The 71,772-nt window shown below is 47.2% G+C and overlaps 1 protein-coding gene across 3 annotated transcripts; it reads right to left on the bottom strand.

The window, feature by feature from the left end:
- Positions 1 to 26,055: 26,055 nt before the first annotated feature.
- Positions 26,056 to 64,352, bottom strand: LOC114020399 (BTB/POZ domain-containing protein KCTD16). 3 transcript variants are annotated; one of them, XM_027826333.3, is made up of 5 exons: positions 64,200 to 64,352; positions 63,872 to 63,928; positions 47,842 to 47,967; positions 31,137 to 31,238; positions 26,056 to 27,206 (listed from the first exon to the last, which is right to left on the bottom strand). In XM_027826333.3, the coding sequence occupies exons 1-5, from the start codon at positions 64,213 to 64,215 to the stop codon at positions 26,689 to 26,691; spliced, it is 819 nt and encodes a 272-aa protein (XP_027682134.3). In that variant the 5' UTR covers positions 64,216 to 64,352; the 3' UTR covers positions 26,056 to 26,688. The 3 variants fall into 3 exon arrangements, with proteins under 3 accessions (XP_027682134.3, XP_043378011.1, XP_043378010.1); XM_043522076.1 differs by lacking the exon at positions 31,137 to 31,238; XM_043522075.1 differs by lacking the exons at positions 47,842 to 47,967; positions 63,872 to 63,928; positions 64,200 to 64,352 and adding an exon at positions 33,200 to 37,320 and having other exon boundaries at positions 31,133 to 31,238.
- Positions 64,353 to 71,772: the final 7,420 nt, after the last annotated feature.

Genomic DNA, 71,772 nt, shown 5'->3' with positions numbered 1-71,772 from the left:
GGTGGTTGCAATTGTCTGTTTTATGCACATTAGCTGTGGCCCTCAGGCTCCTGGCAAACTGGGAAGTTGGCATTTTAGCCCTCCTGTGGGCAACATTTGGGATGATGCACTGATGTTGTGCTTGAAAGCCACAGTGAGCACCTGCATGTTAAATTTCCCTGCCGCTGTATGTCATGCAGGGTATAGGTATATACAGATTATATATAAAGAGAAATTGGACTAAAACCTGCTGGGGAAGCAGATAAAAATACCGTGCTGCTGAGGCGGGCCCCCGAGAGATCAAAGCTGTTTATTCATAACAAGTAAGTATGGAAAGAGCATTAAACAAACAGAAGCGAAGCTTAATTTTTCTGCAGTGTTAAGATGAGCTCTGCCCGTAAGTAACGGCGGGTTAGTTACAGGCCGTAATACATTTTCCTTACGTAGACAAATTCCCTCTGGGTGTTAATATAATGGGAGCTAAATTGTTTAGTTCTTGCCAAGCAGGAGACGGGAGATGTAGATGAACATACCTCTTGATGCTCCCTCTTATGAGGTGCATCCATCATTCTAGAAGCCGTATTTACCTCTGTCCTCACACTCCCGTGCACCTGCTGGGGCCTCTCTGTTTATTACCATGAGCTACTGACACCGGAAAGGCTGCCTGCAGAAACAAAAGACAGGAAACTTTGTACCTAGGAAAGGAATGAATGCTCCATTCTGTGCTCACCCCTTTTCCTCTGCTGGCTTTTAATGTGCCCCCCTGTTTGGGGCCCGATCCTTCCAGGTGCTTCCACCCCCAACTCCCACTGACTCGACCTTTTCTAAGAGCTCCTCCACTGCACAGCCCTACAGTGCTTTATGGCCATGGCCCAAAACACTAGGGCCCAGGTTCTGGCCTCTGCAGCATGCCAGGGACATTAGCTCTGTGTCCAGGGGTCTGCAAAGCTAATTTGCTGGCTACTGGGGAACAGCGCTGGTTTGCAGAAGGTTACCGAGTGGCACAGAGCGGTGGATGCAGAAGTGGGGCAGGGTGCTGCCCAAACCCAGCAGGCAAAAGGAGTGGAAGGCCAAGGTGGGGCTGGACCGGGCACTCCTTCTCCCCAAGGAGGGGAATGTTAGGGCTGAAGGATTTCCTACCCCCGGTGGATCTCGCCAGCACCGAGGAACGTGGGTTTGCCTCTTGTAGCTGGGTGTTTTCTCAGAGAGGCATTCAGCACCTTGCAGGATTAGGGTGTGGGGTCACTGTCACATTCGATGGCTCTGCAGGGCTGAATGCCAGGGCAGGATCGCAGTGATGGAGGAGTTACCATCAGAGATGAAGCTACAGAGACCACACAAGCATACAATACACGTAGGGGGACTCAAGCACCGGGATGGGGAGCATGGCATAGGGACCAGCTCCAGCTCCAAAATTGGACTGATTTCCATGGAACTGGATCAGATATCATGACCGGAGTGGCGGAAAGAAGCCTATGGCTGGGTTTCCCAAGGAGGACAAGCTAAACCTGGCATCCGATGTGCTGATGGAACCATCATGCCTCCTTCTTAAGCCTTTTTGAGGCCTCTTGGTTAACTCCATGGCTTGGCTGCCTGGCTGGCTGACTTGGTGGCCACTGCTAATGTGGCACTGAGTCCCCAGTTTTGGGGAGCTAACTCAGCCTGTGCATGCAAAGCAAGGTGGCATCTTCTGAACGTAAGTGAATCCCGTGGTCGTGATACAATTGCCAACTTCCCAATACCCAGATGGAGCCGAATGGCACATCGAGCACCTGATGTTTTATATTCCTTGTGCAGATCAGCCAGGGCCAAATGTCTAGTTTTTCGCATAAAGCCAGTTGAAACAGATTTATCATCAGCTGACAGGAAGAAAAGAGGTTATCATTTGCAGTCCACACATTTTCTCCCTTGACTTTTTTCTCCTGACAGAAATAGGTACTGCGTTGTGGTGGGAATTCTCATCTATACCAGACTCGTTCATTCGTGGGGGATCATGGCTAATCCACCCAAATGTTCAATTCCGTTTTATAGCAAGCAACAAACCCTTTTACGAGGCAAGGGAGTTAGCTCCCAGCAGCCACTCGGGCAAATGAGCATGGGGTCACCGCTAGCTCACACACTGTCTGGGAGGTCACTGGCTGCTTTTGGGGCAGACCCAGAGCCTGCTGAAGCTAGTGCATGAACTGCCGTCGATTTCAATAGGCTTTGGATCAGGCCTTTGGATTGAGAGAGGGGACGCTGGCCAGGACTGGGGAGTTATTTCTTATTTTTGTTTGAGATGTGGGCTCTGTGGGCTCCACCTGGTCGGCTGCGTCTACACTGCAGCTGCTAGCTCAAGTGGAGTTGGTGTGTTCCCAAGCCAAAAAGCATGGACCCAGCTACATTGCAGACATACCTGTGGATGCTTAGACATGCAGACTAGAGCTTGGATCAATGATTCTGTTAGAGCAGAGGTGGGCAAACTACAGCCCACGGGCCACATCTGGCCCGCGGGACCCTCCTGCCCAGCCCCTGAGCTCCTGGCCCGGGAGGCTAGCCCCTGCTCTGCTGTTCCCCCTCCCCCGCAGCCTCGGCTCACTCCGCCGCCAGCGCAGTGCTCTGGGCGGCGGGGCTGCGAGCTCTTGCCGGGCAGCACAGCTGCAGAGCCCGGCCTGACCCAGTGCTCTGTGTTGCATGGTGGTGTGGCTGGCTCCAGCCCGGCGGCAGGGCTGCCTGTCCTGGTGCTCTGGGCGGCATGGCTGTAGCGCCACCAGCCACCGGTGCTCCAGGCAGTGCGGTAAGGGAACGGGGGGGGTTGGATAGAGGGCAGGGGAGTTTGGGGTGGTGGTCAGGGGGTCCGAATGTGGATAGGGGTTGGGGCTGTCAGAGGCCAGGGAACAAGGGGGTTGAATGGGGGCAGGAGTCCCAGGGGTGCAGTCAGGAAGGGGGGGGTGGATGAGGTGGCAGGGGGCAGTCAGGGGCAGGGGTTCCGTTGGCGGTCAGGGAGAAGAGGTGGTTGGATGGGCAGGGGTCCCAGGGGGGGCAATAGGGGGCAAGAAGCAGGGGGGGTCAGATAGGGGGTGGGGGCCGGGGGCTGTAGTTTGCCCACCTCTGCACTAGACCATGCTGCTGCCTTCCCCTTGCTACAGCTGTTGAAACAAAGCTTTGTGTCAGACCAAACTACAATGTTTGCCCTGTAGCACGATGTTCACTGGCGTGATGTAACATCATGACCCTGCCTGTTTGTGGGAAGGACCCCGTGTCAGGATCCAGGTCCACGAATGCAGTACTGCAGTACAGAGACTGGGATGATCCTAGAAGTGTTGAGACGGGTGGTGACTGTAATTACATCCCAGAATAGCAATAGGTTTGCGTGAAGTCCCGGACATCCAGCATAGGGCTTAGGTCAAAACTAGAACCAGCCCAACACTACCAAAAGGGATTCACAAATACATTTGGCAATAGACTCGGTGAGTTTGGACCACTGTTACCTCCGGGATCAATTGATTCATTGGTACAACACTGCCAGTTTTTATTTGGGATAATCATGAATTTTAGCCCAGCTGATTATTTGTCATACTGATAGCACCTCCTGTGTTATTGCTGACCAGCATTAGGCTAATGCCTAGAAGCCCCAAAGCGAGATTCAGGGCCCCACTGCGCTTGACACTTACAAACACTCTGAGACCTTCCATGGCACAAACAGAAGAAAAGCAATTTGCCAAGAAGATCAGTAGCAGAGCAGGGACTAGAACGCAGGTCTCCAGAGTCCCAGCTCATGCTGCCCCCCAGTTACTTGTTGCCCTTTGCTATTCTGTTTTCAAGTTTCACTCATCAATATGCTATGGAAATGGAAGGGACCTCCTGGTTCATCAAGCCCAGCTGTCATAGACTGACATATAGGCACTCAGACACAGTGGTGGTCATGCCTAGGGGCCAGAGTAGAAGTCAGAGCCAGGAGTCAAGCCAAGGGTCAGAGCTGAAGTCAATAGCCGGTGGTTTGGCATAGAAGCAGGGATCTGGAACAAGGCAGGGCTCAGAAGTCAGGTGAGAAGACAGGGTCCAATATAGTAGGCACCCAGAGACTCAGACAACTTCCTGAGCCTCTTTCTGGCTTAAATAGTGAGTCTGAACCAATCAAAGAGGCTGGATGTCTCCTCCATTGGAAGCTCGGTGATTGATGCCTATAGTGAGCTAGGTTCCACCAGCCCACACTCCCTACCCCTACCAGCAAGCTGCCAGGTGGTAGCTGCAGTCTGAGGACTGCTTGGGGACCCACATAGCTGGGCTTGGGACCAGTGATCCCCCACATGATCACCCTGCTGGTTCAGGCAACCCCATCGTGTATGTAACCCGCACACCTACTGGGTGTGGTGTTCTGTCCCATCCAGAGAGATTAATGAGCTTGCTCTACAGCCTTAGCTAACAGCCAGTGGGCTTTCAAAAATGTAACCATTTTGCCAGGTGGAGCCAGCAGCAACAAGGGCCGGGTTCAGTATCTAAGGGTTCCTTTTCAACAATACAACACAAAACCGGCTTGAGCCCCCACTCAGTGACCTGGGACAATTACACACCACCCCCTGGGTGCCTCTAAGAGGCAATACATCCCCTCTCGCAAGCACAGAGTCTGAGTGTAGCAAAAACTTTTAATAGAAGGAGGGAAGTAAGTCAGCATTAATTTGGGAAAACACCGCAAACAGGGTTCATAAATATAAACCATGAGCAAAAGACCCACCCCCAAGTAAGTTGGGCAGCGTCCTTTTCCCCTCACGTTCTTAAACCCAGGAACCCCAAAGTCCCTTTAACGTGCCCGTCCCCTCTCTGCACCCCACTCACAGTTTCTCTCCTTGGCCAGTGCAGCCCCAGAGTTCAGAGATTCATCTGCAGAGATCACCTCCCACCCTGGGCTGGGGGAAGGAGGCACCTTACACGCTCCACTGCTCGGGCACTCGCTCGTCGCTCCAACGGCCAATTGCTGCACCTCTGAGGGGGTCTGCTCTGGCCCTCTCCACCAACCTCCCTGCTGGCTGCTTGCCGCGCCTCTCTGCCAGCCGCCCCACTGGCCACTCGCCAAGATGTCATCAGGACCATCAGTTTTGTGTTTTGTGTTGTATTTTTGAAAAGGAACTCCTAGATACTGAACCAGGCCCTTGTTGTTGCTGGCTCCACCTGGCAGAAGGGTTACATGTAATCCCTTTCATACATTTATCAAGCTCCATTGTAAAGTCAGTTCCATTTCTTGCCCCCACTGCTCCCATTGGAAACTGTTCCACAACTTCCCTCCTCTGATGGCTTAGAAACCTTCTAATGTCCCAGCCTAAATTAACTCATGGCTGGTTTATCCCCATTTGTTCTGTCCCTTGGCTTCAATAGCTCATCTCCCTTGCTGGTGATTACCCCCAAGCTGTATTTCTACTCCCCTCTTAGTCATTGTTTGGCTAGGCTAAACAAGCCAGCCAAGGAGCAGTAACAGTACCATGTAGCTTAGGTGACCAAGCACACAGGCAAAGTAAATAGATCCTAAACTATTTGTTCACAGAAACTTCCTGAAAATATTTACAGATAATGAATACAGGGTCCCCTAAATGTATCTGGCCCTGTCCCACCGAGGTTCTGGTACTCCCCTGATATTTGAAAAAGATATGGTTAAGGGACACCAATCTGTTTAGGCCACCCTGACAAACTTGACAAACCTGACAAACTTATGAAGAGCCTGGGATTTAGGAAACAGACTCACAATTGCCCCACCATCCAGTTCAGTTAAAACTGACCTTTAAAATGGATGGGAATGGGGTACCTGAGTCCCCTAGACAGCTTTCTCAGCCCAGCACACATGCTTTCACACTATGATGACACTCCTCTCCCCTACTCTTTGTAAATTGTATTTGAGTGCCTTCATTTTCAGTTTTGATTTTGTTTAAAATTTCCCAGGAGTTCATCAGTATGTTTAGTACAACAATTAAAAAAAAGGGGTAAAAATCGGTGCAAACAACATTAATGTTCCGGGTAAATCTCGGGGTCAATATTGGGGGATGGAAGGACAGATAAAAAGGAGCAAATAGAGAAAAATAAGAGTATTGAAAGTAAAGGCAGTTTGTTTCACGAACAGCACCTGAACAGGCCATACGCATATGCACATGTATGTGTGTGTCTCTTCCACTACTTTGCCTTTCTACCTTCCCAGACAGCCTTGCATTTACACTTAGCATGATTAACAAAAGCATAGCTACCTAATGTAATGGATTGGATTTTCTTGATATCATCAGTATTTTCATGTACTTGAGTGGTCCAAAATTTGGGTAAAAAAAAAATCACTAAAAACCCAATAGCTTTTGCAAAACCCAGGAAAGTTTTGGTAAACATCAGTTAAAAACTGAAAACGAAGGGCCTTAAGTTTATTCTAGCTGTTCAGGTAGGTTTGCACAAGCAGCAGAATCCTGGTTATATCAGACCAGGAGATACCTTTGCCAGTCAGTGCTTCTTCTCAAACTGCCCATTTTCTACCCCTCGCTGGGAGAAATCTGTTTCTTCTCTTAACCTGAGGATCTTCCTAGCTTTCAGACTCAATAAGTTCATATGAAGTTCCCCCCTTCCCAGTTTTACTTCTGGAGCTTAAAATACAGCTAGATCCATTTTAATTGCATGGGGCGAACAATGCATTTCTCTGAAATAAATCTGGCTGCAGTGTTCCTTTAACAGATCATTATATCAATTAAATCAGTGTCTGCCATTCAGCCAAGCAGGGAGTGCGGCTTTCCCTTTTCTTTGCATGCTGCACAATGAGCTATTTTGATCAGATGCTCCATTTTTGCAATGATATGAACTGTTCCTCAACATTTCATGCACCTCCCTGAAATATGTCTGCCTAGAAGTGAGTGACCTGTGTCACGCATTGCAGGTGGATAATGTGTAATTAGTGAGTTTGATGTGGTAGTTGGGAGGGGCGATAAAGCAGAGTGGCTTGCTGATTTAGTCTATGACTCAACAAAGCACTTAAAGCACATACTTAGTTTGCTTAAATCTGTCCATATTCAGCAGAACACTTAAGCGCATTCTTAGCTTTAAATAAATGGCCTTTGCGATACTGGTGCCATAGTGGATCTACTGTCTCTACTCCCCCTTCTAAAAACCCTACTGCAGTATTCTACAGGAATACACCATACCATAGTGGCTGACAGTAGTGAGATGGCAACATTTGAGGCTATTTCTGTTGAAAGCCCTCATGTTTCTGGTAATGACTGTCACCTCTACTAGGAACGAGCTCAATCTATGTTCCCAACCCATGAGGGGCTTTGTGGACAGTTGGCCAGACCAGAAAAAATAACTATTCAATCTTTAATACACTGGAAGAGATTAAGCAAAGAGCATGAGTGTAACCCACACACCTCCTGGGTGTGGTGTTCTGTCCCCCCTAGTGGCACTGAGACCCCTTTGAGATTAATGAGTCTGCTACAGCCTTAGCTAGGAACCATGTGGCTTTTAGCTCATAGAATATCAGGGTTGGAAGGGACCTCAGGAGGTCATCTAGTCCAACCCCCTGCTCAAAGCAGGACCAATCCCCAATTTTTGCCCCATATCCCTAAATGGCCCCGCTCAAGGATTGAACTCACAACCCAGGGTTTAGCAGGCCAATGCTCAAACCACTGAGCTATCCCTCCCCCGCATGCAGTAGAGGTCCCAGGTTCAATTCTGCCTGCCAATGACCTGGGTCTGTTGGTGTTACATGAGCACCTATTTAAATAGGATGATGAGTGGAGTGAGGGGAGGTACTGATCAGGACTGAAGGGCATTGTCAGGACTCTGTGGGGAGAGCCAGGGAGTGGCATGGGAGGGGACTGCAAGTCAAGACTGAGGGGCACTGGCAAAGAGGTCAGGGGGGAGCCCAGAACGAGAACAAGAGAGGGGCTGCAGATCATAGACTCATGGGGGGAACTCAGGTCTGGAAGAGCAGGGAAGGTTGAGGGTGCAGGTCAGGACTGCGCTGTGGCCATGAAGAGCATGAGGTGCTGTGGCAGGTCACACCTGGAGGATGTTAGCAGAACTGCATGGGGGAAGCTCATTCGAGCACCAGACCCAGCTGCAATCTGTGCTCTCTCTGGCTGAGATTTACAAAGCTGGCCGGCTGATTTAAACATACAGCTCCCACTGAAACTGGGGGAGTTTAGTTCCTAAATCCCTTAGGCACCCTTGGAAAACCTCAGCCTTGGACACTCCCTTTTCCAGAGCAATCAGGTTCATTCAGACATTTTTTAAACGGGAACAAGCTGGAGGAGAAGGCAGCATGGTCCAGGCCTCATTGCCCCTGTGCAGGTATCACCTAGACTAGCCTCTGCTTGCTGCATTTCCCTCTTTTGCAAGCCCTTTGCTGCTGCAAGCTGGATTCAACTCCCTGGAAAACTCTCTGAGAAGGTTAAAATGCTAAGAGCAAGAAATAGCTCCCCACACCAACCAGCTCTTGATTAAGATGGGCAGATCTCCTTGCCTGCAACATCTTTCACTGAAACAGCTTATGGATGCCTGGGGAAAGAGGCGGAGAGGGAGTTCATAAGCAATACCGCAGCTGAGATATCCTTCCTAGATAGAGCAGGAGGGGGAGGAAGGCTGATGGACGGGGAGAACACAGGCAGCTGGGGAAGACTAGGAGCAGCTCACCATACTCTTTAAAAAGAGAGATATTTCTACAGGAGGCTCTGGCTGGAAGGCTAATTATTTCAGCCTCTTCCTTTTGCATTAACATAGGTCTTAAGCTATCCGTCCCCGTCCCCGTCCCCCCCCCCGCCTGCCTTTTGCATCCACTTCTAGTTGTGCTGCTAGTTCAAAATAAAAATATAACCCATTTAAAATCCCCCCTTACAACCATTAAATGCTACTTTGAGAAAGGCTATTATCCACACTTGGCTGGTAGATTGTTCAGAGGAGTGAGAAGGTTTAACTCCTTCATGGCTGGGCGGAGAAGAGGGCACCGAGCAGCAGAGAGCCTGCTCTCCCAGGCGACCGGGGTGTGCGGGTTACATTGGGTCTATGCAGCACCTGGCACGATGGGGTCCTAGTCCGGGACCTCGGGGGTGGGGGTTCTCATGTCCTACCGCAATACAAATAAATAACATATTCATCATTATTATTAATGACTTGTATGACCTTAGCACCAAGGGGCCATAGTGCTAGGCACTGTACACACACCGAAAAGAGGTGTCCGGTCTAATTTGGGTTTCTAGCTTTGGGGAGGGCATGTGATGGGGGCATGTAATGGAGAGAGGCAGGGCCATGTTTCTCAGAGAGGCTCAGCACCACAATCTGGGCCCAGTTGCAGTAGCCCAGCCTAGTGGGCACCATTGCAAGAAGCCCCCAAGCAGCCCTAGCTGCCTCCGGCTGCAGACAGCCGAGCATCACTGTAAATCTCACGCACACACAGAGAGCTGGAACGAGAGCCCTGCTCCCTCAGCGGCCGATGCACAGGCAATGAAGAGCTCCTTTCGGGGAGCCCAGTGCATCCCCGGACAGTAGGTGGTGCCATCACTCACAGAGTTAGACTGTAACAGTTTAGGCATAGCCCCCGCCCAGCCCCGCCCCCACTGGGATGGAGAGCGGCTGCATCGCCACAGGGAGAGGTACTTTGGGGATGCAGCATGGGCACACAGTCAGCATGCCAGCTGCTCCACTCTCCTGTGATGTGCATCGTACTGTTCCCAGCTGGCCAATCAGTTGCACTGGCTGGTGATTATGGAGGGGGCTGTCATCCACCCCCTGTTCTGGGTTGGTGCATCCCCAGAAGGACAGGCAGAGAGCAGACCCTGTGCTTCCCAGAGCAGAGGGACTGGGAATCAGCCTGGCTCTTTGGTAGGCTGCCCAAGGTGTGTGCGGGGGGAGGCTGCTTGCAGCCTCTCTGGCATTGTGCGCCTGCAGAAGGGCCAGGCGGAGTAGGTTCCAGTGGTCAGGTCTGATAGCTGGGGTTGCCACCGGGCTGGTTTCTGGCCAGCTTGGGAAGATTTCTACTGCCTGGCGGGTTGCCAGTCAAGAGACCTGACCTGCCGGTTTTTTGGCTGCGTGTACGCTCAGCAGTCTTTACTACTGGCTGCTCGCATCACAGCTCGGAGTGCGCACGGCCCAGCCAGCCTCCGGGTCCCACTCTGCATGCATGCAGCGTGCCTGGCCCCCATCCGACCGCTGCCGAAACTGCGGCAACTCCTCTGTTCGGGCTGGCTAGGAAACAGGATGGCCCAGGCACCTGAAGGCAGGGGTGAAAGTGGGCTGCTATGGGCCGGCAGGGCGTACCGGTAAGAAGCCAATGCCGGCCCGTACGCAGCTGACATTAAAGCGCTGCCGCAGCTTTAATGCCCCAACCGGGGAGGGCAAAAGGGGCAGCTGCCCTGGAGCTGGTGATTTAAAAGGGCTCAGGGCTCCCGGCCGGAGCCCCGGGCCCTTTTAAATGGTCACTGGAGCCCCGGGTGGCGTGGGCCAGGCAGCGCGGATGGGCTGGCTGGGGGAAGCTGATCCCCAACCCCGCCCCTTTCGCCCAAGGCCCTGACCCTTGGGGGCCAGAGCTGGCCCCCATAACGGTAAGAGATTAATATTACTTTCACCCCCGCCTGAAGACCAGGCTCACCGGCAGAGAAGGTAAGGCTAAGGGTAGGGTGCAGGAGGCAGAGGGTCCTGGGATGGGACCAGGGGGCTCCCTTGACAGCTGAGGCTCCTAGGAGAGGGTGGATGTAGGGGCTCAGGCTGGAGGGGAGGGGTCAGGCTGCTGGTGACGGTTTTCTGTGCCTCAGAGGTGACAACTCTACCTCTAGTCATCTTGAGCCTTCTTCCCACCAACTGGGGCAAGGGAGTAGCTGCCCGGCTCTTTGGAGCCCTCCACAGGTCCATAGGTGTAAGTGCACACGCTGTATAGGGCGCAGCACCTCCTAGCTATCCTGACTGCATCCAGGAAGGAGGGGGAAGAAAGGGCAACCACAGAAAGAAAAGACCAGAATCGCCCATGATCAGATACCCTGTGGGGCCAACGTGGCAGATATGGAAAGCATCTGTGGTGCCGGCCCGCTCATTCTCAAGAGCTGTCAGAAGAGGCGATTTCTTTATACGCATAGGGCCAAATTCATACAGGGGGCAACTCCATCAAAGAGGAGAACTCTGGAGACTGAAACAATGGGAAGTAAGAAACCTAGAGCATAAGGGAGATAAGAGAGCTTGGCTGCCAATTAGCTGTGCCCGTCGTTTCCCAGGCCACGTGCATCATCACCCAATTTTGAATCGCTTCTCCAAGGATGAGAATTTCGCCTAATCGGCAGATGATTGCTGCGCATTGTTATTAGGAACGCGTATACTGGGTGTTCAATTATTGGGTCTGAAGTAGCTCATGGCATTTGTTACATGTCATACAATGGTCTCGATAATTAATTGGTATTTAATTAATTAAGGGATAATGGCATTCAATTAAGGCATGTCAGTGTAGCAGGGTAATTAATGGTTTCCTGCTGCTACACAAGTGCCCACTCAAAAGGGAGGCGTTCATGGAAAACAAACACTGAGGAGAGACAGATGTTTATTTCCACAGCAGGACACTGTTCTGGGCCAGTGATCTCTATTCCTCTTGCCCCACGCAACTGACGTACTCGTGGTATCTGCTGGACATTGGTGCCGGAGCGGGACCGTTGCTAGTTATACCGTTATTGCCCTGTGGCATTCAGATCGACTCAGGGAACAGCTAGCATCTGACTGGTGGAAGCATTGTTTGTTCAGCTCAGCGGTTATAACATTCATCCAGTCCAGGGAATGTCCAGGGCTGCTTAATTTATCTCACACCATCCTTTTAAGGATCCTGATGAGCCTCATTTGCCCAGACTCTAGGCAGAAAGCAGAGGGGAGATTGTGATCATTTCAGTAACACCCAACTCTCACACAGCTCTTTTCATCAGTAGGTCTCAAAGTGCTTTTCACCATCCCAGTTTTACAGCTAGGGAAACTGAGGCACGATCATATTCCTCTAATGCTTGGTCTTCACAGATATAGCCCAAACCTTCATTTCTTCTACACTCCTTTACATTTACTGTTTTCCATACATTATCTTTCTGCCAGGCCAAAGTGTTAGGATTTCTGAAGACTTGCCCAAAATCACACAACAGGCCACTGGCAGAGTCAGGGACAGAGGCCAGGTCTCCAGAGTCCAGTGCTTTAACCACTAGGCAACATTTTTAGGGACATGGAAAACTCATTCAAAAGATACAGGCATACTTTTAAAAAGTCCTGTTGTCACCACTGCCAGATTCTTTCTCAGCAGTGACACGTATGCGGCTCTCAGCTGTGGGGATTTTTTTCCCCAGGAACTTAGTGTCTGAATGAGTTTATCATGAAACATTGTCATTAACATCCACTCTGAGCAAAAAACCCCAACACTGACAGTCTGCACTCCCTGTTCATCACTCTGAACCCTTGATCTGCTGGGCTGCTTGCTCCTGGAAAATGCAGAACAAGTTCTACTCAGTGTATCTATGCAACCTTGAACATACATAACAAAATCCCCAGATTTGGGTTGACAAAATGAAAACCTGGGACATTTCACGTGGCCCAAGAGGAATTCCTGGGATACTGAGACAGGAAAAGAGGGATTGCTCCAATAAACCCACAATCAAACGATCACTTTACAGAGAGGAGAACAAACCCTGACAGTGTTTCCCCAAATCACAGCTTCTAAAGAACGAGTAATTTGGCCAATCATGTCTAGCTGTCTGATAGCTGTATAATGGATGTGGAATGAGCATACATATTTCAGATTTTAGTGTCTGTCTGTTCCTAGAATTTAGTGAAAAGACAAGATCAGCAATGCGGATATTCGTAGCTGAACCCAGCAACCTCCTCCATCAACACTGGTTTGGTTTTGGTAGCTTTCTTGGTACAGACATGGATGGAAGACCAATGAATTATGGAGCATGTTTTCCAAGGAATGCTGTTACATGGCTGGCGATCACCTACTCTCCAAAAAGCTTTGGTGGTGCATCACCAGTGATGGACACAAACGAAAAAATCAGCCAGACCTCCTCTCCCCCCTTAGGGACTTAGCTAGAGATCCACCTGAGGGAGGGCGCTAAGTCCCTTTGGCATTTGCCATGATGATGATGATGATGATGATGAATGAAAAACCAGGAACAATATTTCCTTTCTTGATAGGAATTAAGCTTGTAAGATCTGTGTGGAATGAACCATCTTTTTGTTCTTTGTGTACACTACCTAGCAGAGTGGGGGCCTGGTCCATACCTAGGCACTCTCATAATACTACTACTAATTAACTTGCCTGCTAATAGCGGTAAGAGCCTTTTGATTCTCTCAGAGTCAGAGACAATTTGCAACTTACCACCCAGCCTCTGGCCTCATCATTCCTTCATTTAGGAACTGGACTATTGCTAGGAGGAATGGAAGTTAAATGCCCTTATAAAACCAATGGGCAGCAAGAAGAGACATTGGAGTGGAGGTAGGTGTTGTCTCTAGGGAATGGGAGATGATGCCATCACTTGAGTAGGACGCAATGGAGGGGAATGAGAAGCTCGGCTGAGCTCTGGAAGGGTGCTGAGGTTTTCCACACCTTGTGTTCTCCAGCAGGGTCGCAACGGCAAGACAGTCAAGCAATGCGTAGGGTCACCAACCCCAAATGCTCAAAAATCATGAATAAGCCACTCCTCCCCATCACAAGATTAGCCGAAAAATTGCGATTTTTTTTTAAAATAATACTTTAGGGGTTCTTTTGTCTGCCAATTTTTCAACCTTTAGGTCACACTAGGCTTATATTTTTTAGCTTTTTTGTGCAACTATGAAGACTAGAAGCTTTTTTTAAACAATGGAACCTGAGATTCTCAATAAATAACATGACTCCAGCAGTTGGGGCTTGGAGAAAAGTGCCAAATATCATGACACTCAGGATAAGAGTGGTGAGAAGCCATATATTACAAGATCAAATAGTCATTGATTGATGTACCATGTGGTAGGGGCATCATTTCTAATAGCATGCATAGCCCTTACAAATGGACCTGTCTATGGGTGTCACAAATCAGTAGGGGAGATGGAGTATGAGTTAGGATCACAATGCCAGAGACAAAGAGGTGCCTGTCATCAGCTGTGGTCATCCCTAGTACCCTTTTCTGCTCACTAGAGAGGAACAGAGTGCCACTCCAAGCAGGCATGGGTTATGCCAGCATTCTCTGCTCAGTTTCCTTCTCCGTAGTTGGTCTCCTCAGCTCTCCGCCTGCCTTCGGTGCTGGAGATGTGGCTTGGCCCTCCGACCAGGTCTCAAACAAACTTAGCAAAAGCCCAGATAACAAGTCCCAACAGACAAAAAGCCCTTTGGGGGCTTCTCCTCAACCTGCCCTCTTGGCCTCTATTCCTTGCGTCTTTTCTTGCTCTCGTACAGCGCACTGGGCCCCCAGGCTGGTTCCCCTGGAGTATCTGGCCTCTGGCAGACCCTGGCCATCCCCAGCCCTCAGGACACATCCCTGTTTCAACATCCAGCACCCAAACCCCAGAGGGAATCTGAATCCTGCCTGGCACATTCTGGGCGTGTCATTCCACTTCCTGGCCTGGGTAATTAATGGGGAGCAATTTCCATGGGGAAGTTTTCTCCTGGCAGCACCTATGCTCCATCCTAGGAAATCTAAAGCCAGACCTGCCTGGACTCCTGAATGCGGCCGGATCCGTACCTGGGAAGGGGACACCATAGGAGAAAGGCTGGCAGCCCAAGAGTTTTCTCCAAACATCCTCTGTTCCAACCCACAGAAAAACTCAATACCACTCTCCCTGCCTCCAGGAAGCCTGAATCCCCCTTGGATGACACGAGTGCTCTGTCCTCTTCTCCCTGTCTCCAGCTCAGGACAAGCGGAAGGGAGCTGGTGAACACAGCTGGTTTGCCCCCAGTGGGCAAATCAGTGATCATCCCCAGTGGTCCAGGGGATGCTGGGTGGAGGATGTGACCCCCTGCTCCCAGGTAGGTTGTCAGATCTCTTATCCAAAGCTGCATCCAAAAAAACTCCCAAGAACAGACATGCTTCAAAGTCTCCTGCCTACCCCTGCATCAAAGCAGTGCATGCATCGACGTCCCTTTAAGGGCAGCTCTCCCGGGAGGCCTAGCACCAGATTGTAAAGATGCAGAAGGGGTCCCCTCCCCCCCAACATAAATAAATCATATTTCCCTGCAGACACCATGGCCTATATTTGAATATGCTTTTAATTGCCAATCCACTGTTTAAATGCTACCAGATGGAACAGGAGGGATGCTCACCATCCCGCTGAGCACCCTGGGGGCAGCATGGCTTTACCACTCCTTTTACAGCCAGGGAATTTGACTTATTTAAAGGGATGAGTCAGACACTGCAAACACAGAAGCCTTGTAATTAGAGATGGGCCTGCCCCAAAGCTCTGGATCGGAGCACCGCTGAACGCTGCCAGAGGTCAGATCCAGGGCCCAAGCTCCTGGACTTCCAGGTCCTCAAAGGTATTTAGGCGTTTAATTCCCATGGGCTCTGGGGCCCAGTGAATTATGAATAAAGCAATGAGATGCTAGTTCAAAGCCCATGGGAGTCTTTCCGTTGACTTCTGTGGGCTTTGGATCAGGCCTCAAATCTTGCAGGGAAATGGGTGGCTCTGGGAATTCATGACAGGATACAAAGCCTTTTGTGTCTAGCTCACAGTGCCCAGCCTGCCTTTGTAGAGACCCGCCTCCTTGGCCCCACCCCAGAAATACCGTCCAAGGAGGTGGTGTCAACATTGCAAAGAGGAGCTTCCTGGCCACAGCCCTTGCAGGTCGTCAGAGAGGAGCGGTTTGGAGCAGCTGTGTTTCCCTTCACTGTGGCAAGGGCTTGGATTCTTTCCCTGGGCTCATTGTGTTCCTCTCAGAGGGGCTCAGCAGCCCAGCTACGAATTGTTTGGCCCAGAGGGACTCTTTAAACACATGGCTGGGTGAAGATGATGCTCAACGAATGCAAGGGGTGGGTAGGGCTGGCTAGAGCCAGCAGTGGGGTAAGCAGGTGCTGACTGATCAAGGCACCAGCACACCATTCTGCTGATGTGCCTCAGCCCCGGCCCACAGCACCCCTGCTAGGCTTGTCTTAGGCTCCCTATACAACCAGCTTGATCAATGCACCTTAATCCTGACCTGCCCCCCGCCCCTCCCTCTACTCCAGTCCTAGGCTTCCCCCACAAACACACAGCTCTGCCAACAAACCTGAATGCTGATCCCCAGCCCTGCTGCTATTCCAGTCCCAGGCTGGCGGGCCACACCCGCAGAGCTCTGGCAATGTACCTTGATGCTTCCTGACCTGCAGCCCCTCTGCTGTTCCAGTGCTGGGCTCCTCTACCCACGCAGCGCTGATGGTGTGCCCCCGTCCTAGCAGGCACCAGCAAAACACCACAGCTGCTGTAAATCCTTTACTTCTGCTTCAGCAGCTGCTGGGATTTGGGGTGTTAACGGTTTGGGAGCAGCCAGAGGAACAGGAAGAGAGCTGGGTTGCAGACTGGAGACCATCAGCACACTTGGTAAGGAGCATGGCATGACAGAGAGATCTAGATGGCCCCTGCTTATTAATAAGCCCCCCCACATGCTAGTCCTTGTCGCTGCTCCCCATAGCACACGCAAGCCCAGCAAACAGCTCTTGATTTGGTCTTTTGGGCCATTGAGAGGAGGAAGAGGAGGAGGAGGAAAGAAAAGGCTGCCAGCCTCAATCAGCCAGGGGGTTTCTCAGGTGTGATTTCCAGACTGGCCCCTGGGAGTGAGGTTGCGCAGCTCTGCAAGAGGGGTTTTTGGGGCAGGTTTTCTGACAAGCGCCCACCCAGACTGACATGGGCTCAGCACAGTCACAAGCGGGCCAGGGCTCCGTGTCTCCCGTGAACGAAGCCTGCGGAGCACTTTGGAAAGCTCTGTTCTGGAAGGGATGGATCTTGCCCCAGTGATGCAATGGGAGTCTTGCCATGGACTAAAATAGGAGCCTAAAAGCAGGAGAAGGAGTTGCATTCTCAGCGGAATCTCCTACACCTGCCTGGGGCTCTCACGTGTCAACCCCTCTTCCTTCCACTCCCTCCTAAAAACTCACGTCTTCGACAGAGTTTATTTGCCCTCAAGATTGTCCCGATTCGGCCAAGCACTTCCACATCGAGGGTCTTCAATGCGGTGAAAGCAAATCACCTGCTTAAGGCCCCAATCCTCAAAGGCATGTAGCCTCCTAATTCATGTCAATTTCCATGGGAATGAACTTAACACCTCCGGCTTCAAACCTCTGAGCCACTGCTGCCTGCGCTAAACACCCACCTCTGTGAGCCAACCTGCAGCAGGCTTATGAGTCTGTGTATGCCGCCCAGCCACTGCTAGAGGGGAAGAGCCCATCGGGCTGAGTAGATGTACGCACATGCTCTCTCTCTGGGTACGTCACTCTGTAGCTCGCTCGTCTCACTCTCGATTTTGCTTGCGTCCACTCATGTGCTCTTGTAACGCCGACAGACCCCGAATTTAGTGAATGAGCTAAAAACCAACTGGCTGTTAGCTAAGGCTGTAGAGCAAACTCATTAATCTCTCGCTTTCTAAGTGGTCTCGGTGCCACTAGATGGGACAGAACACCACACCCAGGAGGTGTGTGGGTTACTGTTACCAGATTTGCCCGTTACTTTGGGGTCTGCTTATTTATTAGGGTTACTCTTCCGGGGGGGATTCTGTAATTCTATCAATGTACTGCTTGTGTCACTTGTGTTCTCCTACAGAGCTCTACTTCTCCCTTCTGCAAGTCCCCTCCCAATGGAGCTATCCTGCAGGACATAGTTCCCCAGGGGTGGGTTCCTCCAGCCCCAGAATCAAACACACACACACACATTAACAGAGCGCGTCTGAGAGGACTGGGTTAATCAGCACTCCCAAGCTGACCCCTTATATGTCCCTGGGCTTAGCAGGCTGGGTCAAACAGCACTTCCAAGCTGTCACCCTACTATGTCCCAGGTTCAGCACGTCCCTCTCCCCACTTTCACGTTACAGTTGTTCTAGTGGGTTCAAATTGCAGTGTAGACACACCCACAGTGGGTTTAAAGGAGGCTTTCTAGATGCCAGGCTTTGTGCTGTCCCTCTACAACAGAATGAATTTACTCTCAGCCCAGATCTTCAGAAACCAGGTGGCCAAGGACAGGGTAAAGGACAGGGTACGCACTCTAAATGCTGTGGCTAAGTGACCAGTGGCTTGTTTAGCTTTCATAGCAATTTGCTGCATATTTTTTCCAGAAAGTGTGAATCCATTTTTGCTCAAAATTGATGTGCCCGGTTGAAAAATGTAAATCAATTGAGAAAAAATGCAAATTGGCCTTTCGTAGCTTGGTGTCTGGTGCCTCCTCTGAAGGAATTGCTTGCTAGCTCTAATTGTTTTGCCCAAGAGTTTAATGATGCCATTAATAATTAATTGTTTCTTACTCTTTCTTATATATTACACTGCATTTTAGCTATTTTCAGCCTCTCCTCTATCACCCTCCCTCTTTCCCAACCCCCCACTTCAGCTTTTACCTTGCTGGAATTTGTAAGAAATGCAAAATGCAGAAAGCTGTTAACTGCCCTGCCTTGCTAGACTTTTGGTCTCATTTTGTTGTCTTGAAAAATGTCAGATCCCTTCCAAATGCAGATCGGTGAGTGGCAGTTTTCACAGGGAAGAGGCAATAATGATGAATTTAATAATGCATCAGCTTCCTCAGTTCTTTCCCAATGGTCTTATGCAACAGGACAAAAGATGCAAGGAAACTCCTGGATATAAGAAAAGGGAGGAAGCGTTACACTACAAAGTTATGGGCTAAGCATTGATTCTGTTAACCGTTTATATGCCAATAAGCTTTTAAATATATAAAATATTTCCACAATGTCATTCATGTTTTCCACAATGTCATTGCTCAGCAAGGCCCTGATCCTGCAGAGCGCTTTAGCATGTGCTTGAGTAGTCCCATACTTTCTCTTGTGTGTAATTCCATTGATTTCAATAGGGCTACTCATGTGATCGATGTTACCCACATACTTAAGGGCTTTGCAAGATCTGGGGCTAAAAGCAAGTTGTGTTTAACTATGTTCTGAATTATTGCTCAGCTGTCATGCTCCACTACAGTAGGATAAGGCAGATGGATCTTATCTTGCTGTTATGTGTGGGGACACAGTCACTGATGGGGGGACAAGGTCCCTAATAGTCTGCCCGACACACCTCTGCCCTGCTTGGCCTCCTGTTGGAAAGTTGCAATGAAAGAAGCTGCTTTTGACGTTTCAAAGGCGGCCTTGTAAAATCTCCCTTGCTGCAAATGCTACAGTCTGGTGCATTGGTAACTTGGGATCTCCTGCAGGGGGAAAGCAGCTCTGTTCTGTGGGGGTGGGAGTAATGCTTTTGGGGGGGACAGGTTGCAAAGTGGTCATGGGAGCCCTCTATTGCTTCTGGAGCATTTCAGGTTGGAGTTAAGCTCTCGGCATGGGAGGATAACAGTTTATTTAGTTGGTGCTGGTCCCGTTTTGAGCAGGGGATTGAACTAGATGACCTCCTGAGGTCACTTCCAACCCTGTTATTCTGTGATTCTATGAGTTAGTGCATTGTAACAGGATGCCATGCTCCCAGCTCCAGAGCCTCCACACCCAAAGAATATCATCTACGCTAACTGAAACACTTATTGAAAAACAGATCTCGACAAATTAGAGAACTGGTCTGAAATCAATACAATGAAATTCAATAGAGACAATCGCAAAGTAATACATTTAAGAAGGAAAAACCAAATTCACCACTACAAAATAATTGGCTAAGTGGTAGTCTGCTGAAAAGGATCTTGGGGTTATAGTGGATCACAGACTGAACGTGAGTCAACAGTGTAATGCAGCTGCAAAAAAGGTGAATAACAGTCTGGGGTGTATTAACAGGAATGTCGTGTGTAAGACACGGGAGGTAAATGTCCCGCTGTACTCGGCACTAGTGAGGCCTCAGCTGGAGTACTGCAGCCAGGTCTGGACGCCACACTTTAGGAAAGATGTGGACAAAGTGAAGAGAGTCCAGAGGAGAGCGACAAAAATAATCAAAGGTTTAGAAAACCTGACCTATGAGGAAAGGTTGAAAAAACTGGGCGTGTTTTAGTCTCAAGAAAAGAGACTCGGGGGGTGGGGGGGGAGGGGTGGATAATAGTTTTCAAACATGTTAAGGACTGTTGAGGATGGTGATCAATTGTTCTCCATGTCCACTGAAGGTAGGACAAGAAAAAATGGGCTTAATCTGCAGAAAAGGAGATTTACATATTAAGAAAAACTTTCTAGCCCTAAGGGCAGTCAAGCTCTGGAACAGGCTTCCAAGGGAGGTTGTGGAAACCCCATCACTGGAGCTTTTTAAGAACAAGTTGGACAAACACCTGTCAGGGATGGTCTAGGTTTACTTGGTCCTGCCTCAGCGCAGGGGGCTGGACTTGACGACCTGTTGAGGTCCCTTCCAGCCCTACCCTGCCCTCATTCTGTGATTTTACCTAAATGAACAGAAATCATTCAGGATTAAGACCTGAGCATCACTGGGGAAAGTTTCGCAAGTAGTTGTGCTCAGCCTGACATGTGGAGCCACCCTTATTCAGCATGCAAGAAAAAGGGGGGTTCAACAGCACTGAAAGGCAACACATTGAGACAAGGGAATTTTTTTTACACATGCATAAGTGGCCTGGGGAACTCCCTGCCACTTGATATCATTGAGTCAAAGTGCTAAGTAGGACTTTTAAAAGGCTTAGGCTGGTACATGGATTATGAGAACATCCCTTTACAATAAATGGGACAGAAGGAAATTATAAGGTATTTAAACCTGCCTGTTTCAGGACATCACCCAGCTGGGGTAAGGAAGCCACTTCACCCCATAGGAAGGTTATTCCATAATTATCCAATAAGGGGGTTTCTTGCAGCTTCCTCTGTAGCAGCTGGTGCTGTCCATTTATGGAGGCAGGGGGCTGGACTAGATGCACTTGGTCTGACCCCCTCTGGCAATTCCTATGCTCTTGTGCCTGGGTCTGCCTCCTCCCTGCAGCTAAACAGCATGCACTGGGATTCAGGGTGGCTGATTTCCCCTGCACTGAGGCTTTTGCTGTCTTCCAGCTCCACTACAATGAGCCCATAGCCACAGGCTCATCCCGCATTCCTCTGACCCGCCTGGATTCTTGTAAACACTCTCCTCCCACCCTAGGGGGCTGCTTATAAAAGGAAGAAGAATGCAACTAAACACAACACCCCCTGCCCCCCTCCCCCCCCAGTTTCCTGACAAGCCAAGAAATTCCTCACTCCCAACAGTGCCTCAGAAAAGCCAAGAATTGGGTTGTTGTTTTTTTTAAATTTAAAAAGGGAACCACTATTTCTCTGTGTATTTCAGCCAGGCCAGGGAGCAGCTCTGGGGTGGACATGCTTGATCTTTTAGACTGAAGAGAGCAGCCTGGGTAAATTGTTTGGAATGAGGCTGGAACTGCCGCAAAATTTGGGGCAATTGCTTTCTGGCTTGCTGCAATCTCCCCACCCCCTTCTTCCCCCCAAGGAGTTGCAAACATAACTGTTAAGGGGTGGGGGGAGCAAAACTGTGCTTTCCATGTGGGAAGCATGCAAGGCACAGCATAACTGCAAGGGGGCAAAGATGAGATGTGTGTTACTTCAGAGACCTCTCCCATGGGGAGAAATGGGTATTTATTTTCTACCTCCCCCACACCCCACTTTATTTGTCAGATAACCCCCCCTCCCAAAAAAGTATTAGACATGACACAGACCCTGCAAATACAACACCCTCCCTTATATATGCTATGACCCTCACTTGATTAAAAGGGATTTTAAATATGTAAACAATAAAATTCATGGCAAGGTATAAGGTCATCAGTATTGTCAGCCCCAAGAATTTGTAAATCCTGAATCAGGCCATGAAAAATCCTGAGATTGGCTTCAAAACCATGATTTAAAAAAAAAATATATTAAACGTTGTTTTTTTCCATTTACCTTCTGGTTTCCAAGCCTTTAGGCTGCACCTGAACCAGGTTTCTAAGCTCTTCTCCATAACCATCAGGCCTAGAAACGTACTTTGATAAAGTAAATGAAAACAGTCTCAACTAATCACATGACTCCAGGAGCTGGGGCTTGAACAATAACTATTGCAAGAGCTGGCAGCACTGGGTTGTAGCTGTTCATCGAACAACCTTGCTGAGTTACAAGGCAAGAGGCAAAACTGCATGGAGTTCCAGTGCAGCTGCTCCCATTACCACAATCCCCCCTCCGATCCACTTTCTTTCTTTCAGTCTCTCATCAGCATTTTCCTTAGATTGCACCTGGGTCCCCATGCAATGCTTTGTGATAGTACCATTGTACTGAAGGGTATGACACAACAGGGGGACAATGTCGACCTGTTGGTATAGCAGACAGGAGATGCTACACAGGCTTTCTCTTGATCCTATAAGAATTTAGATGTGCATCATGGAAATTAGATGATAAAGCTCTCCTAGGCGGAATGCTGAAACTTTTACATTAAAATGAGAAATGCTCTCAAGTCCACTGCCAAGAGGCTGGAATGTGTTTGATAGTTTATACCTGGTGTTATTCTTGGCTCTTCTCAGATTATAACCAGAGACTGTCTAACACCCCAGTTCCCAACCCCAATCCACCCCTGTCTGAAATCCTGTGGAGAACACCATGTTTCCTCAGACACATCATATTCTTGGAGGAAAAAGGGGTCTCACTTTCATGATCTACTGAGGGTATATTTCTGACTATAAAATTTCTTCAGCTGAAGTAGCATCTGTGACGCTGTGTACCCAGGTGCCAGCTCACGATAGGGCTGCAGGCTAATTCACACACATGCTAATAGAAATCAAACAGGGTATAACACAAGAGATAGTGTAGTGTCTGGCCAGTTCAATTCTGTGTCAGTTTAGTTGAAAGGAAATGTTAAGGGTATTATCTTCACTCATCCATAACCTGTTGATTGCTGTCACATTACATTATGTATACCCCTGTAACTAGTTAACCCTGGTTCAAAAGTGTGTGCTAGTGTTACAATGCGAATCTATGTGATGTGTAAACTTCAAGAAAACTAATGAAGGATTGTTGTTTGTTATTACATTACCTTTTACATTGTGTCTACCCCTGTAATTAACTTACCCATCAAATGCAATTAGAGCCTTGGAAACGTAAAGGAAGAAGAGTGCTAACTTCAAAGCAAGGGCCATTGTGTTTGACAATGGAAATTCACTGGCCCACGTGAGTGAAGACTGTCAGATTGTGAGCACAAACTATAAATACTGATCCAAAGGACTGTTTGGATTTGAATATCGGGACAAGAAGATGGAGATCCCCAGAGTTATTCTGGGTAACCCTGAAAGACTTTGGGGAAACTAGCAAATTACTACATCTCTGCTACCATTTTGGATTTACAAACTTTGACTCACCTGTTATTGTATTTTACCTGCATTAACCTCTCAATAACCCTCATTTCTTTTCTAAAAAATCTTTAGTTCGTTTACTAAGAATTGGCTGCCAGCATTGATTGGGTGTGAGATCCAGAGTACCAAATTGATCTGGAGTAAGTGACTGATCCTTTGGGATGGGGAGGAACCTGATGTGGTGTAATTTTTGGTTTATATAACCTTTTATCATCAAATGCAGTTTGTCTGGGTGACAAGATAGGCTGGAAAGTCAAAGGAGACTGTCTGTGACTCCATGGTAAGACTGGTATAGTGATCCAGTTCATGAGTGTTGCTGGCTTGGTGAAATCTAATTATAGAACATACCACCAGTTTGGGGGGCCTGTTTTCTGATAGTCTGACCAGAGATTGGCACTCACAGCTGTAAGCCACTCCAGACAGTGTGACAGCATCCCCAAGTCCCATTGTCCAGATGGGACCTCTACATAGCAACACAGGGAAAACACAGTTTTCAGAAGGGAGACAGATAAATAGGGGTGTCCCCAGGAGTCTGTACTGGACCAGTGCTGTTCAACATGTTCATAAATGATCTGGAAAAAGGGGTAAACAGGGAGGTGACAAAGTTTGCAGATGATACAAAACTACTCAAGATAGTTAAGTTCCAGGCAGACTGTGAAGAGCTACAAAGGGATCTCACAAAACTGGGTGACTGGGCAACAAAATGGCAGATGAAATTCAATGCTGATAAATGCAAAGTAATGCACATTGGAAAACATAATCCCAAGTATACATATAATATGATGGGGTCTAAATTAGCTGTTACCACTCAAGAAAGAGATCCTGGAGTCATTGTGGATAGTTCTGTGAAATCATCCACGCAATGTGCAGCGGCAGTCAAAAAAGCGAACAGAATGTTGGGAATTGTTAGGAGAGGAATAGAGAATCTTACAGAAAATATCATATTGCCTCTATATAAATCCATGGTACACCCACATCTTGAATACTACGTGCAGATCTGGCCACCCTATCTAATAAAAAGGTATATTGGAATTGGAAACGGTTCAGAAAAGGGCAACAAAAATGATTAGGGCATGGAACAGCTTCCATATGAGGAGAGATTTATTAATAAGACTGGGACTTTTCAGCTTGGAAAAGAGACGACTAAGGGGGGGATATGATCAAGGTCTATAAAATCATGACTGATGTGAACAAAATAAATAAGGAAGTGTTATTTACTCCTTCTCATAACACAAGAACTAGGGGACACCAAATGAAATTAATAGGCAGCAGGTTTAAAACAAACCAGAGGAAATATTTCTTCACACAATGCACAGTGAACCCGTGGAACTCTTTGTCAGAGGATGTTGTGAAGGCCAAGACTATAACAGGGTTCAAAAAGGAACTAGATAAATTCATGGAGGATAGATCCACCAATGGCTACTAGCCAGGAGGGGCAGGGATGGTGTCCCTAACCTCTGTTTGCCAGAAGCTGGGAATGGGCGACAGGGATGGATCACTTGATGATTACCTGTTCTGTTCATTCCCTCTGGGGCGCCTGGCATTGGCAACTGTCGGAAGACAAGATAGTGGGGTAGATGGACCTTTGGTCTGACCCAGTATGGTGTTCTTATGATGAAATGGAACTCAATCAGTGCAGGATATAGTCTGCCCCCCTTCTCACCACTCGAGGGTGTATCTGGTACTTCAGTGGCACTGCACTTGATCATTGCTGAAAGGCCATGTGGTTATACTGGATACCTGCATGTTTGTGGCATGCTGGGAAGTCACAGTGATGTAAGCCACAGCTTCAACCACACAGGAAGTGATGATTTTCCTGGGCAATGTCACAGTGTGAAATGCTCCAGTGCAACCCAATGAAAATGCCCTGTAATATGATGAGTTCTTTGTGCGCTGTTGATTTATATCAGATACACATACCATTTGGTGGCCAATTTTAGTTTTCCATTCACTCTGGTCTTATTTATAGATCTGGGCTGAGGTTCTCAAAGCCAAATCTAGAGCTGGTCAGAACTTTGAGTTTTTTAGGCATTGAAAATTTAAACTTATCAAAAAATTCAAAACCAAAATACTTAGGTCCAAATCTGAAATATTTCAGTTGGGATTGCTGCCATGGTGTCTCATGGGAGTTGTAGTCCAGGTGCTCCTCTTCTCCTCTATAGGCTGGGACCTTTGTTGAACTACACTTCCAATGATGCACGATGGTCTTCCCTCCTGGTGAAAGGAAGCGGTATATTGTGGGATTTCTATGAACATGGTGCATCATGGGAAAAGTAGTCTAGTAAGGGAGCCCAGTCCATAGTAGAGAACAAGAACATGAGGCAAGCCCAACTACAACTCCCATGAAGCACCCAGGTGGAATTTCCAAATCAAAGAATTTCAGATTTTAGCCAAAAAAAGCAAAAACTTTTCAGTTTTCAAGCATTTAGTTCTTTGACCGAAAACATAAATAAACTCCACGGAAAGCAGAGGCTTTTTGCAAAAACATTTGTGTAGTCAATAATGCAATTTTCTGTTAAAAATCATTTTAGATGGAAAATTTTTGAACAGTTCCAGCTGAATCTAGGGGATTTAGATGCACAGTTGCCATTCACGTCAACAAGAACTATGTGTCTAAATCCCTTGTGCAGCTTTGAATAGCTCAGCCCAATCATTTTGAAAAGAACAAAAAAAAGAGCTGGGAAGGGACTGGAATTAGGTTAATCATCGGCTACATTTATTAACTCCGGGAGCTCCGATCACAGTCATGCTGTCATAAAGGCAGGAATGTCCATACTGCTTGGGCGTAGGTTTGTCCCTACAGACACAACGCAAACCAGTCTCAGTTTCCTCCTTCCCATCCTGACTCCTTCAAATATTTTCACTTCTAGGATTTGTACAGCTCCTTTCATGCACATTTCACCCTTGACTGCCCTGGGAACAAGCAGGCTGTAGGTTTATAATCTCTGCCTGTGGAGCACCAATTCCTGGAATGACCCATTGACCAAGAAACCACTGCTCTTTGTTTTGAATACATGGACCAAATCCTGTTGTCAACGACCCCTGAGTGACCTGGGTAAAGTCAGTGAAGTCAGACAGCAGGTAAATCAGTTAGTCCCAGTGTCACCAAATAACTGGTTTAAAGTAAGAGGCTCTCTTAAGTCCCTCTTCAAAGAGGGCTCAATCCTTCAAGCTGCTGAGCTGCTCCTGGTCATCAGTAGGGGCCGAGGACACCCAGTACCTGGCAGGCTGGCCCATCATGGACAGGATGCAGGGGAAGGTGCCTCTTGTGGCTTTGGAAGCCAGTCAGTCCTGGGTGGTGGGAGGCTTTAGTCCCAGCCCTTCCCCTCAGACATGGTATTTTTTCAGTAGTTCGCTTTGCCACTGCCGCTTCTTGTTGGGGAAGGAGACGGGGATCTTGATCTTCCTGAAGTCTTCGATGCACTTCCCCAGCTCCGACTCCAGTGCCCTCCTCTCCTCGCTGACGGAAGGTGCCTCGGGGCATCTCTCCACCCCGTTCTCCTGGATGTTCGAGTGGTCACTATTCCTCCTCTGGCCCATCTGCTTCACCTCCTCCAGGAATTTGAGGGAGTTGGAGAAATCCAGGGTGTTAGGCTGAGGCGGACATTCCTCCAGCAACTCTGGCCAGGGCAAGGAGGCTGTGGAGCTGAGGTCACCAGCCTCCAACTGGGGACCTTTGTCAGGGAGACTGTCTCCAGGGGCCAGAGCCAGGTCAGGTTCACAATGGCTGTCCAAGCTGGAGGTTGAAAAGTTATAGCTGCTGTCCACGCCGGCCGAGTCCTTGTGTGTCTCCAGGGTTGGGTTTGGCTCTTCTGTCACCTCTGGGGCACTGTCTGCTGCTGGCACTGGAGGGGAAAAATCAGAGACCAACGTTAGGGATAGGTGGCTCCCATAAAGGCACATTCAACATTATGGGCCAAATTTGGTGCCCCCTGACATGCCACACAACCACACTGAGCTCAGTGGAGGCTCCAGAAGCCAGTGCAGAGTTTAGCTGTTTTGCTGCCATTTCTTCAGCTACTGCTCTGAGGGGAAGGAAGTGCGAGGAAAGTGCTGATGTATTGCTAGCTGTTTTCAATGCACGGCATTTTATCCTTTATTTAACCATTTCCTTTGGCTTCTCAGTTCACCCCACCTCCACCATTTCTCCCAACTGCGCACAGGAAGAGACCAATCCACATGCCCCTCATGCTCCGTGGATCACAGCTAGGGAACCACTGCTGTAGGCCAAACACAACAAAGTAGGGGCTCTAGCATGAAATCCAGACCCAACTGACAAAACTCGCATTTACCCCAGTGGGGACAGGGTTTCACCCATAATCCTTGCTGGGAGAGGAGATTCAGTCAGTAATAGAGCCCCATACAAGTGCTTGGCTGTTTTTCATTTTCTACAGCCCCTGGTCAAACCCCACAAGATGGGACATATTCAGCATGGTGTGTAGAGCTGGGCTCAGCTCTTGCTTTGAAACAGGAATTTGGTTACCCGTTGGGCCGTGTTCATGAATCATTCAGCAAGCCTGGGGCTAAATGCTGGGCAAACCTGGAGGCTGATCTATGCGTTTGAGTGGAAATTTTATAAAGCTCACTGGTTTCAAAGGATTTGGGACACTGAACACTGCTGTTGTTAGGAGCTGAGTGAAAATTGTTATGGGTTGAGTTAAAACGCCCTTGAGATTGATAGGTGAGTACTCACCCTTCAATTAACATAACTGTAAGCATAAACCCCCACTTAAGACAAAAGGTGTGGGTGAACTCACCCAGGAGATTTTGGCTGAGTATTGTTTTGGGTAGGGATGTGTGGGGGAAGAGAGATCACACAGAAACTGAGATCAGGCCAGAACAGAGAGAGGGACTGAGGCGAGTTAATAAAGCCAAGCAGGAACCTGTAAGCACAGTGTGACGCTGGAAGAAACTAGAGCGAGAGCTTTGGGTTTAGTGTTGACTAACGAGTCTTGGGGGCTGTAAGCCAAGAAACTGCTCCTTTGTTCTTGGTTCCTTCTGCATTCAGAGACACAGGACTTTGTACACTCTTTGTAAATAAACAAGATGGCATCAAAGAAAATACCAGATGCCCTTAACTTCTATTTCCAACTGGAATGTCCCCAGGGCCCCAAACTTAGACTAGCTGCTTGGGTCGAAAAGAGGTAACAATATTCAGCATAATGCGTAGAGCTCGGCTCAGCTCTTGCTTTGAAACAGGCTTTTTGCTACACATTGGGCTGTGTTCGTGAATCATTCAGCAAGCCTAGGGCTAAACTTTGGCCAAGCATGGGGGCTGATCTGTGGGTTGGGGTAGAAATTGTGAAAAGCTCGCTGGTTTCAGAGGATTTCAGGCTGAGCTTTGGGGTGATTCAATCATGAAACCAAGATGAATGGAAATTGGAAAGTGAAGAATAAGTTGCACAGCTTCCTACATCTCTAGCTTCTGAGTTGGTCTGAAACAGTCACAGTGCATCTCTGTATGTTAGCATTAGTGGGAAACAAGCAGTGACTCTGTATTGGAAACAGCCACTATGTTTCAATTTCTAGCCACAAGAACAAATCATGCAATAAGGAACTTTAATGGAAACGGATACTAAACCATTTAGCAAGTTCAGCCCTGTCCCCTTGCCCTGAGTTAGTGAAAAGCAGCATATGCAGCCACAGCAGAACCCAAGGGAGTGGGTCTTTTACTGATCCCTGTGCCCAGCAATGCACAGAGATTACAGGGCTAATTCCCTAAATGCATCTAATGGCTGCAGACTGCAGGTTATCATGACAGCGCCCTCCCTGAGGTTCTCTTGTGGGTAGAAAAAACTCAGTGGGTAACTCATTTTGCATAAGGAAACATTTTCCCAGCATGCAGGTATCTAGTCCAACTGCATGCTGGGGCGTGAATGAAATATCACCAATACGAGAAGCTGCTACTATGTGATCATCTCAAATGATAAAACAGTGAGGGGATTATTGAGACCAGTGAGCTGAGCATTGTATGCAGGGCGACGTCTCTCTCTAGCCACATATTGTTATAATAGCAATATAGGGCTGGAAGGGACCTCAAGAGATCACCTAGCCCATCCCTCACTCTACGGTGGGATTAAGTATTACCTAGACCATCCCCGACAGGTGTTTGTCTACCCTGTTCTTAAAAACCTCCAGTGATGAGGATTCCACAAGCTCCTTGTGTCACCTGTTTCAATGCTTAGAGTTAGAAACTTTTTCCTAATATCTAACCTAACTCTCCCCCTTGCTTCAAACTAAATCAATCACTTCCTGTCCTACCATCAGTAGGCACAGAAAACAAATGATCACTGTCATCTTTATAACAGCCCTTAACGTATTTGAAGACTGTGATCAGGTCCCCCTTCAGTCTTCTCTTTTCTTCTCTAGACTAAAGATGTCCAGGTCTTTCAATCTTTCCTCAGAGGACACATTTTCTAACCATTTGTTATTTTTATTGTTTTCCTCTGGACTCTCTCCAATTTGTCCACATCTTTCTTAAAGTGTGGTGCCCAACGCTGGACACAGTGCTCCAGCTGAGGCCTCACCAGTGCCAAGTAGAGTGGGATAATTACCTCCCAGGTCCTACATATGACACTCCTGTTAATACATGCTAGAATTACATTGCCCTTTTTTGCAACAGCATCAAGTTGTGGACTCATATTCAATTTGTGATCCGCTATAACCCCCACATCCTTTTCTTCCGTACTACCACCTACCCAGCTATTCCCCATTTTGTAGTTGTGCATTTGAGTTTCCTTCCTAAGTGTAGTACTTCACACTTGTCTTTACTGAATTTCATCTTCTTGATTTCAGACCAATTCTCCAGTTTGTCTAGGTTGTTGTCAATTCTAATCCTGTCCTCCAAAGCGCTTGCAACCCTCCAAGCTTGGTATCATCCCAAAATTTTATAAGTGTACTTTCCACCCCATTATCTAAGTCATTAATGAAATTATTGACTAGTACTTGACCGAGGAGTGACCCCTGTGGGACCCCACTAGATATGTCCTCCTATCAAACCATTGATAACTACTCTTTGAGTATGTTTTTTTTTTCAACAGGTTATACACCCACATATAGTAATTTCATCTAGACCAGTGTTTTTCAACCTGGGGTCTGCAGACTATGTCTAAGATTTCCAAAGGGGTCCGCATCTCCATTCAAAAATTTTGAGGGGTCCACAAATGAAAAAAGATTGAAAACCACTGATATAAGATCACAATTCCCTAGTCTGATTCTGAGTTATAGCTGAAGTGCAAACAACTACAGCTGGTTTATAACTTTCAAACAAAACCTTTATTTTTTATTTTATTTTTATTTTTTTGGTGGAAATTTGACCATTTCTCAAAATGAGAATTTTTTGCAAAAACTTTTTTTTCTTTCTCAAATCCCTTATTTCAAATATTTTCAGGAGAAGCTTTTGGGGGGGGGGGGCGCGGAAGAAGCCTGTTAAATATTTTTGTTTGTTTTTCCATTTCTGCTGTCATTTTGCATTGCCAATTTTAGATCAGTTGAGTCACATGGAGGGAATTTGTGTTCCCCGAAGTGGAATTTTTTGAATAACACGGACAGATCTCAAAGCAATTTACAAAGGTCAGTATCATTATCCCCATTTTACAGATGGGGAAACTGAGGCTTGGAGCAAGGCTGTGACTTGCTCACGGTGACCCAGCAGGGCAGTGGCTAAGCCAGGACTAGAACCCCTGAGTCCCACTTCCATGCTCTATCCACTAGGCAACACTGCCTGTGTGTTGTGGGGTGGGTGAGCTGCAAATAAAGGCACATCAGATACCAGCCTTCAGGCTTGCGAACCCCATCCTGTCTGGAACCGCCAGCTCCTGTGCCGAGCTCCTCCTCACATCCATGCCTGTCTGCGGGTATGTCACTGACTCCAGAGCCTGGGGAGAACAATCCATAACAAATAGAACATCAGCAATCAGGACAGGGGATTGTGCACTTAAAAGATGGGAGGGTCATTAAAGGGCAGGGTATCCCTGAGCAAAGCAAGGTATAATGCAGGCCAGCTCTGGGCCCACACACAGCTCTGCCAACGCACCTCAATCCTGAGTCAGAGGCATCAGTATGGACAAACTGTGAACTCTCTGCAATACTGACCATTGCTCCTGTAGCTCTCTCTGTCTCCGGCTTTGCTTTGTCCTTTTGGATTGGACTGGATGCAGAATAACCCTACTTCTAGAAAGCCCAGAGGGAAATTAGGGGGTTTAGGAGCAGGTCTCCGGAGGGGTGCATTCGGAATGAGACGAGCATACGCTGATCCTGGTGAATGCCATTGCTTTGCTATGCAGTGAGGGGAGATCTTCTAAAGCACCTAAAGGAGTTAGGAGAACAAGTCCCATTAACTTTCAATAGGACCTGTGTTCCTAAATCCCAGAGGTGCTTTTGAAAACCCCGCACCAGAGCTATATTTCCTGAACAGAGGGGGCATCTCAGTGTTAAAATGGCTTGGAAGGCGCTCTGCAACATATTGCAGCAAACGCCACAGTGCAGTACCCAGCCCTGCTGCACAAGCCTCCCTTACAGAACTGTATATGCACATACATATACGTGCATGCTCAGGGCTAGATCCTCAGCTGGTGTAAATCAACACCACTCCACTGACTTGGGTGATTTACGCTCCATGGAGGAGCCGCGTCTTGGCTTGCACAGCACAGGCTGCATGTAAGGATGTCCTCAGCGTGAGGAAAATGACGCCTTCTCCGGGTGCCCGCGTGGCTTTGCATTTAGAAGCAGGCAGATGCTAATCACTGGCCCTTGGAAATGCCTTAGCTCAGTAATAGCACATAGATATCAGCTTAGCCTGTTTTTATCCCTTTACTGAGGGCATGTCCTCGCTTAGCCCATCCAGCAGGGCCCTTATGCTAATGGCTGTAATTATCTTCACTCTGCTAGCAGTGCATATCTCAGGGGATCTTTGCTGTCCTCAGCCACTGCTGGTGCATGCCCGCCTCCCCTGCAAACACCCTGCCCAAGGTTCACGTGTGTGTCCTCTGAGTGTAACATCCAGTAAGGCCATGGGGCACAGAGGCTGTTCTGTCCAGAACTGATCCCAAAGGAAATGAACTCCTAGCTATGCAGACCAGGGGAGATCATTTGAGCCATCCAGGCTGGTGTCTCTGTGCTTTACGGACTCTCTCTATCACAGAATGTAGGAATTGCCATACAAGGCGAACGCGTGGCCCATCCAGCCCAGTATTCTGTCTCCATCAGTGGCCAGATGCTTGCATGAAAGGTGCTAGAAACCGAGAAGTGGGCAACTGTGGGATAATCAACTCATCAACCCCATCAGTTAGAGCTTGGTGCTTGCTGTGAGGAAGGATGAGAGTTCAGATCCCTTCTGCATTTCAGCAAGTCCTGAAACACAGAGATTAGCCTGGACTAAACCTGAGATCAACCCCCCCGTCCTGATTTTGGGACAGATTCCAACTCAGGTCTTATTCCTTCCATGACCTATCTGGGCCCCTGACCTGCTGGGTGACCTTGAGCAAGTCACATCCTCGCTCTGCGCCTCAGTTTCTCCTTGAGCTCTGTGTCTGTCTTGGCTATATAGACTGTAAGTTCTTTGGGGTAGGGGCTGTCTCTTACTATGTGTTTGTGCAGCACGCGGCACCACGGGGCCTTGATCTCAGCTGGGAGCTCAAGCCATTATCGCAGTACAAACAATAAATAGCACTAGCTAACCTGCTCCTAGACACACCTCCTGGGCCAGCTGCTCTGTCAGGAAAAAATCCCAGGTGTTTCGCCTGAATTTTTCATCCCTCACTTTTCTTAAGCCTTTGCTCCTTGCCTTGCTCTTCTGTCCATTTCAGTGAGTAAGGTAGAGTGCGGAAGTGACATTTACCAAGTAGTTCTTCTGCGCCATTCTGTTTGTCAGAATCCTGCTGGGTGCTATTAACGTGATCCCTGCTTCAGTTATGTTCGGAGTTTGGAGCGGGAGCCATGCATGCATATCCTGGCCCTTGGATCTCTTTGGTCGGCATTTACTCCCAAGATGAATTTAACATGGGCTGGGAGCGCCGGGCCCCCCGGCACTGTTAGAATATTCAGCGCACGCCTTTGTCTGATGCCTCCAGCTCCACGGTCTTTCACAGCATCCAAGATCCGGGAAGGAATCCAAAGTCTCTAACACGTCCTCGGACTGTCGGTGCACTCTACAAACATTTTGGAATAGAAGAGGAAGGCAGGGGAACATTCCTATTGGGAGGAAGACAGCAATGGCCTCGCTGCTCTCTCTGCAGGGTCCCAGCACCTAGGAATGAAGCTGAGCAATGCACAACAATGAGCAGGGTGTAACGGAGCCAGCCCCATGGCAGGCCGAGGCAGCTCCCCCAGGTGGATCTCTGTCTTTCCTCCACTCCAGAGTCCACGATCTCCCTTCCAAGTGAGGTAGCTGAGCCAACTCCATTCCACCCCAGCTGGCTGAAATCAGCCCTGGGCTTCCATGAGGATTCTGACTCCCTGATGCATCTACAGCCTTTCCATGTCAAGAGCTGCCTAAAATGAAGTACCCTGCTTTAATTGCCCCCTCGTGGAGACCCAGCCCTGGTGGGCAGTGACCCCTGCTTATTGCCAAGAGGTGAGGAGACTGGGTTTGACTCTCCTGTGTTTAGAGGGCATTGGCAGTGTCCAGAAACGCTAAGGGGGCTGCCACCATGTGGTGATGCCATGTCATGACAGGCACATCTCACGGATCTAACTCAGTGGGTTGGTTGTGCCAGAGCAAGGCCTTCAGGGATGTGAGAAAAGCAAAGAGGACGCTGAACCCAGCACTGTGTTAGCAGGAGCAACAATGCGGCTTCCCAAGAAACGACCACAAAGAGACCCAGGAGTCTGTGTGGGATGGGGAAGAAGCAGCTAATTCAGGTTCCACCTTCATAACCAGCCTGGACACTTTTACGCTTTGGTAGGCTCAGGGACTCTGCCAGCCTCCAAGCATGGTTTGTTTACATTGGTGCCCCCTTTCCCTCTTTTAGCTCAGAGAGAGCAAAGCTTCCCGCAAATCGGGGGCCAAGATGTTTTCTCTTTCATCTCAGCCAAAGGGCACCAGGCCAGGGCTCTCCAACTCAACCATGATCTCCAAGGGTGTCCTCTCCTTCATCTCAACCAAAACCTTTCTCTGAAGACGGCCCAGGCCACGGCTCTAGTCACAGGCTCCTGGCTAGAGGGACTCCCGTGCCCACAGTCAGGAGGGAGCCTGAATGGAGAGCGAAAGCAGCAGTAGGTGTGCTGTGATGGACGATGCTGTGCATTGACCTTGTGATGGTTACCACCACTGCGTGTCACTGGCAAAGCTTTCCACCAGGATCACTCAGGCTACACCGACAAAGAGGTTTTACCTCACGTGAGCTGATTGCCAGTGAACTCAACGTAGTTAATGTGATCTGAGAGGCTACTCTGGTCACACCCCAAATGTTTATTCCAGGTGACAAATGGGGCCGATGCAGAATGGTTGTGTCACCTGGGCAGCTCCTGGAACATATGAACCTCAACTCCTGCACTTGTCCAGACTGCAGACGGGAAAGTCAACCTGTGCTGCTGTTTCTGCATGGCTTTGGTCCCTGATACACCATCAGGGGTGAGCAAAACTTTCTGTAAATGTGCATCTCCGACCCATAGCCTCGGAGCATCTCCCTGCTCGCTAAGGCTGGCTGTGCCAGCAAAGGCTGTTTGTTAAATCTGCAACGTAGTCAACACTGCAGCTGGATTAACTGCCATGGCAACCCATCTGTGCCACCAGAGTGCCTGCACCAGGTTAATCAAACAGAGAGCCTGTAGTTTTGAACCAGTTTACGGCTAGCAATTACTACTCAAGTTTGCCGCTGTGCCAATGCACCTCACTCCTGACCTGCAGCACCCAATGCTGTTCCGATCCCAGGCACTCACACAGCTCTGCCAATGTGCCTCCCTCCTGACTCACAGTCCCCTTGCTATTCTAGTATCTGGTTCCTCCCCAAGAGCTCTGCCAATGCCAATGAGTCCTGACCTGCAACAGCCCTTGCTAGTCCAGTCCTGGGTCCCTCAGGTTGGGTCTACATTGCAAATGAAAGACCTGCGGCATGGCTGTGGCTGGCCTGGGTCAGCTGACTCAGGCTCACGGGGCTATAAAATTGCAGTGTAGATGTTTGGTCTAGGACTGGAGCCGGGCTTTGAGACCCCGGAAGGGGGGAGGATCAGAAACCGGGCTCCAGACCTCCATACTGCAATTTTATAGCCCCGCAGTCCGAGCCCAAGTCAGCTGACCCGGGCTCTGAGACTCAGTGCAGCATGATTTTTATCACAGTGTAGACCTATCCTTACATGGTACGTCTTACACCGCATTATAAACCCAAGTTTGTGGGACCTGGGCTTATGGATTTGGTGTTTCTAACCCTATGCTTGAGAATCCATGCTGTATGATAAATCCAGGCTTTCAATTGCTGGACCCAGGGCTCACAGCTGTGCTAATGCATCCCTGCTACGCTACCCAAACCTTCTGACTCAGGACTGTGGCATCCACACTCCAAAATTACAGGGCTTGGACCCGAGTCCCAGCAGGACTCAGCCTCTGACCCACCTCCCTAGCAGGGTCCTAGGATCCAGGTCCTGAGTGCTTGCTGACCTGAGTCAGACTGTGGTCAGGAGGGCTTGGGCTCAAACCTGGGTCAGAACCCAGGTTCTGCATGCAGTGCAGACATATCCTGAGGAGCAGACACTGCTAATCTTGAGATAAGGTGCTACACCATGTGGGTGTTTGTGATGTTCACAGAGACCAGCTTCAGACAAAACTCGTTTCACCTGTGACCCAAGACAGGCTGCAAACAGGCCTCCAGAACTGAAAGTCAGGAACTCCCTGACTGCTCTGAGTCCCCTTTTTCCTAATGCAGCTTTTCATGATCAACTCCTGCAGCTGCTGCACCGAAGTGGGGTGTGGGAGGTGGAGAAAGAAGCCTGAGCCCTTGAAAGAACTAACCTTGCTGAGTTTAAATCATAATTCTGATTTCCCTCTGCCACTCAGCTTGTCCTTCGCTGTCAGGGATGCAACGTGGGCTCAGCGCTCGGGAATGGCAAAGCAAGAGGCTGGGGCCATGCAGCGTCAGGTGAAATGAAAATCAAAGAGGCTGCTGTCAGCTTAGGGGGAGAGCAGGCGCATTTTAATTAGCTATCTGGAACCTGGGCTGCTGGACTCACCCCTCAGGACTTTGAGCTCTAGAAGTGGAGGGAGGACACGTGGATCAATGGTTGCTTCCATGGTTAGGTCCAAACGCCTTCAAAATACCTGGGACGGGGAAGGGGAGGAATTATAGTGGGGGAAGAATTAGATGGAAACATCCTGGCTAATGAGGCCTCTCTGTTCCTGGTTTAGTCTTTGCATAGTCTGTTAATGCACCAAGGCTGTTCAGAACCAGCTCCAAACCGCACCTTAGATGGATGTTGTTGAACAGTTTAGCTACGTTCATTCTACTGTTACCAGCAATAGAGATCTTGATCCTGAGCTCACTAGTTGAATTGCAAGACAGAGCCTGGAACAATAACAAATTGTCAATTAAAGTGAAAAGCCATATTTATGAGACATGTGTTTTGCCCACTCTTCTATATGGCTCACAAACATGGACGATTTATGCCAAATGTACCAAAAGACTAAAGATCTTTCATATCAGATGCTTGCATAAAATTCTTCAAATAAGATGGCCAGACAGGGTGACAAATACAGAAGTGTTAAATCATGCTGGCATGTCATTCAAGGGAACGTTAGTAAAAGACTCAGGCGGCTTGGACATGTCACACGAATGCTGCATTACAGGATCCCGAAGAGTGTGCTGTACTCTGAAGCTTGCAAAGGACCTAGAAGGAGAGGCAGGACACTGTGCGGATTTCAGGATGCTTGTAAAGAGGACTTAGTATTCTTTGCAAAAAGAAAAGGAGGACTTGTGGCACCTTAGAGACTAACCAATTTATTTGAGCATAAGCTTTCGTGAGCTACAGATCACTTCATCGGATGCATACTGTGGAAAGTACAGCAGTTGATAGATTTCCACTCCATACGGCTAAATGCAGTGCCTTGCATAATGACAGGTTTCAGAGTAACACGGCTGTTACTCTGAAACCTCTTAGTATTCTTTGGAATCTCTGTGGATGATTAAAGGAGCGCGGAATGCCGCTGTGGCTAGCAGAGCCAGCTTGTAGATGGAGCGAGGTGGACTGGATCAAACTTTGCAATGGCTCGCATCAGAGGAGGAAAGAATCTGCTGCTTGGATTATTAGCATTGCTAGCACATGGGTGTGCCCTACTGTGAATGGGACTGTCACTCATGCATCAGACTCAGCGGCCATCAATTAACTCATTGGCCATGCTCTGTAAAGAGCGATGGTGCCATTGATTGAAACTATTCATAATGCTTGTGTAATTCCCTGGTCAGTGTGTTATACAGTCCCTCTGTGCTTGATTGTGACTCATGGCCAGAAAGGGTTAAACATCTCGCAAAATAAATAACTCTCAAAAGACATGTGGGGAGATAATATTTGTGTTTTTGTGTATTTACATATGTGTGAGTAGGGTGGACAATGTAATCAACAGTCCCTGTCTATGCTGTATTCTGATAATTCAGAGGTCAAAAGAACATCCTATCATGTAAATTAATTGTAAACACAGGATATCTCTGTATTCATCTCTCTTTGAAATGTATAGCAAATAATCTGTGAATGGTGGAGGAACAAGCAAATTGCCTGATGTTACTTCTACAGCTAAGTACCGGTGATGGACCTCCTCCAAAGTCATGCTAATTACCTGTTGAACTCGAACTTGTCAAAAGACATGAAATTGTATAAAAGATCCTTGGGTCCTGATTCTGTCATCTCAGATCTGCTTAGGCTTCATCAGGGGAAGTTTGAGTCGCAAGACTGAGGTCCCAGTTATGTTGGTACGCCCTGAATATGGAATTTGGACATTGGGCTATAACCTATGAACTATTTCTAAAAGAACTCTTTGTAACTACAAAGCTCACCAACTCTGCTATGAATCTGCACCTAAATGAATTGAACTCATGTCTGTATGTATATTGATCTTTTAACCATACTCTCTCTTTCGTTTTTAAATAAAGTCTAGTTTGGTTAATAAGAATTGGCTGTAGCGTGTATTTGGGTAAGAGCTGGAATATTCAATAACCTGGGAGGTGATGTGTCCAATCCTTTGGGACTGATATAACCTATTTCTTTATATGATGAAATAGGATTTACAGAAATTTTCATCACATTTGACGTGGGTACCTGGATGAAGGCCTGAGGCTGGATCACTTTAAGGGAACTGTGTTGTTTGGGTTTCTGAGTAACCAGTAAGGTAATAAAGAAGCTGTTTTATGCTGGCTTGGTAAATCTAAGTATTGGAATATCCACCAGCTTTTGGGGTTTGTCTTCCCCATTCTTTGCAATTCACCCTAATTGAGTGACCACAGCTGGCCCCCACTGGGACCCCGGTCACACTGATCCACAGAGGATATCAGTCCGGCACAGGTGTCCCAGCTACGGACATGTCTCTGTAGTTCAACCTGTAGAGAGGTCATGCTTTCAGCTCTAGAAGTCCCTGGTATAGCCCTAATTATAAAAGGAGGATTAACCTCATCTATCATGCATGAGTCTGAGAGGATTCTGCCTTCAAATCGGCTGCAGTGGTGAGGCTGTCATTAGCATGAGGCCCTTGAGGAGCACACGAGAAACAGTCCTCTACGGGGTCTCTAATAGTAATGTTGTCAACTTTATTAGCAAAACAGAATTACAAACACCGGAATACAGCAAAAGAGACCGCCAATACAGCACGTCCGACACTTGCGCTGTGTTACTAACATCATCCCTTGCGGGAACCCTGAAGTAGATGCAGTGATCCCAATGCGATCATCAGGCCAATGTGTTCTGATGGGTCCCACTGCCCACAGGCTGGGTATCACCTTTCCCACGGGGTTAGGCTGACACTCACCAGGCCTTATACATATTTAATGATGGGTTCAACCTCCTTTCCTGATACATAATTCCATCCCTCAGTAACATGGGGGCCCTAACTTCAATAGGTCACTTGGTCATTTATGACATATTCATTAGCATTTATGTCAATTAGTTGCCATGGTATATCTGCGACTAGTACATGTAAGTTTTGGATAAGCTCAACATCCTTTAAATTTGCCCTACATTTCCAAAAGTGTATTCTCGTGGTTCCATATGTAACCTTTTCCCAACATGTAATAGTTTCGGTTACTGTCATACTAAGGTTGTGACTTAGGGTCTTTTTATCAGTTAGTTCCTTATTCCAAGCTATTCGTGTCAAGCTCGGCCTTAGTTATGCTAAGCTAACTGTGTCACAGGCTTGAGGCCTGTGGGTTCTTGGGTTACAGCCGGTGGCGGCTTGTCTGGATTCAAATTCCTGCAGGCCTCAGATGCTTGGGACAAGTTTCTTCAATACGTAACCCATGGTCTGTGTGTTTAATCCAAAGAGGGTGTGATTCTGTTACAGAGCCTGGAGCAAGCTATGGACACTCACGGTCTTAGCTTTAGTGGTCTGCAGTGCCAGCCCTAGCTTTGTGCACGATGGTGGCCCTTATACTTGCAACGTTCTATGTCGGAGCCCAATCTGGTGCATATGAAAATCAGCCAAAGGGACTCCCAATTGACTTTAGTGGGAATTGGATCTGTCCCTACACGTTTAGAATTTTTAAGATATGTCTATAAAATAGTCCCTGCACCTCTCACAGGTGATCATGCATGCAACTGTCATAACTGCATATGCAAACGACCCATACTCCATAGGTCAGATCTCCACAATAGCCCAAAGGATTACACAACATTGTGAGAACTGGTATATGAACTATGCATGGGGCTTAGTGAAACCACTGCTGAGGAGATTGGTAGAGTCTAGCCAATGATAACTTCAGCAACTAGTGTCTAGCCACAACAACTCTGTAAAAGTGAGCAGCAGCACCAAAGAGGCATTTGAAGAGGAAACAGAAAAGTCTCTTTTCCTGATGAATCTACAGAGGAAGCATAGGTAGGAACACCATAAGTACCCAATCTAGGATTTGTCCAGGCCATCAAATCTAACACCTCTACTTTTACTGAGTTCCAAGTGGTTATGATGTTTGTTGTAAGTGTCATCTGAAAGACCTCTCCAGACACTCAGTGCCACTCAACACCATGTTTGTGGCTCAATGAAGAATGCCATTGACTGAGACAGAAACCTTCAAAGACCTACCAAGAGAGGAAGGATGGGCCAATGGTTAGAATACATCATGGGACTCTGGGGATTAGGATTCAGGCTCCTCCTCTGATACAGACTTCTAGTAAAAAGAAAAGGAGTACTTGTGGCACCTTAGAGACTAACCAATTTATTTGAGCATAAGCTTTCGTGAGCTACAGCTCACTTCATCAGTATGCATCCTGATTGGAGGCACTTGTGCTGCACTTTTAGTGTCTCTGACATTTAGTTTTAGTGGGGCAAGTTGAGTCAGTCATTGGCAACTATCTAGGCTAGGGAAGAGACTAATGCATGAGTTGGTTGGTTGGAGGAAGGTCTTATGCTCCTTCTTCACCATAGTAACACAGCCCATTATTGCCACAGTCCTGCTCCTGTGTAATCACTCACGCATACAAACCATCTCTGCTCAGGAAGGACGGTCCCTATTCTGTTCGCTTGTATTTACCATTTCCCCATTCAAGAACACTCTCCTTGTTCAGGACCATTCTGTACAGTTCACAAGTCTTGTCCTATCTCAGATGGTTCCTACTGGTGGATGGCAGATTCTACCCAGCACGATAACTCCAGTAATTAGTGATTAGCAGCATCCGCATCATCCCTTGTTATCAACATCAAGCAGATGGAAAGGGGAACCAGTGCAGTCAGATCCAGAACAAGCAGCCAACCCACTTTGAAGTTCCCTCAAAGGCGACCAGTTTTAACGATTGCGGTTCTCCAGGTGCTTTGATTTCCCAAGAGGCTGGGATTTACCAGGATTGATCTGAGCGCTAGCATCCGTTTTCAGGGAGTAGAAATGGTGTGCACACAATCAGCTAAAGAAAATTTTCTTTGGAGGAACTCTCAGGGTGCATCAAACAACATGTCCAGCATAGGGGAGGTAAATTTCCAACAGGATGGCAGCAGGAGTCCCCAGTAGTTTGCCTAATCAAGAACTTTAACAATCAGATCACAATGTCGGAGTCAAATGACGAGGATGGGATGATGTGGCTGGGGTGTTGAAGGAGAAGTTTGGTCATTGCTCTAGTTGTTCAGTTTCATTGAAGATATGGGTCAAAACCATTGTGAATGCCCGGCTTTCCAGCATGCCGATCCAGCACAGTTTTGGGGGAGCTGTAACAGCGCTCCAGCACTTCTGGTGGATAGTCCCGCAAATACCAGGAGTGTGTCCCAGCATTTCTTTTTTCAGGACTTGAACACAGCCCTTATGTATCCACTGACATCACAGGGCCCTATCCTCAGCTGGCATAAATCGGTGTAACTCCACAGAAGTCAGTGGAGCTGTGCTGATTTACACCAACAGAGGATCTGGCCCACAGTGTGTATGTGTCTCTGTCTACGACATTGGAGTGCAAATGGCACGACTACAGTGACAGCCCAGAGATGTCTCTGAGGCAGAAATCTTTACTCAGCTCCCTTATGGGACATCAGGCACAAGGTGGCAGGAAGACTTGTGACACCTTAGAGACTAACCAATTTATTTGAGCATAAGCTTTCGTGAGCTACACCTCACTTCATCGGATTCATCACTTGCATCCGATGAAGTGAGCTGTAGCTCACGAAAGCTTATGCTCAAATAAATTGGTTAGTCTCTAAGGTGCCACAAGTCTTCCTTTCTTTTTGCGAATACAGACTAACAAGGCTGTTACTCTGAAAGGTGGCAGGGTAGCACATGGCAAATATATTCCAGGAAAAGGAGTCCTGCCAGCATGACAAATTTCAAAGTCAACCCACCTCTATAACCACTTAGTCTCTTCCCTGGGTCAGAATCTACAGTGTACGCTAGATCCAACATAGTGCTGCTTAGACACAGGTTGGACACAGCAGCAATCAAGTCATTGGTGTGCTTCATGAGACTCCCCCCTTTGTGTGTGGGTTTCTCTAGGCTGTGGCATGACCCTGGAAAAACATATCCCTGGAGGAAGCCATTTGTACCTGACTACTCAGAAGTTCAGGGGAGATGGTGAGAAGTGGTTAACTCTCTGAAGGGCCTCTGGCACGCTTATACATGGATGTAAATGCACCTAGCTCATGGATGGGATGGATGCCTTAGAAATGCATATTGCAGTCTAATAATGTCAATAACTTAACAGCTGTTGTTGCCCTTAAAGCATTGCCAGTTCTTCCTTAGATAAAGGTTACATCAATATTTGCACTATTTCCTAATCTCGCTCTGGGAATGGGTGAGGAATGATGCAAATACTGAGGAAATGCTGTTTAGCTAGCTGAAGCCACTGGCAGATTTTAAGGGGTGATTATTTTAGGTCTCTCTGCCTTTCTCCTCCTCAATAATCCCCTCATCCTGCCATTCAGGCAGAATTTGGCCCAGCACATCTAGAGTTATTTGTGTGTGTGTGTGCCAGTGAGTGAGTGAAAGGACAGCCCAATCCTCATGGTAGCCTCACTGATCAGGTGTAGCAAGATTACTGGAAAACAGACTTTGCAAATTCAAAAATTAATCAGGAAATGGTTTGGAATTGATTTTGGAAAAGGGGGATTCACAGTCTCTCTTGAGTGCTGGATGCAATACGGTGTAAGGACATCATACCTTCTAGGGTTGCAAGCTCTGGGGACGAATTCTTACCAACTGGATTTCTGTTTCCCCTCAAAGGAGCTTAGGAGAGCTGGGTGAATCCTGCTAAACACTGTCCACAAATATTCATTCAGATTTCTAGCAGGTTTGCATAGGGTCCATGTTCATCCCCCCTTCTGAAGCTTCCAGCAAATGGGTTTTGTTCACACAAAAGTTAGGCGAATAGCTGTTAATTCTTCAGGAGGTAAAGGTTGTTGGTGTATGACCAAGATGATTTTTTATCATTTTCTATTTTCCTTTCTAAGAGGTTTGCCATCCAATCAGAGAGAAGAAACCCAACCATGTCTACATGCACCATTTCATCTTAGTCTGCTCGGGTCGTTGCCAATAACATGCATCCTGGCAAACTGATTTCTTGATATACCTGAGCGTGGCCAATTCATTGTGCATGTGGAGCCTGCAGCAGCAACATCCAATGTATTGTGTATATAAATGACATACATAAATATACCAGGTGTATACAACAGATTAGTTATGTATGGGTATTCATTTAGCTGTATTTTCTAAGTCATGTCAAGGGCACCTACAGTGTAATAAGCATTCTTTTTAGTGGGTCTATAAATCTGAATATATATAAGAGTGAACAAGAGAGAGAGGAAGAGAGAGATTAATGCACTGAGAGTGTGTGTGTGTGTGGGTACAGACAGAAGTTACCAAAACCATTTGGTGTGTGTGTGCAGGTACAGGCAGAGATAGCCTAACCCATTGTGTGTGCATTTGCAAGCATAGTCAGCTATTGCGTAACAAATAGGATGTGTGAGTTGGCAGCCAGAAATTGTCTACGATGCAGTGTAGGCGTGTGTACATGCATCCGCAACCGTAGGAAATAGGGAATTCTTCATTTAGCTCCATTTTATTGCTCAGTCCCCAAAAGAAACAGGTGAGACATAAGCTAGACCCCTTTGTCTCCAGTTTTCCCATATGTCTCTTGTGAGTTCATATCTCACCTCTGCTGATCGTATTTGGGCCGTGTCTCTGTTTCTCCCTAATATCCCCATTATAACTGGCCCAGAATCCTTCCATGAAACAAAACAATAGCACCAAAAATGCTAGAGTGGTAGCAAGTCATCAGGACAGGGGAATCACCTCACCCTGAGCAATGATGGACACAAGGAGTCCTAGAAAGAGGACCACCGATTTTAGTGGGATTGTTGTTTCTGGCCAGATGGTATCAGATGTGTCCATAAGTATGAAGAGAGAAGATCACACATCATCACACTCAGAGGAAACTGAATAGGGCCTGAATCACAATCATAAAGAAAAGATTCAGTTTCTAATACAGAAAATTACACTGGAGGCTGCCAAGGATGGTACTACTTAATAGAAACACATTTTGGTTCGGTGTAGGTTTTATATAAATATTGTCTATTTTAACTGACAGGTTAAAAATCATACATTTTTCTAAAAAATCCTTCTCTCTGTTACAAATAATGCCTTTGATTATTTAAAAAGATTTTTTTTTAAACTCATTTACCTTTGTCCAGTTTTGCTGCCTGCCTCTTCTCCCCATCCCCTTTCCCTTTCAGTCTGAGTACTGAAAATAAGACTGGTCAGTTTCATGTTTTAATACAGCCAGTTTCCAGTCAATTTTACTTTCAAGCGCTCCTGCTAGCACAATGCTGCAAAATGGAGAGTGCAAACAGTAGAAGGCAATGTTTGTTTTTTAAAAAGATAAACTGCTTACATTGGAATGAGGTCAAATACAAATATTTGGGTTGTTCTTATAGTTTTTAAATGCTTGGTTTTTACAAAAATCTAAGTTTGGTTTCAGATTTGCCATTTTAAATCAAAAAGAAAAGGAGTACTTGTGGCACCTTAGAGACTAACCAATTTATTTGAGCATAAGCTTTCGTGAGCTACAGCTCACTTCGTCGGATGCATACTGTGGAAAGTTTAGAAGATCTTATTATATACACACAAAGCATGAAAAAATACCTCCTCCCACCCCACTCTCCTGCTGGTAATAGCTTATCTAAAGTGATCACTCTCCTTACAATGTGTATGATAATCAAGTTGGGCCATTTCCAGCACAAATCCAGGTTTTCTCACCCCCCACACGCAAACTGGACAGTCTCTACGTAAAAGAGTAAATGGACACAAATCAGATGTCAAGAATTATAACATTCATAAACTAGTCGGAGAACACTTCAATCTCTCTGGTCACGCGATTACAGACATGAAAGTCACTATTTTACAACAAAAAAACTTCAAATCCAGACTCCAGCGAGAAACTGCTGAATTGGAATTCATTTGCAAATTGGATACAATTAACTTAGGCTTGAATAGAGACTGGGAGTGGCTTAGTCATTATGCAAGGTAGCCTATTTCCCCTTGTTTTTTCCTACCCCCCTCCCCCCCAGACGTTCTTGTTAAACCCTGGATTTGTGCTGGAAATGGCCCACCTTGATTATCATACACAGTGTAAGGAGAGTGGTCACTTTGGATAAGTTATTACCAGCAGAAGAGTGAGTTTGGGCGGGGGGGGTGAGAAAACCTGGATTTGTGCTGGAAATGGCCCAACTTGATTATCATACACATTGTAAGGAGAGTGATCACTTTAGATAAGCTATTACCAGCAGGAGAGTGGGGTGGGAGAAGGTATTTTTTCATGCTTTGTGTGTATATAATAAGATCTTCTAAACTTTCCACAGTATGCACCCGACGAAGTGAGCTGTAGCTCACGAAAGCTTATGCTCAAATAAATTGGTTAGTCTCTAAGGTGCCACAAGTACTCCTTTTCTTTTTGCAAATACAGACGAACACGGCTGTTACTCTGAAACCTGTCATTTTAAATCAGGAATAGTATGATTAAATTTAAACATATAGATAGGGTATTGATATATTTTAAATATCTCAGAATAGATATAGCTATATTTCAGATAGATAGAAGGAGATTAGAGAGAGAGAATCTAGAAAGAGATCTAGATATATTCTAGACAGAGCTATTTTACAATCATTATATAGATACAGATATTAGATACAGAATTAGATATTTAGGGTGAAATCCTGGTCCATATGTAGTACTAAGAAGTTCTTCCACTGACTCCAACGGAGTCAGGCTTTCACACTTAGAATCCAGTTGTTATTCTCCATCTACAGTTATCAATTTTAAAATACAGTGGTTGCCATTACAAGATCAGTATTTAGCATTAGTTAATATGTAATGACCATGTGAGAGTCCTCATATCTCCCCTACACATAGAACAGGAAGTAAGTGTGGTCACCGTATGATATCTGTTGGCAACCAAACTAGGTCACGTAACTGACCTGACCTACTGGGCACAGGGGTCGGACTTCAAGTGGTATAAATTGGGGTAGCTCCATTGAAGTCAACAGATTTTATGCCAATTTACACCAGCTGAGAATCTGGATCAGGATTCTTTCAGGGTTTGTCTACATGGGGAAATAGCCCAGAGTAGCTAGTATGCTCTAGTTACTCTTCATTACCTCCCCAGGTGGACACTTGTGCATTAAGCTAAATCACAGGAGGGTGCTTTTAGTGAGCAGCAGGAGTGTCCACACAGGGAGTTAGTGCAGAGTAGCTAGTGCGCTTTAAATTCACAGCCTAGCTTACTCCTCACTAACTCCCCTGTGTAGACAACTCCTCAGTTGTTGATGTGGCCAGAGCCTCCCTAAAAATGTTTTATGCTGTTTAGAAAACTCTGGAGCCAAGGGACTTCAAAGATGTTCTATTAATCACTTGAGTGCTGTACAACACACGTCAGACATGGACTGGGAAACTACAACTCTCAGGCTGAACCTTGGTCAGCCCTGAAGTGCAACATAAATGCTTCATATACCACAGCTAAAATCCACCATCACTCAAAGGGTGCAGCAGACAGCACTAGTGAAAGGCTTAACAGAGGGTATTGTACATGAATCCATGCTGTCGGCAGTGGGAAAGGGAACCTCTTATGGTAAAAGGTTTCCTCTCATTGGAGTGCTGGAGCCAAAAGGGCTGAGCTTTGTGGCTTTCTCGCTGTTACCGCCTATGGGGTGATAGAGGAAAAAGACCAAAGAGTCTGACTGACTCACTTCTTATTCATCCTTTATTTGAACAAAGCTCTCACTTGAAGGTCCGTGGGAGTTTTGCTGAGTAACAACTTTGGAATTTGGACCCGATGAAGTGACACTCATAGCCAAGTAAGAGTCCTCTGGAAACTTAGACCATCATGGGGCAGAAGGATGATCTCTTGGTTAAGGGGTTGGACTGGAATTTACAACAGCTGGGTTCAAGACCCCTGTGACATAGGGCTGGGTATTTAGGCACTTACACCGCTTTAAAAACTTGGCCTTTAATCGCTCTGTGTTGCAGTTCCTCACCTATAAAACGGGAAGAGTTCTACTTCCTCTCTCCACCTCAGCTCAATAGGCTTTGAGCTCAGAGGCAAGAGCTATGGGTTTGTACAGCACCTAGTACAGCAGGGCCCTGATTCTGGTTAAGGCTTTTAAGTTCCGTCACAACAGGAATAATCATATTCCTACCTGCTAACTGGATGATTTATAAAACCCAGGTCCGTGTTAGAGGTGCTGCTAAGCAAGGCTGCCAATGTGACGCCAAGTGAATTAATTGTTCTGCTTGTGGCAACAAGACCCTGAGATTCTGCGAAGAGCCTGCATTTGGCCCCATGTGCCCACCGCACATGGCATGTGGGACCCAACTGGCAAACGTTCTCACCTGGAAGTAATGCAGCTTCATCTGCCTTGAGGTCCAGCGTGGGCTCAGAAGAAGAGGAGAGATGCTCTTTAAGGCTCTGCTCGGGGTCTGCAGGAGGGGGAGCAGCCATGCTGAGGCAGGAGCTACCTAAAAAGCCCCGACCCAAAGAGAGTGATTAAGGTGAGATTCCTGACCAGAAAACTTGAAGAGAAGGCAAGGGCCATATGTAGCAGGAGTGCAGGGACTGTCTTATGAAATCTCTCCCATTCTAAGGGTCTTGCTGCCCACCTGGATACAGACAAGATCAGATGCTGCTTCTCCTCCAATACATTCCAAGCCTATTAATCCCCACATGAAGGTACCTTCCCCTGGGCAGTACGTGAAGGTCACACCACAGGATTTCCCAGCATACACTCTACAGTCAGGGAGAGCATAACAATACTCTTTCAGTTTAAAGAGATCTGGTTCTTTCTTTCTGTTTCCCGCTCTTCCTTTGTCCATAGAACTGGTTCGGAAACAGACTCTCCCATCCAGTGAAAAATGTCAAGATTTCAAAATCCTTTTGTCCCAATTTGGGACAAAGAGCCAACATTTTGAAATTTTTCAGAAAATGAAGTAATGAAAAAAAAAGTCACTTTGAGTCAATCCAAACATTTCATTTCAATGAATTCAAAACACTGTTTTGATTCCAACCCCCTAAAACACATCAAATAAAGTAAATGTCCAAATGAAAAGTCATTTCAAAATGAAAAATCTAAATTTTTCATCAGAAAATTTCAAAATGGGACAACATATTCAAACTATTTTCTGATTTTTTTAATGAAATTTCATCAGAATTGATGCAATTTCACAAAACATTTCAGTTTTGTTGAAATGGTCATTTTCTGACAGAAAACTCTTTTGACAAAAATTTTCCAACCAGCCCTATTTGTCTGTTCTCTCTCCCTTCCTATCTCCAGCTCTCAAGACTTGGTCTGGCCCCAAAATATACTGGCAGGAGCAGAGAAGCTCTGTACAATTGTGTATCATAGAATACAACTAGCAAACCAGTCTCTCTCCACTCCACCCACTTCCCTCCCTTCTAGAAACTACCTTGCATACTGTAAAGAGGTAGCTAAATAGATATTTCCTTTTTAATTGGATTGATATAACATAACCACTCCCCTACCCATACAGGACCAGTAGAACCATTCAGACAGTGCATTTTCCACACTATAAAAAGAAAAGGAGGACTTGTGGCACCTTAGAGAATAAAAAATTTATTTGAGCATAAGCTTTCGTGAGCTACAGCTCACTTCATCGGATGCATTTCCACACTATAGTATTTGTAACAAGATACTTAAACCAACAGTAACAGTAAATGCTCCCTTTGGATCTTCGGGCTGAACCAAGTCCAGGCTGTTTCATTTCCATTGATCGCATTGTGCTTTATGTGAGATTGTTTCACCCTTTGAGGGCTGCTCCCCAGCAGCGTGTGCTCCCAGGGGTGTGGCACTGACACACTCTCAATGGAGAACGGGCTATGGCTTTCCACCTCTGGGCTATTCTGGTATGGATGCAGGGGTGTGGTGTGGAGGGTGAGGCTTGGTGTCAGTTAAGAGGGGTGACGGATAGACAGACTTTTGTGCACATTTTCTCTCCTATGTTCTCATCTCTGTATATTCTCTCTCTCTCTCTCTCTCACACACACACACACACACACACACACACACACACACACACACACAAGCAAATTACTCAGCAATTATTATTTTTGACAGCACTGGTTTTGGGCAACTCATTTTCTAAGCGATTTAGCCGTCTTTGCTAGCCTAATTGTCCTCCCTCTTGCTGGCTGCATCTTGCCTGACAATCTCCTAGTCTTCCCTCAGTTTCTTGTACACTGTAGGCAAGAAGGCTATTCCAGTTACTCACTTGCTGTTTTAATTTCCCATTTTGATCTTGTTTTAGGTTTGAGCTCTTTGTCAGCTCTCTTACATTATTGCTCAGCGTGCTAAACAAATGAGGCAATGCACTGCAAATACCATTTTGCTCCTTATCTTTCCCTTTTCTCCTTCCCCCTCCATTTCCAGGTTAAACAAGTTACACACATGACCCCAAGGGTCAAGTTTTACAATATCGGGCCCGAACAACAGACCAACACGACTATTTACAAATTGTGCAACAAAGAGTGCTAATGTCTCCTGTCTCTCACTTTCAACAGCCGTGGTGTTAAGTTTGGTGGCCAAGAGAGAATTCTTTTCCTCTCTGGCTAACATCTAGCCAAGAAAAGCACTTTGATCTTTATATATACTTAAAATGTGGCTTTTTGATTTTCCAGCCACGTGAGACCAACGTCCAATATCAGGCCATTTGTGCTAGGAGAGAGTGTAAAATGTTCCCACAAATGCACTCACTTTGCACAGCACCAACACAAAGGGCAAGGCAGTGGGGAACTGGGTCCTATAGCCTTTTCCTTTGGGGCCAGCGAGCAGCACCCTTATTTGCCTTGAGCAGCGCCTCACATCTTAGGTATCCCATTGACATCTGTAGCCCTGATTATCTTCTCACATGGGGTTAAATCATGAATAACTCTACTGGAATCATTGGCAGTGTAAAAACAAAGGAGAATCAGGCCCAATGTGACTACTTGAGCAATAAGATACTACTCCATGGCCCAGATCCTGACCAGTTACACTGGGGACAATCAAGAACAACTGCAGTGAAGTTGCTCTTGATTTACACCAGTTTAACTGAGGTCAGGATCGGGTCCCGTGTGAGTTAAGGTGGCACAAACTGGGCCTTTCCAACTAGAGCAGTGGTTCTCAAATGATGGGGCGAGCCTCCCAAGGGAGGCAAGGGAATGTGTCAAGGGAGGTGTAAGCTTTGTGTTTTTTTCTTTTTTTTAAGAACTCTGGCTGAGCCCAGGGTGGCCAGGGCTCGAACAGCAGGGCCGTGCACACCTAGGAGGTGGGAATGAAGAAGGGGACAGCCGGAGCCCCGCCACCTGGGCTTTCCTTCCCCCAACACCCTCATTCCCTCACTGGGAGGCAGCCCAGACTCAGGCTCTCCTCCCCCCACACCTCCAATCCTTCACCTGGAGGCGGTGGGGCCCTGGCTGTTACCCCACAGTGGCAGCAGCAGCAGTGCAGAAGTAAGGGTGGCAATGGGGTGCTAAGTCTGCTGTGAAAAGTAACATTGATGAATATCACTTTTCACATTGCCACCCTTACTTCTGTGCTGCTGCGGGTGGCGGCATCGCCTTCAGAGCTGAGTGCCTGGCTAGCAGCTGCTGCTCTCTGCTCTGCCTTCAGAGCTGGGTGGCGGTATATGTACTGGCGGGGTGGGGGTGGGGGCATAAATGACTACAGCCATAAAGAAGGGGGGCCCTATCAAATAAGGTTGAGAGGCCCTGGATTAGAGCACAGCCAGAGATTGTTCTGTTTATGAAATCACTGACCACAGCCAGAGCCCATAGACAGCATAAAGGGTGTCATTCTTGGCCCTATCAGAACTATGCCATGAGCAGAAGAGAATATTATTTCCTCTGGAGAAGTTACATTTTAGAGAGGCTTCTTTCCCCACATCAAAGTAGAGCCCATGAATGTCCCATTGCCCCAACCGGCTGGTTCACGGGGAGGTCAGGGGAACCTTAACAGAGAGTGATAAAAACCAAATACCGCTATCTAGAACTTCAAAGCTGGCAGAGAGACTACCCAGAATGCACTGGGGAGGATGAGAGAAGATGCTTTAGGGAGGGCTGCCCTGCACCAGGAAAGAGCCTTCCAGAAAAACAAGGGGACATGAATATGATAAAGCTGACATCTAAGGGAAAAGTGCTCAGAGCACAAAGACATGCTGGAGTGGATTGGGCAGAGGGATATCGCCCTTCAGTGCCGATGCACCCCCGCTGACATATTCCCCGGGGGCACCGCTGCAGCTGTCAGTTGGCAGAGTCATTGCAGGTATGATATGTCACTGTCAGGCTCTAGGCAGCCTGTCGTCAAGGGGGCTAGCAGAACTGGAGAAACAATTGATGCCGCTGTCAGCTATGGAGCACTCAGAAGATTACTAGTGGCCTGAACAACGCTAAGCAGCACCTTCTTATAACTCCACAAACTAACTCCCCTGGGGGAAGGGGATTCTCTCGAGGCCATTCATGCCCGCTGCCTCCAGAGCGCAGATGTGAGGTCTATGGGAGCCACTGGACCATTCCACCCCTTTGAGCTCTCCTGGCTGGAGTTCCTCCCGCTTCCTGCCTGAGCTTCCCTGTGGAATCCACTCCCCTCCCATGATGCCACTGATCTGCTGATGGAGCATGAGTCGGGTCTGTCATATTTCTCCTGAATTTTGGGGGCAACGCTCTATAGTCCTGTTCTCCACCTTTCCCTTGCCTGTAGTATGTAACCTCTTTACAAGGGGGAGCTACCTCCTGGCTACCCCAATTCCCAAGTCACTCTTCCCCATGAGATACATTTTGCTGGCATTGGTTTGCTATCATACCCAACATTAGACTGCCTGCCAACCCTTCTTTGTCCATAGCCTGTGGATACCTATTCAAACCTGTGAGACTGAGCTGGGCAGGAACCAGAATTTCCATTTTGTGGGAAATTCCGGGATCTTTGACCTTTATTTTTGTTCCAAATCAAAATGAAAACCCAAAATTCCATAATTTCCCACCCAAAAAAATTATTTTGTGTCCATCAAAACTTTTTGTTTTGATAAAATGGAAACGATGCATTCTGGATTTGGTTTTGTTGATTTTATCTTATATTAAATATATTTATAATATGAAATAAACGTTGAACCCAAAAGTAGTTTTGAAGCAAACAAAATAATAAAAGCATTCCCCTCCTGATGAGGTTGAAATGACCTCACTGACATGCTTGGTTTTGATTTGTTTTCCTAAATGATGTTTCACCAAAATCAACATGTTCCCACAGAAAGTTTTGATTTCCACAAAATGGCATTTTCTGATAGCAAAACATTTAGTTGGAAAATTTCCAACCAGCTCCACTCAATACACCATCAACATCTGGACTATTTCCCCACCACTATCAAACATGAATATTTCAACCTTTCAGAGGCCTGCACAGTACCGGTTCAAGTGATGTAATTAAGGGAACGCTGCTTAAAAATATCAACCCAGCTTTCTGAAAAGAACGCCTATGGGGAGCCCACCTTATGCCTGATTCTTCGTAACACAAAAGTTTATTTTGAGAGCCCTTCTTTTGTGTGGGGAATCTTCATAAGACCCGGGCTATGAGGATAGCAAAGGAAACGATATGCTTGGAATATATAAGCCATCTGGTATGAAACAGATCACCTCTGCTCAATGTACACAGCTTGGGCTCTGAATGACACCTCCCCACCCCATTGCCTGCAGCAGAAATGTCCTGTGAGTGCCAACACCATTCATCAGGTCTCTTCGGAGCTCCATCCACCTGCCCCTGCCTCCCTTCACTTCCCCTCTCCAGCTAATTGGCAAAAAAAAGACTTCTGTAAACAGCAAATTAAGACTCAATTACTGAAGAAATCTGGAGTCTCAGGCTCTGGCTGTTTGCTGATGAGGTGAAGTGGTGTTGAAGAGAGCATACTGTGCAGCCAGGGCAGTACTCAGTAAGTTGCCATGGGGAGAAGTGATTTGTGCTGCGTACGCACTATAGGACAGAATGGGATCTAGTTTTCCATAACATCTCTCTTTCTCCCAAAGCGCTCCCCACTTCCCCATTCAGAGTCAGTAGCCTAGTGAGTTAATGGGCAGACAGATGGAAAAATGATCTGGTGGTTAAAAAGTCAGCCTGTAACTCAGGAGAGCGGAGTTGTTGGCTTTGCCAGAGAAGACATTGGACAGGTCACTAAGGGCTGGTTTACACGGTGCAGCAACGCACATTGGAGTCGTGTGAATTCTAAAGTGTACCAATGTGCTGCACGCTAGAATTTCCCTACTGCATGTTTCACAGATTCTAAGGCCAGAAGGAGCATTGTGATCATCTAGTCTGACCTCCCGTATAACACGGGCCAGAGAACTGCCCCACAGTAATTCCTAGGGCAGAGCTTTTAGAAAAACATCCAATCTTGATGTAAAAATTTTCAGTGATGGAGAATCCACCACGACCCTTGGTGAATTGGTCCAATGATTAACTACTCTCTCTGTTAAAAATGTACACCTTATTTCCAGCCTGAATTTGTCTAGCTTCAACTTCCAGCCTTTGGATCATGTTATACCTTTCTCTGCAAGACAGAAGAGCCCATTATTAAATATTTGCTCCCCAAGTTGGTACCTATAGAGTCTAGACTATGATCAAATCCCCCCTTAACCTTCTCTTTGTTAAGCTAAATAGATGAAGCTCCTTGAGTCTATCACTGTAAGACATGTTTTTTAATGCTTTAATCATACCTGTGGCTCTTTTCTGACCCCTCTCTAATTTATCAACATCCCCCTTGACTTGTGGACATCAGAACTGGACACACAGGTCACACAAGTGCTGAATACAGAGCTAAAATAACCTCTCTACTCCGACTCAAGTTAATGCAGTACACAGTGGAACACAGTACTGAAAATCAAGGGTGAAAAATGACAAATTTTATACCAAAATGAAAATTTGAACTAAACATTTCTCAGTTTTGGTTTCCATTTTTTAAAAATGTAAAATAGAAAATTCTGACCCAAATGAAAATTTCCACAGAAAAATTTCCTTTTGAACAAAAAGCCATTTTCCATCATAAGAAAGGTCTTGACAACAAACCTCTGATCTGCTTTAAACAGAAGATTTGCCCAAGCAAGGGCTAAGGGTAAGGAATAAGGGCTGCATAGATACGGACATCCTGGGCATCGGCAGGGATGGAACCTGGGCTATTCAGCGCCAAAAACATTACATTGCTCTTTGGACTAAAGGAGTCACCTGAGCTGTGATTAGAGATGGTTGAAAAATTCTGATTTCCAATCCGCTCTAGTGTTAACCTGTGTGCCCAGTGACGACAGAGCAGATGTCAGATCTGTTAACTGTTTCACTGCTCATGAGATGGAGGTCACCGATCAGCACAATGAATGCAAGTGACGGCTCATTTTGGTGATGACTGGAGGATGCTGCCACTTATTCCCCCCCCCCACCCCCACAAGCACCTAGCCAAGCCCATGGGCATATTCAAACCCTAAGGGGGGAGCCAAGCTCAAGAAAAACTGGAGCTCAGAGAGCAGCACAATCATGTTTTGAACATCTGCACAATCTACTGTGAGTGATGTCTCACTTTGGTGACACACACTTTGGGCAGAGCTAATTTTGTGGGCGGAGCTTGGAACCGAACCACCACACTCTCCCCAGTCTGACCCGTTTCCTCCCCAGAGAGATGTGCTGTATAAGCAATCCATGGCTGCCTATATACAGATTCCCAAAGTCATCAGCTGACCCGTACACATGCAGCCTCTGCGAGAGGACTATGATCATGATCTTTGGCTCCAAAACAGATCTCGAAGGGATTAAGTGGTCCCTTTAACTCAGTCAATAGAGGGAACTCTTGCTCACATGAGCGATCCTGAAATATTCCAGCCAGCCGAGGGCTCTAGCGTGCACACACACACACACACGCATACTGCTCATCTTCAGTACAAATACCTGGGGCACACAAGAGTTCAGTCCAGCTGCTGATCCTCACCCTGTAATGACCTATGGCCACATCCACTCATAGACTTCACTGTCACTTAATGCCACCTGTATATGGTCCATCGAGAATAGGACTCATGATGATCTTGAGTTCCAATCCAACAGGCCTCTACTTGGTGAGCTAACATAGCAGCTAATTAGCAGCTATGCGCAGTTCTGTGTTACCGTCTCTAATGGAAGTCAATGGGAGTTGCATGTTCTCGGGAAACGGCCCTATATTCGAATCTTGCCCCTTTTATGGAAATGCATTTTAAGAACATGTCTTGAACTGCAGCCAGCCCTGCTCTAGGGGAGGGAGGGATGGGTTTGGTCAAGAACATCAGAAATCTCTTAGGAGACATGTCAAGGAATCCTCCATGCCCATCTGCACCAGCTAGACACAAATGCGAACGGAAAGGATGGGATGGGACTGAATGCCTCTATCTCCAAAAAGCAAAGGGCTGAGTCAATTAGGACTTCTAGATGTAAGAAGCATGGATATCATGAGTACGATGTGCAGACAACTAAACCGTGCCCCACAACCAGCTCAACCTGTAGGAGCCAGTATAGACATGGGCAGGAATAAAATAATCCATCCATTAGAGGGCAGCAGAGTACAAGTTTGCTCAGCACCTACTGCCAGTGACACCAAGTGCAAAGAGCAGCGCTTTTAGAGTCTATTTTAATTAATCTCATTTGCTCCATCTACGAACTCCTCCCTAAGCCATAAACATGGCCCTTATGCCTCCCACGTCACTGATCACCCATGCAGGCTGGTAATGTTTGCATAGCCACCATCTGTCCCTCAATCTCTGTTTCAAATGAAAAGGGTCATTATAAATTTCAAGAATGCAAACTAAACTGTTTGAGCTCCCAAATCCAGAATAGAATGAAACACTAAAGGGCTAGGTAATATCACTGCACTCCAGGTAACTCTCATGGGAATTGAATGGGGGTGGAGAAAATTAATCTCCAAACAACAGCTTTGCAAATCGGTTCCTCTTTTTATTGACCTGAGGTCATGTCGTTGTGTTTCCTGGGTGGATGGCAATGACCTCAGAAGGCGTGCAAGGGGCACAGCGGAAAGCAGCTGCAGTGATGTCATTCTGGAAGGAAAACACGGCCCCGAATTCAGGTCATGGCCGATACGTGAAGGGAAGGGTTTAAATGGAATTGTAGAGGCCGGCCATGCAGAAATACTGTGCTCAGCCCCCCTAAACACCTGTGAGAGTAAATGAGCTTTACTGTCCACTATTCACACATCCAGCTACCTGGCCCTGACCCATTCTCAGCAGCTAAACAGCCAGGCACACCGGTTAGGCTTCCATTCCTATGCCATTCCCCAGCACATCGGAGCTGCTGCTAAAGCTAATGCTTATTAAAGATTTAAAAGTCAAGCCGTCAGCCGTGCTGCTCCGAGATGGACTTTTTTCCTGTTATAGCGCTATCCACTCTCTAATACTAATAGGATTGGAGGGGGAAGGAAAGGAGAGGTCCCTGCCGAGGCTGTACTGACCTACTGAGTGCTAGGCAGGGGCCTTGCTATTAATGAATCTGTAATAGAGGCTTTGCACACTTTGGGGAAGAGGGAGGAGACACGGCCTTACAGGAGATCTTTCCTACAGCTCCCTCTCCTTCCTCCACCCCATCTCAGCAGAGATGTCAGGTTAATAATTCAGTGCCTGCTGCAGGTAACTGGGATGGAGAGGCAGCTCTGTCTGAAAGCCACAGCAGAATTAAGTCGATAAGGTTAGTTGACTGCATCCTGCCATCTCAGCCATCCCAGGGGATGTTTAGATGATCCTGCCAAATGACCGAAGCGGGGACATGCCGTCCTAATGTGACAATGATGGAACATTGTGATAGCACAAGTCCACCGTGATTCCGGTGTCACATTGTGATACTGGATCTTGACCAACACGGAAGAGGATGAAATGCAGTGAGCCTCCTCCCAAATCCAGCTGGCTGAACTTGCTTCTCTGACCAAATGCATTCATGGGAGAGGCTACCATGGCTGTGAGATGGGTGGTCTTATAGTTAAGACACTGGAATGAGAGGCAGGAAATCTGAGTTCAGTTTCTTGCTGTGCTCCAGATTCCCTGTGTGACTTCACGGAATTCTCTTCATATCAGAGCTGAGTGGAGGGTGGAAATTCTGGTTGTCAGAGGATTCTGAGATTTGGATACGAATTGGAACAAAAACCAAACACTTCCTAATTCTCTGAAAATTCCCTCCAAATTTCCTTTTTGGGTTGGTGTCTTTTATTTTGTAGTACATGATATATAATAATCTTAATGAGCTATTGCAGTATTGTCAGAATTCCCTCAGAATACTGCTTTGCTGAACTTTCTTTGATCAGCTCTACTTAATAGATCCCTGCCTCAGTTTCCTATCTGTAAAATGAGGCTCATGCTTGTCCACTTCCCTGAGGGGACTGTGTGGGTAAAGTCGCTAATGGCTGGGAGGTAATCAGATATTTGGACGACGAAGGGCCATATAAATGGAGAGAGAGAGAGAAAGTTGGGCTTAATTGACATTATATATCAACCTGGAGGAAATGGCTTGATGAGTAACTCCAAACTGGCTCCTCATACAGGTTTCACCTTTGGAAAATGTTCCTCCCTTTGCAAGGCCCAGGTTCAGAGGAGACCAGTGGCACTGGAACAGTTTTTACAGTGGGGGTGCTGAAAGTCAGTGGTCCCCAAACTTTTTACCTCACCCCCCCCCTTAACCCCTGCCCGTGCCCTCTCTCCCCAGAGCTGGCTCCGGGAGCTGGGGGGACGTGGACATGGGTAAGGGGGCTGAGGCTGAGACCACAGCTGAGGGCGGGAGCAGAGCCCCAGGTATGGGTCTTGCAGCCGGGACCCCACGTGCAGGGCCAGGAACAGAGCCCTGAGTGCTGTTCCGGCGGCAACCAGGTCCCCACATGCAGGTCCAGGCTTGAGCTGCCACTTCAGCTTTTGAGAGGAAAAGTCCTCTTTCCAAAATCACCAGCCAACTCACATGTTAGGGGAAGCAGGTTTATAGCTGTAAGACACTTCCACTTTCCATATACGTTGAAAAGAAGGCTCTTAAAGCACAACAAATGGAGAAAGGACAGTGAAGGCCTCTCGTCTAAACCCTGCATAAGTAGGTTCCACTATCTCCAAATTTAACAGGAAACCTCTATGCACTAGTGCCCACCCCCCTCCCCCCCAAGTTCCCTACCACCACACTGCACAGGGCAGCACATTCTTTGTGCCATACAATTAGTCAGCCTGAATGCCCCAGCCTGTATTGCAGGGCTGTAGAAGAAAGTTTGACAGTTGGGAGATCACTGACCAGGTTTGTTCAGATTTCCCTTCCAAGAGAAGCTACTATTCTCATAGTATTTCTTACCTGACCAGAATAGCACAACTTCCCACAAGCATTTCCAATACCCCAATGCAAGCATATCTTGCTAACTCTGAGGGGAAACAAAATATGCAAGAGGCTGAACTGTGACCCATGTTGTAACTTTCACAGGTTCCTTGATAGTATAGTGGTAGGGAATGGAGGCACTCTGACAGCTCAGGTCCGGGAGCGGAGCCTTTGGCGTGGGTCTGGTGGGAGCCGGGACCCCGCATGTGGGGCCCGTAGTGGACCCCAGGGCGTGGGGCTGGGACCCCACACAAAAACTGGGGGTGCTGCAGCACTCCCCACACCCCTAGTTCTCACGCCTATGGAGGAGACTGGCATACCATCTGCCTGGCTTTGTTGGAACTGCCCTCCCTTTGCTACACTGAAGTCCCAGGGCTCTCTGCATGTTTCTCTTGCCACCCAGGATATGCTGCACTTTCAGTGTTACTCCCTACACCTTAGCTTGCTCAGAGTTACTGTGGCTGTGTGTGCAAATCTGCAGTCACTGTAATTTACACCTGAGCACAATTCTAACATACACAGTGGAGCGAAACTCACCAGTGCACAGAGGACACCTCTGTTAACGCAGCTGTGCTGATTTACTCATTGTGCTAAAGGGGACTTTCTGGATATGGAGATCTTCTGGAAAATCCAGCTCCCAGACTCAGGTCCTCAGTGGTATTCACGCACCTGACTCCCATTGGTTTCAGGATCTGGGCCCCTGCAGCTTGCCCAAGGTCACAGAGCGAGTCATGGTAAAGTCAGGAATTCAAGCCACATCTCCTGTGTCCCAGGCAAGGGACCTCAACCACAAGACCACCCCTGCTCGCTTGTGTCTTGGGATGAAAGGTGCTATAGATACGTAAGCGATTTTGTGCATTAATGACAGTGATTTCAGCACCATTAGGGAGCCTCGCAGAGGCTCTGCAGCCCAGCTTTCCCTCTTTAATCAATGCCTTGTGTGCAACCTACATGTGGGCTGTAGATCAAATCCAATTTACTCCTTGACTGGGAGTGATGGCCTTGGAACCGTAAAATGCTAGTTAGTGTCTTCATAATTCATGTGCTGCCCTTTTGCCTTCTATGCTCAGGATGTTAAGAGCTGCCGGGTGGCTCCTGCTGCTAGCTATGGGAATTAGACTTTCCTGACAGCATTTTCAGTGGAGGGCCCATCAAATGCCAGTGGGTTTGATGAGATCCAGGGCTCAGTGTCTGGGTTTGACCAGGGTTCTGTAATGGGGAACAAGGATGCTAACAAACAAGTGTTGCTCGGCAATCTGTACCCAATCTGTTTGTGTTTAGGTAGGATTCCCAGATGCTGTGTCCCTGGGTACCAAATGATCGTGCTTACTTAAAAATTCAGTGGACCCAATTCTGGTCTGACCAGGACTGGTGTAAATGAGGAGCGAGTCCACTAAAGCAGTGTAAGCAAGTTAATTATACTTAGCTCTCATAACGGCCCTTTCCTACATATATCTTATAGCACTCAACAAAGGCAGGTCGGTAATATGATCCCCACTTTGCAGAAGGGGAAACTGAGGCAAGGAGGGACCATTATCATACAGCAGGCCAGAGTCAGGGACAGAACCCAGCTTTTCTTATTTGTAATCTCATTCCCCATCCACTGAACTGTGCTTCTCTTGTTGTCTCCTCAGCACGCCATCTGAGTTGACTGGTGCTTCTTGCCTCGTTTTCAAAGGGGAGGTTAGAAAAATGTACCTTTTGGTGCAGGGCCTGGACGGTCCATGGCTGACACTTTATAGCTAGTTCTCCCTTGTGCTTGGGTATTGTTTAGTACAGGCCATCCCTCTCTTCAGATGTTCTATTACAATGAGCCACATTTTCAGCTGGCCTCTTCTTCATTAAAGAGTCCATCTGGACAAATAGAACACTTCATTTTTATTTCAGCAGTGCCTCGAGGCCCCGAATCGAGATCAGGGCCGCACTGTGCTAGCACCGTACAGAGGAGGAGACAGGCCCTAGCTCAGCCTAAATAGACAAAGGAAGCATTATTATCCCATTTGGGCACTGGGTTCTGAGAGACAAAAGCACTTGCCCAAGGTCACATGGAATGGCTGTAGCAGAGCCAAGAACTGAATGCAGACATCCTGCGTACCAGGGCACAACCTTCACCATCAGACCATCCTTCCTCTCATTTTCTCTGTCTTTCTCCACATTCTTATTCAGAGTCTGAGACCTGGACTGCAGATTGACAATAGATCTTGGACCAGGTAAAGCCTGACCAAGTCAGGTCCAGGGCCGGACAACCTCCCTTCCAGACAATGGATGTATCTTTTTTCCATCACCTCTTCGCATTGTTTCAGTTTTGGAACCCAGCACCTGCTGTGAGTGCCTGGGAACTTGGGGTTAGACACTCCTGAAGTGGCAGAGATCTTGCAGTGAAGGGCTTGACACAGACCGCTCTTTGTAATGGGAGCTGAGCACTGTCTGAGCCCAGCGACGGGGGGCGAGTCATGCCAGCGCACTGGGATGCTGCCAAGTGGGAGACAAGCTAATTCAAAACAGATTCCAGGCCATTAGCCAGTGCTTCCAGTCATAGATATAATCATGCATATGCTCTTTGTGTTCCCCTCTCATCTTTTAAAGACCAAGCAAGAATGCTGCTCTTGAGCTGTCTCTAATTCTCTAGCCGGCCTGGCTAGCAGCCAGCAAACCCCACCTAAGTTTTGGAGTCATGGAATTTTTTCAAGACATCTGCAGCACAGTATCTGGTCTGACCGAGACCCCTGGTGCCATGACACAGTCATCATCCTCATGGCTCCAGGATGCTGTGTTCACCACAAACCCAGACCCAGAGGGGACAAATCTGCTTTGCATTCTCTTTCAGGCTCAAATGCAAGTAAAACTCACTACGATCAAAATCCTTTGGCTGTGTTCATCTGGGAGTGCTGAAATTAGACTAATCCGGGCACCCCCATGTGACTGAGATCCCCACCCTTCCTGGATATCACAGAGCACCTGGGACCCTCCTTAGCAGAGATGTTGGAAATTCCAGCTGGGGAAATCTACCACCCATCCATAAAAGGCAGTACTCTGACCACCACTAGGACCCATCTGAGAGGCAAGAAATCTTGCATGCTACCATACAGTAGCTAACCTCCCTTTCCTAACCACGCTAATCAAGAAGCAATCAAAACAGTCTCCAGTGTACCATGTCAACCTGTCCCTCCAGTGCCACCTGCCTGTATCCTGAGTCCCTCTCAGACAAGCTTCAGGGCTGAGTCAAAACCCAACTTCCAAACTTTAGTTGGGAACTGAGGGCAGGTTCAGTTAATGGCAGTTAGACAAATGGCAGTTTTGGTTAAATCTTTCAACCTTCCCACCTGGAGAGTGGAGCTCACACCCAGCCCGTTTTACAGGTAGAACAAGTGAGATGGTCTCAGTCTATCGCAGGGGTGAGCAAACTTTTTGACCAGAGGGCCACACTGGGGAATAGAAATTGTATGGCGGGCCATGAATGCTCACAAAATTGGGGTTGGGGTATGGGAGGGGGTGTGAGCTCTGGGATGGGGCTGGGGATGAGGAGTTTGGGGTGTAGGAGGGTGCTCTGGGCTGGGACCGAGGGGTTCGAAGGGCAGGAGGGGGATCAGGGCTGGGGCAGGGGTGTGGGAAGGGGTGCAGGTTCTGGCTGGGGGTGCAAGCTCTGGGATGGTGCAGGATATGAGAGGTTTGGGGTGCAGGAGGGTGCTCTGGGCTGGGATCGAGGGTTTTGGCGAACAGGAGGGGGATCAGGGCTGGGGCAGGGGCATGGGGAGAGGCTCAAGGGTACAGGCTCTGAGCAGCGCTTACCTCAAGTGTGGTGCGGCCTGGACCCTGCACCCCGGCTGGAGCACCGGAGCGGGGCTGAGCCGAGTGGTGGAGCGCAGGAGAGGAGCCTCAAGCCGCTGGTGCAGCCCCCGACCCAGCACCCCAGCTGGAGCGGGGCCGAGCTGCGTAGTCCGGCCCCTGGCCGTTGCGGGGCCGAGCTGAGTGTTGGAGCACTGGATCGGGGCGATCCGCGTCATGTGGTCCCGACCCAGTGCCCCAGCTGGTGCGCCGGAGCAGGGCCAAGCTGCTGGTGCGGCCCACAACCTAGAGCCCTGGCGGGAGTGCTGAAGCAGGGCCGAGCCACATCATGAGGCTCGCAGGCCGGCTTAAACTGGCTCGCAGTCCAGATTCGGCCCAGAGGTCATAGTTTGCCCACCCCTGGTCTAGCCCATGGCTTATGTTTCTACACCTCAGAATTACAAACCCCACTTGTCCCTACTGGAGGACACACCTCAGACTGGCTAGCAGATGACAGAAGCATCAGAAATCCCTGCCCTCACGTCCACACCCCCCTGCATGCTCACAAACTCTCTGGGTGAAATTCTGGCCTCTCTGGAGCCCATGGTAAGACTCCCTTGACTTCAATGGAACCAGGATTACACTCACACCCACACCACAGAGGACAGCTGGACAAACACCATCAGCACAACAGCCACCAAGTTACTGTCTTGTTGACAGTCTAAGCAAAGAGACCAAGGAATGAATGAGCCTCAGTGAGTGAGACAGAGAAACCCTCTTATACTCCCAGAGAAGGTCTTGCCAAGTGCAGTCCAGGTTTGCTTAGTTAGCAATAAGGGATGTCGCAGGTGGAGTTGCAGGAGAGAGATCTTTATTCCACATGCTAAGAGGCCAGGGTTACCTGCTCAGAGAACTGTGTTTGTCCAGGAGCAACCAGTCACCAGGTTGCACTCCTGGGCTCCAGGTCCAGGTGTCACACCAAACTAGGTCCTGCTTGAAATCTGATCCGCTTTTTCCAGCCCCCTCATCAGAGTATGACAATGAGGAATATGGCTAGGAAAGCTTACACTGCTGCCACTCACGCTGTACCTGCCAAGTAGAGACCCAGAGGAACTTGGTCTCCAGCCATGGCCTTTCATCTACACGAAATTCACAACAAAAACTCAAACCTACAGCCCAAGCCCTCTCCATACCATAACTGACCCTTCACCCCCCTCCAATAGCTTCCCCCCAGAACAATAACACTCCTTTATGTTGCACCTTACCTGGGAAACTGAAGTGTCCAGAAACCTGCCTTGAGCCTTGCCCTCGGGCTCCGGAACCTAGAGTAAGAAGCAAAAAGAATGTGTTGCTCTGAGTTGCCACCAGCATCACTCTACAGCTCTGGTTGTAACATCTCTTTGTACAGGCTCCCAAATTTGGCCAGTATTAGGTAAAACCCCAACAATTCCACAATGATCCCCTCCCATTAAAAATCATTTTCAGGGACAATATTTCCCCATGAACTTGCAGCAGAGTCAGCCATGTTTTATGTTTCAAGAGCCATGGCCTTCTTTTGAAACATCTCTAATAATCTCTCTGGAATATGCTCACCTCCAGGAGTATTCATACCATTTCAGTAGGGAAGCACAAACCAAGGACCAACATGGATCCAGATCGGAATTCTGCAACTCAGACCCACCTCAGCACTGTAGTTAAAGTGATGTCCATGGACACCTTCCAAACACTGATTTTCAAGGCTTGAGTTAATGGACTTTTATTCGGTGGCTTTAAATAATGGCTTTGCTTGACTGTGTGCCACAGATCTAACTTAATTTGTAGCTGACTTAATTGTAACCAATAGGAACGCAGTACGCAAATGAACTGAGGAGGAGGACAGTAACGAGGAAGGTTATAGCTTGTATCAACTAAAAGTGTTATTGCCCTACAGGGAAATGCCTTCATGCACGAGCCAAAGGCAAGTTCTTCTGCAAGGCTCAATTCTCCTGGGAAAGCAGTGTCACATGGGTGCCCTTGACTATCCCCTTGTGCTACAACTTCACCAACCCTGTTATGTTCTTCCCATACACCCAGAGCAACCCTTCACTTCCCATCTGAAATGGCTTTCATTATAGGTTAAAGAAGAGGACAATAAGAAAGAACAAAAGCAAAGTCTCCATGACAGAGAGAGCACACACACACATACTGTCTGCGTCTCCCCTCTAACTGTCTGCAGCCATTTCCAAGACAAAATGGCTACAGTCCATGCACACTAGCAAAGGTCTTAGAAATGTAATGGTGCAGTATAGAGAAAACAAAAGTAACGGTTCCATAGCTTAAATACATCACCAGGACCAACTAGACTCAGGGACACCTTGAGGCCCAGTAAGCCCACTGAGTACATATCTGTGAGTAGCTCGGGTATCTAAATTACATAGCCTACCACGTGACTCATGGCACAATGCGATTTTCTTCTGACTCACCTCCTCCTGCAGTTACCTCCTTCACAAGCAGCACTTCTAACAGGGAGAGCCCAGAGAAGGTGCCACTGTTTCAGTGTATCCACATGAATGGCCCTTTGAACAGCAGTCTTAGTCTCCTGTAGTTCTAAGAACATTAGGAGAGGATTTTTTTCCATGGTTAGGGATGGAGAAACATGGCAAGCTCCAGGTACCTGCTGTTACTGTAAACATGTTATCTGTGAGTCAGAGCTGGCGGAATTGTTTATAACAAATACAGTTGGCTGTATGATCAGCCAATTAGAGTTTGTTCCCATGATGTCATGTCTGTAACTTCATAGCTGAGATGCTTTGGTATGGTCCAGGAGGGAGTGGAATTTGTCTAGCCGTGGAGACAGAACTAGACCACACTGTTTGAGTCCAGCTTTGAATGTTTGTCTGTGGGGTTTTGCTTGGGCTCATCTCACTCAGGAACCAGACAGAGCCAGAATGATCTCTAACCTCCCCTGCAGACCCCAGTTCTCTCTCATTCCAAGCTCAACACTCACAAGTGGCAATGAGACCTGACAGGTGACTCCAATCCATGATGGGTGGGGGACTCACTGAAAAATCTCCAACCAATTATATCTGTCATGATATAACGACAGTTGAAGAGTAACTTCGCCAGCAGCAGCACCACGTATCACCAGGAGAATTCATCCACAAAGTGCCCTTGGTGAACAGGGGGACTAGATACCGTCGGAGACTGGTGAGGAAAGTAGGGGCCTTTCACCTGTTTAGATCTGGCTTGGGTTGGTGGTGTCTGAAGTCACCATCTGACATAGGGGCTGGAACTAGAGGTGCTCCAGTGGTTTCCATTCTATACAGGATTAACAGTTTGGTTCAATGGCTCGCAGCACCCCCACTATACAAATTGTTCCAGTGCCCCTGCCATATGGTGGCTCACAGAAAGGGCTATGGGGACTCAGAACATTTCTATTCTATAGAAGTTCTTATCCTGCCACCATCACTGCTGTATCTCAGTGCCTTCTGGTCAAGCATTAAGTGATGTTGCTAACCCCACTCATGAATGGTTCACTCTCTCACATCCTTGCCCCAGGGGGAAGAATTGTGTGTGCAGTGGAGTGGTTTGTTTTGAAAGGTGTTTTTCTTGATTTGTGTTTTAAATATGCACTTTGCTCTGTGTTTGTTAGCCAAGGCAGGTCAAAGACTTATACCTTGCCCTTGGAACTGAAGGTGGTGGCCCTTAGTTCCTGGAGGAGTTCATTCCAAGGTGTCAGACAGGCCTTGGGAAAGCTCCGTCTTCGGCACAGGTGAATTTACCCTTGTGGTAGAGTTTTATTGCACCTGAGGTAGAGAGCCATTGACCGCAATCCCCATCCCAAAGCCGCAAGCAATCTTCTACATACCCTAGGCCCAGGCCACAAAGTGCCTTAAAGATAAGGATCGAGGCCTTGACTCAGCATTCTCTGGGAAGCCAGCATAGAGCACAGAGGACAGGCCTGATGGGCCTGCAGTAGCCAGTGTGGCTGAGGTGTGCTGCAGCATTCTCAACTAGATGAAGGTCCATAAATGGTGGCTTCATGCCCAGGTAGAGCACGTTGCTGTAATCCACTCAAGAGATGTGTGTAACCAAGGCTAGACCATCATTCACAAGGAGGAGAATCTCCTAGCCAACCAGAGACGGTAGATAGCCACCTCTGTGTGTAAGGCTATGAGAGCACTCAGCATCAACAACGAATTTAGGAGCACTCCTGAATTCTAGACTGAATTGACCAATTATAGGTGTGCCCCTCCACCCAAATGAGACCGCACCGAGTCTGCAGCGTTTCCCACACCTTGTCTGGTGAACTAGTATCGGTGCCACAAAAGCTGTTGGCACAGCTGGGCCCCTTGTGCTGGTGTCAGCAGAGAGGCCGAGAGGTGACTAGGCCCCAGAAGTTGACCTCCTCTTGCAGCCTCCAGGGCAGGGCTGAGGACATTGGCAGGGACACTCTGAGGGAAGCCTGGCCTGCCACTGGCGCTGTCCTTTTGTAGGATGAACTCCGTCTCCAGGGCTCTTAATTTAGTGCCTTGCACTTGCAATAATTTCCTTCAAATATAACATTGGACAAACTTCCCTACATAGATATTCCCAGAGCAGCACAATCTGTCTCAGCCAAAAAGCTAAATATTAGTCCTTTCAAAGCCCTGCCTTCATATGTATTTATATAACGGGCTCTCGCTGCTACAACCCATCTGGTCACTAATCCATGTTTTAAACAAAACCTCTGACACATAATCCATGGTCTCACAACTATTTAGATAGCATGGGCCAGATTCCCAGCTGGGGTAAACCAGCGTGGCTCCACTGAACTGAGCAGGTCTCCTTCAAAATACACCAGCCAAGGATCTGGCCATATGTGTTGGAAGCGTCCACGGGCCTCATTCTCTGCTGGGTTTTAACAGTTTTTTGTTAGTGCAGCTTCTGTGAGGTCAATGGAGTCTCCACTGAAGTCCGGGTCCCTCAAGTGCACGACATGGTCGTGACAAAGTGGGACAATGTCTATTTCTTTATGACTAGTCTGTGTGACTCAGTTTCCCTGCCTGTCTGAATGCATAGAATTAAATTAAGGGGGGCCAAGAAGGGGTCGTTGCAGAAAGAAGCAGGAAAGGTAGTACAGTGACATCCTCACGTTCAACGCTTCAGAGGAGTTCAGATAGCAGTGAGGGGAGAAACTGCTAATATGGCTCCATCTGGGCTAGGATGGGTTACCTGTCCCAATGCTAATCCTGGGATCAAAGCCCATAAAAGAAGGAGAGGGTTTGGGTGAACTAGGAGAGGCTACAGAGGATGCGGCAGTGGAAAAGCTGACAGCCTGGGAAACCATACTCCTAGAGAGGGATCAGGCTGTAGGCAGCGGTTCGCCCAATTCAACGATGGGAAATAACAATCCAGGCCTGCCTGAGCTATGGATACAGAGGTTAAGGTTAGATAAGCAAATATGCATGTAGGACTTTTTGTTTATACTTTGGCCCTGCATACTTTGTACCGTTGGAAGAAAGAATAAATGCTGCTTTGTTCGGAAGTTGTTGGTTTTGAATCATTTTAATCAGCTGCTGTCACAAGCTCCCACAGGGAAACCCACTTGGACCTGGTGAATGAATCGTCGTTGGTACCCAGGGGGCTATGACCCAGGTCCTGGTCTGAGAGTGGGTGAACTGCAGAATTCCACCCCAGAAGAAAGAGGCCTGTTCCTGTAACGGATCTGGATTGGCTACAGAGCTTGCTTACACCATCTGATGTATTCATCATAAGATCCTTCAATGCTCTGCCAGGCATGGCTGAGGTTTGTTTAAAGCAGGTATTTTATACACAGTGCCATCAGTATATTACAGCTTAGCATTCCATTACACTGCCCCTTTAAGTTCTACATTCCTGCCATTTACAATCATTACGCTATCACGCGGTCTTTGAAGTTCAGTACAGATCAGTCTGTCAAGTGTCTCTGAATCGTACTGATTTTCTAATTACATGACCCAAATGTATAACAACTTGGTCATCTGGCTGTCCTTTAATTGTATCAACTGGCTGTGGTTGGGTTGGAATTCTTGAGTCTTCTTGTTCTTCATTCACCATCTCTGGAATTTGCTTTGTTGATTGTTCTTTCTGAGGAACAAACTGTAGATGTTGACAGTTTCTGTTGAGCTCTTCATTGTCGGTCTGAATCACATATGATCTGGGCATGGAATTCTTTTTCTTTATGACCGCTGGAGTTGTCCATCCATTTTCTCCAGCCAATTTGACAGGAATTCGATCACCAGGTTTGAGACCCTGTAATTCTCTGAGTGACATCTGTTGCAAAAATGTTCATAAGCTTCTTTTAGCCCTTTTGGCTACTCTCTTCATGTCTGGCCACTTGGAAATAGGTTCTTTTCCAAAGTTGGAACAGTAGTTCTGAGTTCTCTCCTCCGCAGGAGTTGTGCTGGACTATATCCAGTAGCTGCTATTGGTGCTGATCTGTAACTTAGAAGAGCAAGGAAACAATCTTCTTGCTATAGGATTTTCTTGGCTGTCCATAGAGCTCTCTCAGCCTCTCCATTCGCTTGTGGGTAATGTAGGCTGCTAGTAATAAAATCAAAATCATATTTCATTTGGAAGGACTTAAATTCTGCAGCAGTGAATTGTGGTCCATTGACCGTCAATAGTTGTTCTGGAATACCAAAGTAAGCAAAAGTGCACTTCATGTTTTCAGTAACACTGCAATACATGACATCTTTCAAGTTCACTCTTTCTATATACCTGGAAAAATAGTCCACAATGACCAGAAAATGATGATCTCTGAACTTGCATCAAATCTGCAGCTAGTCTTGCCCAAGATTTGCCTTGTAGACGTGTTGTTATTAAAGGTACTTTGTGTTGTGTTGTTCTGTTAGTTCTGCAATATTCACATGCAGATACTTTATGACCTTGCTGATGTCTGGCCACCACACTGACTGGCTGACCCATTCACAGCACTTAGTTACTCCTTGATGTCCTTCATGGATGCGGTTTAGGATTTCTTCTCTCATTTCATTTGGAATTACGATGCAATTGACTTTAATCATGAGTCCATTTGACTTGCTTAATTGTCCATGCACGACAAAGTAATCTCTTGTCACTTCCTTAGTGTCCTTTAGATACTTGGGCCAATGTAACTTAGAACCTCCTGAAGTTCCGTGTCTGTTGAGGTTGCTTTTTATAGCTGGAGCAGTCTTTTTTCTGTATGTCTCCACAGCATCCATGCATGCCTTTACAACATTTTCGAGCTCATGGGAAGTTGAGTGCGATGCTGTGCTCCATGACAGAGAGACTGCTACTAACAGATTTTTCCCAGGAACATACTTAGCAATTGGGTTAAATTGCATTATCCTTTGCAATAGACACTGGCATCTCAGTGGTGCTGGATCCAGGTCTTTTCTGTTGATGAAGGTTACAAGTGGTTTATGGTCTTTTATCTGTATAAATGAATCCAGTTCACACAGATATCTGTAAAAGTTCTCACACATCTATATGCTCAACAGGCACTCATTTTCAATCTGTGCATGTTGTTTTTCTCTGTATGTGTGTGTGGCTATGTGCTGGACTTTAACAGTTCATTCAGTGGTTTCAGCACAGTAGAAAGGCCTTGCAGATATCAACTAAGGTAATTTGTCATCCCAAGTATATGTCTCAGTTCTGGTACATTAGTTGGTGCATTCAATTCTCTAATTGCTTTTACTTTCTCAGAGCTAGGATGGATTCCATCTTTGTTTATTGTCTGTCTCAGAAACTCAGTTCAGGGTAGATGGAAAATGCATTTTTCCTTGTTTTGCTTCAGTCCAGACCGACTGATTAGGCTTAGGACTTCGCTGAAGGTTCTGTTGTGTTCTTCCATCGAAGATCGATATCATCCATGAAAACCTACCACTCCATTTGTGTTTGTTAGTAGTTCTGTGATCTTCCTTTGGAAACTTTCAGGTGCACTGGGAATCCCAAAAGGTGATCTTTGAAAGCAAAATATCCCAAAGGGTATGATAAATATAGTCAGCTTAGCACTTTCTTTGGCTAAAGGAATTTTTTTCCAGAATCTGCTCAAAGCATCCAGCTTGGAGAATACTGTAGCTCCTCCTACTTTGGGGAGGAAGTCATCCATTGTTGGGAGGATATATTTTTATCTTGCGACTGCTTCATTACATTTTAAGATACACAGAGATTCATATTTTTCCATTTTTCTTTATAACTGGTTCCATTGAGGCCCACCATGCTGTTGGCTCAGAGATTTTCTCAGTTATGCCAATCCATTTCATTCTCTTTAACTCAGTTTCCACTCTATGAAGTAATGGGACAGGAATCCTGAGAGATGTATGTAAACAGGATTGTTCTGCGTTGTCTCTTAAGGTTATTTGTACTGGATCTCCTTTCAAAAGTCCAGTGTCACCAAATACTTCATCAGGTTCTTCCACCTTTCTCACTAGGCCCATCATGGCTGCCACACTGCAGCTGAGAAGGTCTTTGATCCTTTGATTACATACAAAGCTATGCATTTAGAGTACAAGTTGTTTCTGTGGTGCACGGGCCATGCATTTCAGGGCTAGTCAGAGCTGGGTCAGGTGACTTCAGCTCTGGGAGGGGTTGAAGGTCACTGTAAGTCCTTTCTGAGATGAGTCCCAAAGAAGTGGCTGAACTGTTAACGAAAATATGCACTGAAAATCAGCTTCTATAGGAGAGTACTTGAGAGCAAAAAGTGTCATGCATATCTTTGCTAGGGGTGATCTGGGAAATCACTAAGCCTTATTCTGTGTCTAGTACGTTAATTGAAACAATAATTAAAGAGAGAGTTAAAAGACACCTACTAATACCTATCTCTTTATATATTCCTAGATTCCAAGGCCAGAGGGGACCATTGTAATCAACTAGTCTGGCCTCCTGTGCAGCACTGGCCAGAGAACTTCCCCACAATAATTCCTAGAGCAGATCTTTTACCAAAACATCCCATCTTGATTTTAAAATTGCAGTGTCCCTGATGGCTAGAGGTGGCCTCACAGGCATCCCAGTCTCAGCATGGTCCCTCAAATTTTTAGGTCAATAATGCCCTTGCTGCCAGCTAATTTATTTTCATAAATGCTCCCAAAGTCACCAGGTGTTGCCCATCACCATAATACCAAAACCAGATTCTTCTTCAGACTCCCTCTTCAATCAAAGCGGGCAGGTTTGCAGGTTACTCTCT

The sequence above is a fragment of the Chelonia mydas genome, chromosome 9 (genome assembly GCF_015237465.2).
Source record: "Chelonia mydas isolate rCheMyd1 chromosome 9, rCheMyd1.pri.v2, whole genome shotgun sequence".
In the NCBI taxonomy this organism is placed as follows: domain Eukaryota; kingdom Metazoa; phylum Chordata; order Testudines; family Cheloniidae; genus Chelonia; species Chelonia mydas.
This window is presented reverse-complemented; position numbering and strand designations above follow the sequence as displayed.

Excerpts from the sequence above, each read along its gene's own strand:
- LOC114020399 (XM_027826333.3), bottom strand. Across the intron at positions 31,239-47,841 it reads TGAAGCTGCATTACTTCCAG|GCTCTGGAGTCAGTGACATA; the intron begins GTGAGAACGTTT and ends TGTTCTCCCCAG. Across the intron at positions 27,207-31,136 it reads TGGGGTTCGCAAGCCTGAAG|TGCCAGCAGCAGACAGTGCC; the intron begins GCTGGTATCTGA and ends TTTCCCCTCCAG.